Source organism: Vulpes vulpes, chromosome 13 (genome assembly GCF_048418805.1).
Source record: "Vulpes vulpes isolate BD-2025 chromosome 13, VulVul3, whole genome shotgun sequence".
NCBI classification, from domain to species: Eukaryota; Metazoa; Chordata; class Mammalia; order Carnivora; family Canidae; genus Vulpes; species Vulpes vulpes.
The window spans coordinates 20,758,539-20,830,627 of record NC_132792.1 but is presented as its reverse complement, the minus strand read 5'-3'; the positions used below and the strand labels follow the sequence as shown (position 1 = coordinate 20,830,627).

General features: G+C 37.0%; 1 protein-coding gene across 2 annotated transcripts; it reads right to left on the bottom strand.

The window, feature by feature from the left end:
• Positions 1-27,576: 27,576 nt before the first annotated feature.
• Positions 27,577-58,023, bottom strand: RAD21 (RAD21 cohesin complex component). Of its 2 annotated transcripts, none has more exons than XM_072734025.1 (14): positions 57,617-58,023; positions 49,667-49,841; positions 43,075-43,204; positions 40,940-41,039; positions 38,988-39,094; positions 38,125-38,331; positions 37,538-37,663; positions 37,092-37,214; positions 35,837-36,060; positions 34,633-34,792; positions 34,016-34,164; positions 31,380-31,529; positions 29,888-29,971; positions 27,577-29,283 (listed from the first exon to the last, which is right to left on the bottom strand). In XM_072734025.1, the coding sequence occupies exons 2-14, from the start codon at positions 49,808-49,810 to the stop codon at positions 29,092-29,094; spliced, it is 1,896 nt and encodes a 631-aa protein (XP_072590126.1). In that variant the 5' UTR covers positions 49,811-49,841; positions 57,617-58,023; the 3' UTR covers positions 27,577-29,091. The 2 variants fall into 2 exon arrangements, with proteins under 2 accessions (XP_072590126.1, XP_072590127.1); XM_072734026.1 differs by lacking the exon at positions 57,617-58,023 and adding an exon at positions 57,219-57,462.
• Between the last annotated feature and the right edge of the window lie 14,066 nt (positions 58,024-72,089).

Here is a 72,089-nt window from a genome sequence, read left to right as displayed (position 1 = left end):
TCAACAAAGATTCCAGGAAAACTAACTGTTCATGTGGCTGCTCTTCACTCCTAATTGCCAAGGACCTACCCCTTTTGCCAATACTCTTGACCATGAATGCCTCTTCCTGCAACCCAGACTTTTTTCAGAGAAAAGTCTGAAGACATTGGAATTCTCTGGTTCTTTCTTCTAAATGATTTTCCAGAGCCCAGTGTTCTTTCTATACATCCAGGCTCTCAGAGACATTGAAGGCATGATGGGGCAATTCAGTTTCTTGGCAGTAAAGGTCACAAATAAACAGCTATAACCAGAAGTCTTATGAAAGATGGTTCTACTCTATAAGCAAACTTATTGTTGTCTAGAAATGTTTTTCAGCTTTCTACTCTCTGGTTTGTGGAGGTATGAATATGCCACATGACCTGATTAAAAGCTGAAAGCACAAAAGGCTGTTGAGAGGCTGTATTTGTGGGGAACATAGGGAGATAAAGAAGATTATGCTGAAGGAAGGAGAAATTTTTGGTTGCTCTTGGACCCATAAGAATGTCCAGCAACACTGCTTATTAATTTCACAGTTAGTCCTGACCTCTGCCTGCTACCTTGCCTTTGCTGCTTTATGTTCAAGCTTCTAAATCAACCCTGCTAATTTGTGTCTCCTTGCCTTTGCCTGTGCTAGTCTTTCCTTCTGGAACACCCTTTTCTATTCTCTGTAGTTCACCTGTCAAAGAAAAGTCCTACACGTTCTTCAAAGTATAATTCAAATGCCACTCACTGCTTCCTTGAAGAGATCTTTGAGGGGATAATTGCAAGGATTATGTCTCCATATGCTATTAGCATGTAGTATAGACTCTGGTGTTCAGTAAATGTTTTTCAAATTGAAAATACCCCTCGTCCTTGCTTGTGTACATTAGGGTGTGTTTATGGAAACCATTGATGGTGACAAAGTTTCAAAAATATCGTGGAAACTTATTTCTGCTCCAGAGTCTCACCAAGGAAAGCCTTCAGTGCTAAAATTCCCTTAAACTTTTAAGTTCATAAAACTTGTAATAGTTACCCCAGGAAATCAACTTTATCTGGGTGAAATCCTTTTATCTTGTTGAAATTGACTTTCAGATTAAAGGCTAACATTATCTTCATCTAATATGATAGCTCTTCTTCCTGAGGAAACCGTGTTATCGTTTTACATTTGTGAAGCTTTCTAGATTGCAATGTGTGTGCACACACATAACCTTATTTAGTGTTCATCATGATTAGGGGGGCTTGGTGAGGAAGGGGACATTTCATTTGCAGCTTGTATAACAAAGCAAATATGGCATTTTCTGTTATTTCAGAAGAGTCCATCTAAACACATCTGGGATGGCTTGGGAAAGAAATTCAGCTGCTTTTACCTTTCAAACAACATGAAAAAAGTAACACTTATTTCCTGGAAGGCAAAGTTTCACACTAAGAATTATTATGGGGATTTAGGATCTCAAATCGAGTATTCTCCTGTATTTTACCACTCATTTAAACTCTTGGGGGCTCTCTTCCAAATGTGTCAATGTATTACCTGAATCTGGGGCTTTTGGCTATTTGTTCCAATATAACTGTTAGGTGGTCCCCGAACAGTTTTACAAGAACAAACCTTAACAGAGCTTCTAGCCTGATTTCATGGGGCTTCTTTAAAACATGTGAGGCAGGAGAACCTTCCTGTGGTCCCAGAAGGGATGGGTAGTCAGTATTCCATGGAACGAATCTTTGTCAACTGGAAGATGGAGGGTGGCAGATAAGTTATTCTCCCTTCCTTGTTTTTTTTTTTAAAGATTTTAATATATTTTTTAAATTTTTATTTATTTATGATAGTCACAGAGAGAGAGAGAGAGAGGCAGAGACACAGGCAGAGGGAGAAGCAGGCTCCATGCACCAGGAGCCCGACGTGGGATTCGATCCCGGGTCTCCAGGATCGCGCCCTGGGCCAAAGGCAGGCGCTAAACCGCTGCACCACCCAGGGATCCCTTAAAGATTTTATTTATTTATTCATAAGACAGAGAGAGAGAGAGAGAGAGAGAGAGAGAGAGAGAGAGAGAGAGAGGCAGAGACACAAGGCAGAGGGAGAAGCAGGCTCCATGCAGGGAGCCCGACATGGGACACGATCCTGGATCTCCAGAATCACACCCTGGGCTGAAGGTGGCTCTAAACCGCTGAGCCACCGGGGCTGCCCCCCTTCTTCGTTTTTAAGGCAAGATAATGAGGTTTTAAAAACCATAAGAATTCATATTCCACTCTTAAGAGTATCTGCAGACATTGGCACAATGAGTTTTTTTATTTTCATCCTTTACCGTTGGTGAATGTAAATCCAATAAAAATTTAACAAACCCCAACTCTTAGTCACTCACTGGTCTAAAGATTTCTGAAATTACTGACAAGTCCTCTTAAAGTTCATAGTCAAGTAGCAAAAGAATGATAAATAAGCAGATGAGTTACTGTAGATTGTGATAAGTTTCCTAAAAGAGGTATAAATAAAATATTGTGGAAACAGAAGAGGAACAATTCCTTTGGGGAAACCAAAGAAGGGCTGATTTCTTTGGAGAAACCATCCTGATTCCCTTGCACTTACCGGAAAAGTAGCTCTGTGAGAGCGGGAACTGGGTCTATTTTGTTCATGTCCATAAACCTGGCAGCTGGAATCAGACCTTGCTCGGTGTAAAGAACCCAAATATTTCTGGCCTGACTAAAATGTAATAGACATACAGCAGGTACCATGGGCCAGTAACTATGTTAAGTGCTTTGCTTGCTTTATGTTATTTAATCCTCACAGAGGACTTACCAGTTTCCACAGCAGAGAACCAAAAGTTGGAGAAATTAAGACATTCATCATGCTTCCTAGTTAGAAGCAGGGCTGATACTGAACCCACCTTTCCCTTATTCCAATCCCATGCCCTCAACCACTAGGTCAAAACTCACTTTATAAAGATAACCCATTGGTGTTTTAATTATTGCTCTTGATAGGATTATTATCCATCTATTGGTTCTCACTCATTTCCCTAGCAGGGAGGAGACTTTCAGCAGCTGGGATAATTAAAGTGGGACGTGAAAACCCTTTTGGCCAAATGCCCCATGGAAATAACACTGTACAAGTTTGTTCAACTTGGAGAGCTTCATTTCATCCTTGAATTGTATAAGAACTTCCTGCTGAACAGCTGTTGGCCAATTGAGAATTAATTAGTCCTAGAGTATAAATAATAGCTGATCATGGAGGGCTCTTCCACCCACCAGTTGGGGCTCCAGATGTTGGCCAAGTGTTCGAAGTGGCAACTCCAAGGATAAAGCTAAATTGTGCAATCTGAAAATGTCATCTGGGAATTGCTGGCCTCAGAACTACAGGAATGCTTGTTTAAAAGGCAGATTCTTGGGCCATATTTCAAGCCTACAGATTCACAGTCTCCCACATAACTCTTGCATTCATAACATCTGAGAATCACTGTGTTGTTTGGATTTGGGGATTTGAAAGGATGACACTTCTGTCTCTAGATTTAAATTTTTCTAGCCCTGCTTCTAAGAAGAGGTTTCCATTAGGTTATGCACTTACACAATGCTTGCTTATACAACAGCTATCACATTAGGTATTAGCAGGCATTTATTTATTTATTTATTTATTTATTTATTTATTAGTTAGTTAGTTAGTTAGTTATTTTTAGTAGGCACATTCTTAAGCATAAATTCAAGTAAAAATTCTTACGGACCTGGAGAATCATATAAAAGCTTTGGGAAAAATGAAGACCATGCTTTTTAAAGAGGAAGCAGCCGGCCTATGGTCTTTGAAGCAGTGACTGAGAATAGCGCTGAAGGAGACTTGCTTTAGTGGTACAAAATTGCTTCCCTTATATCTTCACACTTGGCTCAACAAAACCCACAAAGTTGAGGCTAATGGGCTACATCTATCAGCAGGTGTGTGACCAGTATGATATTGAAAACAATTTTGAATCATAAATTGCATTTAAAAATCCCAAGTATCCACATAAGAATAGGGATTCCTGACCTTTGTTTGATAAACCCCTGAATGTGCCGTGACAGATTTTTTTCTGAACCAGCAGTTGATGAGATTTTAGCTGACATTATCGTCCCATCTCCCCTCCATTTATCCGGTCCACCACTGTCCCTCCTCACCCTCTATTGCTATGTACCTGGCCGTTTCATTCATTTCCATTACCTGCCTAGCTGGCCTAAACATGTGCACTCATGACAGAAGCACAGCTGGGAGAAAAGCAGGTGGAATGAAGAGCAGGAAACAGATGCTCCTGGGAGCATGTTCTTGAAATACAATCCACCCTGCCCTCCCATCATTTTAAAAGTTCCTATGTTGACATGCTGCTGGTTGACTATAGTGTAAGAATGTTTAGCGGAACAGCATGAAAGTAAGACCATAGGGCCAAAAAAGTAATCAAAAGTGGCTCCTTCTTTTCAAAATGGCCCATTCACACACGACTGTCCTGGGGCCCCAACTCCACTTTGGGATTTTGTACAGGGCTTGCTTCCCATTTTTATGGAATGTGGCTGCTTGTCTATGTTGTCAAAATTTTATGAGAGAAATTTTAAAAAATGTTTTTATATAAGAGACTGACAGAAATTGCTTGTTCTGATAATGTAAAAATAATGAAAAAAGGAGAAATGTGTAGAAGGATATAATTACATGCTCACTGATGCTTTCTAGGTACCAGCTGTTGGCCCGGCTTGATGCCTGTCCCGTTCACAGAGCATTTAATCCTCACAGACTCCTGAGGTGTAGGTATTGCTACCCAGCATTATAGATAAGGAAATTGAGGTTTAGAGAAGGGAAGAGGTTTGTCCAGGGCACACTAGTGACAGAACTGGGTTTTAAACACAGGTGTACCTGATTGTGAACTTAGTGATCTTTATACCAGTGGGTTTCATTTGATATCCTTTCATTTTGTTGCCTGGTTTCATAGACATAATGTTATGATAGGAGATTGTATAATGTTACCTAGTGAATTGTACTAACCAGTAGGATATACCACCTTAGAATTTTAACAGGTGGAGTATTTCTTTTTGTTTTTTTTTTCTTTTTGTTTTTAATTTTTATTTATTTATTCATGAGAGAGAGATTGAGAGAGAGAGAGAGAGAGAGAGACAGGCAGAGGGAGAAGCAGGCTCCATGCAGGGAGCCCGATGTGGGACCCGATCCCAGGTCTCCAGGGTCACACCCTGTGCTGAAGGTGGCGCTAAACCGCTGCGCCACCCAGGCTGCCCCAGGTGGAGTATTTCTATATGGTGCAGGTGTTCACCTGCCTGTGGGTTAGGACTCTCACGGATGACTATTTAGGACCTCTTCTGACTTCTTAGAATGTTGTGATTATTTCCAGTTATCTAGCACTATATAGCTTCATTGTTTCAAAGAAGATCCTTAAAAGATATCTTGAAACTGAGATTCCTAAGATGGTGGAAAAGTGATACAGTTAATTATAATATTTATTGTATTTCCTTTATGCTCCCCCAGCTTTGAGATATAATTGACAATTATATAATGCACAATTAAGTTGTACATATGTTGATTTGATACACTTATGTGTTACAAACTGATTACCACAATAGGATAAGCTAACACTTCCATCTCATCACATAATTACCATTTCTTTTTTTTTTTTTAAAAAGCTAGTACATTTAAGATATAAACTCTTAGCAACTTTCAAGTGTATAATTCGATATTATTAACTACAATATCACACTATACATTGGATCCTCAGAACTTATCCGTCTTATAACTGAAAGTTTATACTCTGACCAACATCTCCTCATTCCCACCATCCTCCAGCCACTAGTAACTACCATTTTGCTCTATATTTCTGAGTTTAGTTTTTTAGATTCGACATATAAGTGTTACCATACAGTATTCATATTTCTCTGTCTGACTTATCTCACTTAGTAGTATTCCTTTTAGGTCCATGCATATTGTCACAAAAGGCAGGATTTCCTTCTTTCTCATGCTGGAATAATACTATTCCACTGTATATATGGGGTGGAGGTGGAGAGGGAGAAGTTTTCATTTCCTTTGGATATAAACCCAGAAGTGGGGTTACTAGATCATATAGTAGTTCTATTTTAATTTCTTGAGGAACCTCCATAGTGATATACTGTTTGCCCTTTATTTTTTGTCATTTTACACTAGGTTTTTACCTCATAGTTACCATGAGCTTATATAAGACATATCTTAAATAGGTAAAACAGCCCATTTTTACCAGAGAGTATTTTAACTTCAATCATCTACAAAATCTTCACTATTTTACTTTTCCCTTTTGAATTTTTGATGTTTTTACTGTTTCTATAGTGTATATTAACTTAAAAAATTATCGTAGCTATAATTATTTTTATATGCCTTCCATTTGACTCTTACTACTATAGTTAAGTTGTTAACACACCATTACAGAATTAGAATTTTTGAAGTTTGACTGTATATTTACTTTCACCAGTGCACTGTATGCTTTCATATGTTTTCATGTTACTGATAAGTCTTTTCAGCTTGAACAACTTATTTCAGCATTTGTTATAAGGCAAGTCTGGTGGTGGTGAACTCCCTCAGTTGTTTTTTTTTTTTTGTTTTTGTTTTTTTTGTCTAGGAAAATCTTTATTTCTTCTTCATATCTGAAAGATAACATTGGTGGATAAAGTATTCTTGGCTGGCAATTTTTATTTTTCAACAGTTTGAAATTGTCATTGTACCCTTTCCTCATCTATAATTTCTGCTGAGAAATCTGCTGATAGCCTAATTGCGGGTTCCTTTGTAGCTTATCTTTTTTCCTTGGCTGCTAATTTTAGGATTCTTTCTTTATTTTTGATTTTTGACAGGTTCATTATACTATATCTTAAATAAGGTCTTTTTTGCATTAAGATAAAAGGGTGCTATTAGTTTTGTGAACTTGGATGTCCAGTTCTCTCTTCACACATAGAAAGTCCCCAGCTCTATTATTATTTTTTTTATTGAGGTACAATTTGTCTCTAACTTTAAATTAGTTTCAGGTATATAACATAATGATTCAACTGCATATATTACAAAATGATCACCACAATAAAGCTAGTTAACATGTTACTATACACAGTTAAAATTTTTTTCTTATGATGAGAACTTTTAAGATCAATCCCTTAGCAACTTTCAAATGTTTAATATAGTATTCTTAACTCTAATCACCATTTTACATTAGTTTCCATGACTTACTTATTTAACTGGAAGCTTGTACATTTTGACCCGCTTCATCCATTTTGCTTCCCCCTCAGCTTCTACCTCTGGCAACTATCAATTCTTTGCATCTATGAGGTTTGTTTAGCTTTATTTTTAAGATTTCACATATAAGTGGAGTCTGACTTTTTCGCTGAACATAATACCTTCAAGGTCCGTCTATGTTGCCACAAATGGGAATATTTAATTTTTTATGGCTGAATAATATTCCATTTTATATAGGTACACTACATTTTATTTATCCATTTATCATCTATAAATGGACACAAGAGCTGTTTGCATATCTCAGCTATTGTAAATAATGGTACAGTGAACATATATATTTTTGAGTTGTTTTTGTTTTTGGATATATACCCAGAAGTGGATTTGATGGATCTCATGGTAGTCCTACTTTTAATTTCTTGAAGAACCTCCCTGCTGATAGTGGCTGCACCAGTTTATATTCTCACCAACAGTGCACAAGTGTTCCCTTTTTCTGTACCTGTTATTCACCAACACTGCTTATTTTTTGTCTTTTGTAATAGCCACCCTAACAGGTATGAGGTAATATTTCATTGTAATTTTGATTTTCACTTCCCTGATTAGAGATGTTGAACACTTTTTCATATACATTTTGGCTATTGGTATGTCATCTTTGTAAAATGTTTATTTAGTTCCTCTATATATTAGAGTTATATGCATTCTTTATATATCTTATATTAATCCCTTTTCATATATGATTTATAAATATTTTCTCCCTTTTGGTCGGTTGCCTTTTCATTTTGTTGATGGTTTCCTTTTCTCTGTAAAAGGTTTTGAGTTTTATATAGTCCCACTTTTTAATTTTGCTTTTGTGGCCTTTGCTTTTGGTGTCAGATCCAAAAGATCACTACTAATACTGATGTCAGGAGTTTATCACCTATGTTTTCCTCTATGAGGTTTATGATTTCATGTCATACATTCATCTTTAATCTACTTTGGGTTAATTTTTGTGTGTAGTATAAAATAGTGGTCTAGTTTCATTCTTCTGTATGTGGCTGTCTGGTTTTCCCAACACCATTTAGTGAAGTGACTGTCTTTCCTACATAATATGTTCTTGGCTCCCTTGTCATAGATTAATTGACCATAAAAATTTGAGTCTATTTCTAGGCTCTCTATTCTGTTCCACTGATCTATATGCCTGCTAATACCAGACTGTTTTGATTACTCCAGCTTTGTAATATAGCTTGAAATCAGGCAGCATGATACCTCCAGTTGTGTTCTTTCTCAAGATTGCTTTGGCTATTTAGGGTCTTTGTAGTTTCATACAAATTTTAGTATTCTATTTTTGTGAAAAATACTATCAGGATTTTTATAGGAATTGCATTGAATGTGTCAATTGCTTTGGGTGGTATGGACATTTTAACAATTTTTATTCTTCTAATTCATGGGTATGGAATATCTTTCCATTTCTTTTTGTCTTCAATTTCTTTAATCATTGTAGTATAGTTTTCAGTGCACAGGTCTTTTACTTCCTTGGCTAAATTTATTCCTAGGTATTCTTTCTGATGTAAGTAGTAAACAAAATTTTTTTCTTAATTTTCCTGGTAACTTATTAGTGTGTAGAAATGTGACTTATTTTGAATATTTTTTTTATCCAACATATTTATTTGTTTATTAGTTCTAATAGTGTTTTGTTTTTGGCAATTTTTAAGGTTTCCTAATTATAATAGCATGTCATCTGCAAACAATGGCAGTCTTATTTTTTCCTTTCCAACTTGGCTGCGTTTTATTTCTTGCCTAGTTGCACTGGATGATACTTCTAATACTATGTTGAACAAAAGTGGCAAGAGTGGTTATTCTTGTCTTGTTCCTGATCTTAGAGGAAAGGCTTCCATTTTCTCACCATTAAGTAGGATGTTAGCTGTGGGCCTGTCATATATGGTCCATATTATGTTGAGGTACATTTGCTCTGTACCTACTTTATTTAGAGTTTTTATCATGAACAGATTTTTAGTTTTTTCAAATACTTTTTCTGACATTTATTTCAATAATCATACATTTTTTATCCTTCATTTTGTTAATATGGTGTATCATGTTAATTGATTGGTGGATATTTAACCATCCTTGCATCCCTGGAATAAATCCCACTTGATTGTGGTGAATTATCCTTTTAATGTATTGTTGAACTTGGTTTGCTAATATTTTGTTGAGCATTTTTGCCTCTCTGTTCAACAGGGATATTAGCCTGTAATTTCTTGTGGCATCCTTATCCGGTTTTGCCGTCAGGGTAATGCTGGCCTGGCAAATGAGTTTACAAGTGTTCCCTACTCTTTTATTTTTTAGAACAGTTTGAGAATAACTGGTATTCTTATGGGAGGCCTGGGTGGCTCAGCAGCTGGGCGTCTACCTTTGGCTCAGGGCGTGATCCCAAGGTCCTGGGATCGAGTCCTACATTGGGCTCCCAGCATGGGGCCTGCTTCACCTTCTGCCTATGTCTCTGCCTCTCTCTCTCTCTCTGTGTCTCTTATGAATAAATAAATAAAATCTTAAAAAAAACAGAATAAGTATTCTTTTTTTTTTAAGATTTAATTTATTTATTTTAAAGAGAGAGAGAGTGAGAGAGTGAGAGAGTGAGAGTGTGGAGAGCTAAAGGAAAAGAGAGAATCTCAAGCAGACTCTGTGCTGAGTATGGAGCCTGATGCAAGGCTCAATTTCACAACCCTGAGATCATAACCTGAGCTGAAATCAAGGGTCAGATGCTTTACTGTGAGCCACACGGTTGCCCCTGGTATTAATAATAAATGTTGGGTAGAATTTATGAGGGAATATATCTGTACTTCTGGTGTTTGAGAGTTTTTTTGATTACTGATTCTACCTCTTTAACAGTAATTGGTCTGTTCAGATTTTCTATTTCTTCATGGTTCAGTTTTGGGAAGTTGTATCTTTCTATGAATTTATCTACTTCTTCCAGGTTGTCAAATTGTCGATGTATAATTGTCCATAGTAGTTTCCTATGATCCTTTGTATACCTGGTATCAGATAACATCTGATGGTAACATCAATGGTAACATCTCCTCTTACATTTCTAATTGTATTTATTTAAACCCTCTTTCTTTTTTTACTTCATGAGTCTAACTAAAGGTCTGTCAATTTATCTGTTTTATCTGTTCAAAGAACCAGTTCTTAAGGTCATCAATCTTTTCTAATCTGTTATTTCCTTCCTTTTAGTAACTTTGAGCTTCATTTTTTTCTTTTTCTGGTTCCTTGAGAATGGTTATTTGTTTGATATTTTTCCTGTTTCTTGATATAGGTATTTATCACTGTGAACTTATCTCTTAGAATAGCTTTTGCTGGGACACCTGGGTGGCTCAGTGGTTGAGCGTCTGCCTTTGGCTCAGGGCATGATCCCGGAGTCCTGGGATCAAGTCCTAGATCGGGCTCCCTGCACAGAGCCTGCTTCTCCTTCTGCCTGTGTCTCTGCCTTTCTCTCTGTGGGCCTCATGAATAAATAAATAAAATCTTAAAAAAAAAAAGAATAGCTTTTGCTGCATCCCATAATATTGGTATGTTGTATTTCAGTGTTCATTTGTTTCAAGATATTTTTTATTTCCCTTTTTATTTCTTCTTTGACTTATTGGTTGTTCAGCAGCATGTTGTTTAATCTCCACTTACCTGTGAATTATAAGTTTTATTCTTATAATTGATTTTAGTTCCATACTATTGTATGCTTGATATAATTTCAATCTTCTTAATAGTATTAGGACTTGTTTTGTGACCAAGCATATGATCAGTCCTGGAGAATGTTCCATGTGCACTTTAGAAGAATGTGTATTGATTGTTCTTTCTCCTGTACATGCCCAATTCCAAGTGGTTTAATGTCTTTTAAAGCAGATTTTTCCTTGTTGATTCTGTCTGAATGATCTATCCATTGATGAAAGTAAGGCATTAAAATTACCTAACTTTACTGTTTTACTATTTATTTCTCCCTTTAGGTCTATTAATATTTGTTTTATATACTTAGTACTCCTGTCTTGGCACATATCTACAAATATTTTATTCACTGTTGGATTGGCCTCTTTATCAGTATTTAATACTTTTCTTTGTTATTGTTATTGTTACTCTTCTTTTTTCTAGTTATAGTGTTTGTTTTGAAGTATTTTATCAGATATAAATACAGTTACCTCAACTTTATTTTAATTTTCATTTACATGGAATAGCTTTTTCCATCCCTTCACTCTTAAGTTGTGTATGTCCTTACATCTGATGTCTCTTGTAGGCAGGTTATAGATGGTTCTTGTTTTTAATCCATTTAGCCACTCTTTTTGTTGGGGAATATAGTCCATTTACATTTAAATAAATTATTGGTGTATATGTACATATGGACATTTTGCTAATTGTTTTCTGGATGTTTGTAGTTCTTCTGTTCCTTCTTTTCTTGCTCTCTTCTTTTGTGGTTTGATGACATCCTTTAGTGGAATGCTTAATTCATTTCTCTTTATTATTTGTGTATCTACTATGGGTTTTTCTTTTGGGTTGGTTTGAAGCTTACATATAACAACTTATGTTTATAACAATCTATTTTTGAGTTGATAACAACTGAAATTTGAGAAAATTCTAAAACTAAATTTTTAGTCTTCCCCTCCCCCCGTGTTTAATTTTTTGATTCCACATTTTATATCTTTTTATTTGTGTATCCCTAAGCTAATTATTGTAGTTATGTTTACTACTTTTGTCTTTTAAGCTTCATTCTAGCTTTATAAATGACTAGCCCACTGCTCTTACTTTTATCTACCTTTACCAGTGAAGTTTAAACTTTCACATGTTTTCTGTTACTAATTAACATTCTTTCTTTCTTTTTGGCTTAAGAAAATCCCATTAACATCTCTTGTAAGGTCAGTTTGGTAGTCGTGAACACATTTAACTTTTGCTTGTCTGGAAAATTCTTTGTTTCCCCTACAATTCTGAATTACAACTTTTCTGAGTAGATACTTCCCTGGGATTTTTTTTCTTTCTTCATTTTTAATATATCATGCCACTCTTTTCTGGCCTGCAAAGTTTCTGCTGAAAAATCTGCTGATACCCTTATGAGTATTCCTTTGTATATGACACGTTGCTTTTCTCTTACTGTTTTTAAGATTCTCTCCTTGTCTTTAGCTTTTGACATTTTATTATTTTTATTTTTAAGTAGACTCCATGCCCAGTGTGGAGCCCAATGTGGGGCTTGAACTCATACCCTGAGATCAAGACTTGAGCTGAGATCAAGGGTCAGATGCTTAACTGACTGAGCCACCCAGGTGCCCCTAACTTTTGACATTTTAATTATGACGTCTCTTGCTGTGGGAATTTTTGAATTCCTCTTATTTGGAACTCTCTGGAATTCCTGGATTTGAATGTCTGTTTTCTTCTCCAAGTTAGGAAAGTTTTCAGTCATTATTTCTTAAAATAAATTTTCTGCACTTTTCTCAGTCTCTTGTCTTCTGGGACCAGTGTAATATGAATATCAGTACCTTGATGTTCTATCAGTTCCTTAAACTGACTTCACTTTTATCATTTTTTTATTCCTTATTGTTGCCCTGAGTGATTGAGTTCCACTGCCTGATCTTTGAGTTCATTGATTCAGTCTTCTGTTTCATCTAGTTTACAACTGAGCATCCCTGGTATATTTTTCAGTTCGGGTCATTATTCTTCATCTCTGTGACTTCTATTTGGAATTCTTTAAAAAATATTGAAGTATAGTTGATATACAGTGTTATATGTTAGTTTCAGATGTATAACATAGCAATTCAACATTTATGTACCTTGCAAAATAGTCACATGCCTAGTTACCATTTGTCACAAATATAAAATCATTACATTATTGACTATATTCTCCATGATATATATTCCCATCCCTGTGGTTTGTTTATAATTAGAAGTTTGTACCTCTTAATCCACTCCACCCATGTTGCTCATCCCCCACTCCCTTCTCTCTGAAAACCACCAGTTTTTTGTACTTATGATTTTGTTGTTGTTGTGTTTTGTTTCCTAGATTTCAGATATAAATGAAATGATATGGTTTTTGTTTTTCTCTGATTTCATTTAACACAAAACTCTCCTTGTCCACTCACATTGACACAAATGGTAAGATTTCATTCAATTTTTTATGGCTGAGTAATATTCCATTAATGGAATTAATATTCCATTAATACTCCATTGTACACAAACACATGCACACATCCCACATTCTTATCCATTTATCTATTAATGACATTTAGATTGTTTCCATGTCTTGGCTATTGTATATAAGGGTACATATATTTCTTTGAATTGGTGTTTTCATTTTGTAGGGATAAATACCCAGAAGTAGAACTGCTAGGACATATGGTAGTCCTATTTATAATTTTGTGAGGAAACTCTACTGTTTTCCATTGTAGCTGCACTGATTTATATTTCTATCAATAGTATGCAAGAGTTCACTTTTATCCACATCCTTGCCAACATTTCTTGTCTTTTTGATAATAGCCATTCTGAGAGATGTGACATGATACATCATTGTAGTTTCGGTTTGCATTTCTTTGATGATTCGGGATCTCCAGTTCCTTTTCATGTGTCTATTGGTTGTCTGTTTATCTTCTTTGGAAAACTGTTTATTCTTTGTCCATTTTTAAACTATTTTTTTTGTTCAATTGTATGAGTTCTTTGTATAATGTGAATATTAACCCTTTACTAAGTATATCATTTGCAAATATCTCTTCCATACAGTAGGATAGCTTTCTGTTTTGTTCATGGTTTCCTTCCTTGTGCAAAACTCCCTTAAAGTCTCACTTGTTTGTTTTATCTCTTTTCATGCTGGTACAGGAGAAAGTTGATCCAAAAATGTTGCTACAACTGATGTCAAAATGTTTATTGCCTATATTTTCATTTTAGGAATTTTATGGTTTCAGGTCTTACATCTAACTCTTTAAACCATTTTGAGGTTTTTAGTTTTTGTATATTGTTGTAAAAAAGTAGTCCAGGCTTAATTTTTTTGCATGTAGCTGTCCAGTTTTCTGAACAGAATTTGTTAAAGTGACTGTCTTTTCTCCATTTTATTTTTTTGTTTACTTTGTCATAGATAAATTCACCATATAATGGTGGGTTTATTTCTGGGCTCTGTATTCTGTTCTATTGACCCATGTATCTATTTTTGTGCCAGTACCATACTGTTTTGATTATTATAGCTTTGTGTGTTTTTTAAAGATTTTTATGTAAATTTCAGTTAGTTAACATACAGTGTGATATTAGTTTCAGGTGTATAATTCAGCGTTTCAACACTTACATAAAACATCCAGTGATCATCATAGGTGCACTCCTTAATCCTCATCACCTACTCAACCCATCTCCCAAACCCCAACTTCCCCATTGGTAATCTTTCCTATAATAGTTAAGAGTCTGATTCTTGGTTTGCCTCTTTGTCTTTGCCCTGTGTTCATTTGTTTTGTTTCTTAAATTCCACGTATGAGTGTGACTTTGTAGTATAGTTTGAAATCAGTTGTTTTTGGTGTCTCCAGCTTTGTTATTTTTCACAGAATTACTTTGAATATTCAGGGTCTTTTGTGATTCCATATTAGTTTGAGGATTATTTGTTCTAGTTCTGTGAAAAATGCCCATTGTTATTTTGATAGGGATTGCATTTAATCTGTTGATGGCTTTGGGTGGTATGGGCATTTTAATATTAATTCTTCCAATGTATGAGCATCATGTATCTTTACATTTGTTGTGTTGTCTTCAATCTTATAGTTTCATCAATATCTTATAGTTTTCAGAGTATATGTCTTTCATCTCTTTTTCTAAATGTATTCCTAGGTGTTTTATTCCTTTTGGTGCAATTGTAAATGGAATTACTTAATTTTTCTTTCTCCTACTTTTTTATTAGTTTATAGAGACACATTTTTTTAAAGATTTCGTTTATTCATGAGAGACACACAGAGAGAGGCAGAGATGCAAGCAGAGGGAGAAGCAGTCTCTCCATGGGGGACTTGATCCCAGGATCCCGGGATCAGGACCTGAGCCAAAGGCAGACATTCAACTACTGTGCCACCCAGGCATCCCATCAACAGTTTTTTTTAATGTTAATTTTGTATCCTACAACTTTCCTGAATTTTTTAAATTAGTTTGTAATGGTTTTTTAGTAGACTATTTGATATTTTCTCTATATAATATCATGTCATCCACAAATAGTGACAGTTTTACTTCTTCCTTACCAATTTGGATACCTTTTACTACATTTTGTTGCCTGACTACTGTGACTAGGACTTCTAGTACTATGTTGAGTAAAAGTAGAGAGAGTGGATATTCTTTTTTTGGGAGTGGATATTCTTATCAAATTTCTAATATTTGAGGAAAAGCTTTAACTCTTTCATCATTGAGTATGATGTTAGCTGAAGGCTTGTTATATAGCTTTTATTATATTTAGGTATGTTCTCCCTAAACCTACTTTGTTGAGAGCTTTTATTGTAAGTAGATGTTGAATTTTGTCAAATGATTTTCTGCATTTATTAAAATGAGTATATGGTTTTGATCCTTCATTTTGTTAATGCAGTGTATCATGTTGATTGATCTGCAGATACTGAGCTATCCTGGCATCTCTGAAACAAATCCAAGTTAGTTGTGCTAAATGATTCCTTTAATGTGTTGTTAAATTTGTTTTGCTTATATTTTGTCGAGGATTTTTGCATCTATGTTTATCAGGGATATTGTCCTGGATTTTCTTTGTCTAGTTTTGGTATCCCAATAACAGTGGCCAGAGTTTGGGATAAAGTGAGTTTGGAAGAATGAGTTTGAGTTTTCTTTCTTCTTCTATTTTTGAAATACCTTGAGAAAAATAGGTATTAACCCTTCTTTAAATGTTTGGTAGAATTCACATGTGAATCCATCCAGTTCTGGACCTTTGTTTGTTGGGAGTTTTTTTGAGTACCAATTCAACTTTGTTAGTAGTAATTGCTCTATTCAGAATTTCTATTTCTTCATGATTCAGTCTTGGAAGATGGTATGTTTCCAGGAATTTATTAATTTATTCTAGTTTGTCCAATTTTGGGGGTATACTTGTTCTAATCATCTCTTAGAATTCTTTGTATTTTGTGTTGTCATTTGTAGTTCATATCTTTTTTTAAAAAATATTTTATTTATTTACGATTTTTTAAAAAAGATTTCATTTATTCATGAGAGACAGAGAGAGAGAGAGAGAGAGAGAGAGAGAGAGAGAAGGTGGAGCAGAGACATAGGCAGAGGGAGAAGCAGGCTTCCTGTGGGGGGTCTGATGTGGGACTTGATCCTGGGACCCTGGGATCACACCCTAAGCCAAAGGCAGATACTCAACCATTGAGTCACCCAGGCATCCCCATATCTTTTATATTAGATTTTATTTGGGGTTCCTCTTTCTATCTTTTTTTCCTTACTTTTTAAATGAGTCTGGCTAGAAGTTGACCAAAGAACTAGACTTAGGTTTCATTGATTTTTTTTTTTTCTGGGTTTTTAAAAATTCTCTATTTCATTTATTTCCATTCTGATCTATATTAGTTCCTTCCATGTACTAATTTTGGGCTTCATTTGTTCTTTTTCCCTTGCTACCTTAGAGGGTAATATTGGATGGTTTATTTGAAATTTTTCCTTGCTTGTGTTTTTGAAGTAGGCCTATGTTGCATAAACTTCCTTCTTAGAAATCCTTTTGCTTATGTCCCATGGATCTTAGAGCATTATTTCCATTTTCATTTGTCTAAAGTATTTTTTGATTTTTCAGTTGACTTGTCATTTAGTAGCATGTTATTCATGCTCCACATTTGTGTTTAAAATTTATTTTTTTGTAATTTATTTCCAATTTCATACCATTATGGTCAGATAAGATACTTGATATAACCTTAATGTTCTTAAATTTATTGAGATTTGTTTTGTGGCCTAACATGTGATCTATCTTAGAGAATGTTCCAGGTGTACTTGAAAAGAATGTGTAGTCTGCTATTTTTGGATGGAATGTTTTCTTTAACTCTCTTAAGTTCATCTGGCCTAATGTGTTGTTCAAGGCCTTTGCTTCCTTATTTTCTGTCTCAATGACCTATCCATTTATGTAGTAAAGTCTTAAAGTACCATTATTGTATAAATATCAATGTTTCCTTTTAGGAATGTTAATATTTACTTTATATATTTGGGTACTCCTATATTTGGTGCATAGATATTTATAATTGTTATATCCTCTTGTTGGGTCGATTCCTTTATCATTAGGTAATGCCGTTGTCTCTTGTTGCAGTCTTTGTGGTGAAATCTATCTTGTCTGGTATAAATATTGCTACCATAGTCTTTTCCCTTCTATTTTGGATGAATTATCTTCTTCCATCCCTTCATTTTCAGTCTGTATGTGTCTTTGGGTCTGAAGTGAGTCCTTTGTTGGTAGCATATAGATGCGTCTTATTTTTTAAAAATCATTCCATCCTTCTATGTTTTTGATGGGAGGATTTGGGGAGGATTTAGACCATTTACATTTAAAGAAATTATTGGTAGGTATGTACTTTTTGTCATTTTGTTAATTGTGTTCTGATTGTTTATGCAATTCTCTGTTCCTTTTCTCTTCCTCTCTCCCTTGTGATTAATGACTCCTTTGATGTTAATCTTAGATTTTCTTCTCTTTATTTTTTGTGTATCTATTATGACTTTGTGGTTTGTGGTTACCATGATGATCATTTGTAGCATCCTAAATATATAGCAGTCTATATAATAAAACACATTTTTAAAAAAGTATATTTTTACTCCTCTTTCCATGTTTTATTATGTATATGATGTCATATTATTACATCTATTTTTGTGAATGCCTTAAGTAATATTTTAGATATAATTGAATTTACTACTTTTGTATTTTGACCCTATACTAGCTTTGTAGGTGATTGATCTTCTACCTTCGTTGTATATTTATTTATTTTTAAAATTTTATTATTTTTATTTTGTAATCTCTACACTCAATGTAGAGCTCAAACTCATGAGCCCAAGATCAAGAGTAATGTGCTTTTCCTTCTGAGCCAACCAGGCATCCCTACTATATGTTTATTTTTACCTGTGAAATTTTTTCCGTTCATAATTTTCTTCTAAGTTTTAGCTTTTTCCTTTCCTCTTAAGAAGGTCATCTCTGGAACTTTTCTTATAAGGGTAATTTAGTGGTAATGAATTTAACTTTTGTTTGCCTGGGAAGCTCTTTATATCTCCTTTAGTTCTGAAAGATAACCTTGCCAGGTAGAATATTCTTGTTTGTAGGGTTGTTTTCCTTTCAGTCTTTGAATATATGGTGCCATTCTCTTTTGGCCTGCAAAGTTTCTGCTGAAAAATCAGCTGATCACCTTATGAAGTTTCCTTCTTTTTTTTTTTTCTTTTTGCTCTTTATCTTGTGTGATTTCCATTACTCTGTCTTCCAGATCAGTGATTCATTCGTCTGTATCATCTAATCAGCTTTTGACACCCTCTCTTAAATTCTTCATTTCAGTGATTATATTCTTCAGCTGTGATTGGTTCTTTATCTCTTTGTTGAAGTTCCCACTGTGTTCATCCATTCTTCTCCCAAGTGTGCTGAGCATCTTTAGGACTATTTTTTGGAACTCTGTCATGTAGATTGCTTATTTCCATTTTATTTTGTTCTTTTTCTGAGGTTTTGTCCTCTTCTTTCATTTTGAACACATTTCTCTGTTTCTTCATTTTGCCTGAATTTCTTTCTTCTTTTTTTTTTTTTTTTTTTTGCTTTCCACTTTGGGGACTTTTGTTTTTTTTATTATTATTTTTAAATAAATCTATTTTTTATTGGTGTTCAATTTACCAACATACAGAATAACACCCAGTGCTCATCCCGTCAAGTGCCCCCCTCAGTGCCCGTCACCCATTCACCCCCACTCCCCGCCCTCCTCCCCTTCCACCACCCCTAGTTCATTTCCCAGAGTTAGGAGTCTTTATGTTCTGTCTCCCTTTCTGATATTTCCCACACATTTCTTCTCCCTTCCTTTATATTCCCTTTCACTATTATTTATATTCCCCAAATGAATGAGAACATATAATGTTTGTCCTTCTCCGATTGACTTACTTCACTCAGCATAATACCCTCCAGTTCCATCCACGTTGAAGCAAATGGTGGGTATTTGTCGTTTCTAATGGCTGAGGAATATTCCATTGTATACATAAACCACATCTTCTTTATCCATTCATCTTTCGATTTGCCTGACTTTCTATCATGATAATATGCTGAAAAGGAGGGAGTGTTCAGTGTTACATTCATTCTGTTAAATTCATATTCTGGAAATTCCCTTTTCTAATATGAATTCCTTGCTTTAAATATTTTTACAGTAACTACTACTTACTAAGTGTTCACTATTTTAGGCACTTTTTTTTTTTTTTTTTTTTTTTAGGCACTTTTTATTTCATGTAATCTTCACAAGACTTTTCAAGTTCTGCACCAATAGTCCAAATTTGTAGTTGAATATAAGTGGAGTCTCATGGCAACCCTGGTCCGTTTAGCTGCAAATACCAGTTTACTTTTCACTTAATCTATCATTCTCAAATTTGGGTATTTGTGGCAAAATGTCATGGGTTACTCTAATCTATGCAAGCATAAGGTATATCTTCCAGGAGCATCAATGTTACTCCAAGATTATGTGTAAGATCCATTACTTGATAAATTCCTTCCATCCATGCATCCATTCAATTATTTTGTGTTCAGGGGGAAATAGAAGTCTGGAGACCCAGACATCAGTATTTTAAAAAATTCTCTGGTTGGTTGCCAAGGGTATCAATATTGAGAACCTCTGATGTACATGTTTTGGCCCTTCTAATGTTTCCCACCTTATTTCCTATTATTTTCCTCCCACTCACTTTGTTCTAGTCAGTGTCTGTTCTCGTTTTGCCTTGAACATCTCAGGCATACTTACACCTCAGAGTCTTTTCTGTGGCTGTTTCACTCTTTCTGAAACATTCTTCCTCTATAAAACCCCTTATCTTTCTTTCTTTTTTTTTTTAAAAGATTTATTTATTTATTTATTTATTTATTTATTTATTTATTTATTCGTGATAGAGAGAGAGAGAGAGAGAGAGGCAGAGACACAGGAGGAGGGAGAAGCAGGCTCCATGCCAGGAGCCCGATGTGGGACTTGATCCTGGGACTCCAGGATCACGCCCTGGGCCAAAGGCAGGTGCTAAACTGCTGAGCCACCCAGGGATCCCCCCCTTATCTTTCTTAGCTCCTTCAAGACTTTGCTCAGAACTTCTTTTCATTGACAACATAAAAAAAATCTCATTTAAAAAATTCTTATTTTAGTTATTAATCTGCTGGTTATCTTACTAATGAGCTAACTAGAGCTTTCACTTGTGCTATTTACGTAAGTATTTTAACATTTTGAGAATTGTTGATAGAATTCATTACATTCCCACTGGCAGTGAAGGAGGGTTCCTTTTTCTGCACATTCTTGCTAACACTTGTTACTTCTTGTCTTGTTGGGTCAAGCCATTCTGACAGGTGTGAGGTGATATTTCATGGTGGTTTTGATTTGCATTTCCCTGATGATTAGTGATGTTGAGCATCTGAGTGATTTATCTGTTGCCCATCTGTATGTCTTCTCTGGAAAATGTATATTCAGGTCCTCTGCCCATTTTAAAATTTGATTATTTGGACTTTTTGGTGTTGTGTAAGTTCTTTATATAGTTTGGATACTAATCCTTTATCAGATATGTCATTTGCAGTTATCTTCTCCCATTCAGCAGGTTCCCTTTTGGTTTTGTTAGTGGTTTCCTTGGCTGTGCAAAATCTTTTTATTTTGATGGAGTCCCAATAGTTTATTTTTTATCTAGAGACATATCTAGAAAAATGTGGCTAAACCTGATGTCAAAGAGATTATCACTTCTGTTTGCTTCCAGTTTTATAGTTTCAGGTTTCACATTGAGGTCTTTGTCCACTTTGAATTTATTTTTGTGGTGTAGGTGTAGGAAGGTGGTCCAGGTCCAGTTTCATTTTTTGCATATGCTGTCCAGTTTTCCCAGCATCATTTATTAAAGAGGCTGTATTTTTCCCATTGTATATTCTTGCCTGTTTTGCCACAGATTAATTGACCATATAATGGTGGGGTTATTTCTGGACTTGCTATTCTGTTCTGTTGATCTATGTGTCTATTTTTGTGCTAGTACCATACTATTTTGATTACTATTGCTTTGTTGTATATCTTAAAATTTGGAACCATCTTTAGTTTTGCTCTTCTTTCTCAAGATTGTTTTGGCTATTCAGTATCTTATACAGTTCCATACAAATTTGAGGGTTTCGTTCTGTGAAAAAATGCTGTTGGTATTTTGATAGGGATTGCACTGAATCTGTAATTGCCTGGGTAGTATAGACATTGTAATGATATTCTTCTAATCCATTGTAATAATATTCTTCTAGTCCATTAGAACAGATTACCTTTTCATTTGTGTCATTATCAATTTCTCTCATTAACGTTCTACAGGTTTTCAGAGTACAAGTCTTTCTCCTCCTTGGTTGAATTTATTCCTGGGTGTTTTCTTATTTTTTGTCCAATTCTTAATTTCTCTTTCTGTTACATCATTATTAGTATATAGAAATGGAATAGAATTCTCTATATTAATTTTGTTTCCTGCAGCTTTCCTGAAAGTCGTTTGTCCACCCTAATTATTTCTCGTGGACACTGTAGGATTTTCTATATATAGTATCATGTCATTAGCAAATAGTGCAAGTTTTACTTCCTTACCAATTTGGATGCCTTTTATTTCTTTTTCTTCCCTGATTACTGCAGCTAGGACTTCCAGTACGATGTTGAATAAAAGTGAGAATGGACATCTTTATCTTATTCCTGATCTTAGAGGGAAAGTTATGTTTTTTACCATTGAGTATGATGAGAGCTGTACGTTCTTCATATATCACCTTTATTACACTGAGGTATGCTCGCTCCAAACCTACTTTGTTGAGAATTTTTATTATGAACAGATTTTTAATTTTGTCAAATGCTTTTTCTGCATCTACTGAGATGATCATGTTTTCTATCCTTCATTTTGTTAATGTGGTACGTTAGGTTGATTGATTCTTGAATATCGAACCATCCTTGCATCCTTGGAAAAATATCACTTGATTGTGGTGAATGATCCTCTCAATGTATTGCTGAATTTTTGTTTGCTAATATTTTGTTGAGGATTTTTGCATCTCTGTTCATCAGGGATATTGTAGTTTTCTCTTTATCTACTGTCTTTGGTTTTGGTATCAGGGTAGTGCTGGCCTCATAGAATGTATTTGGAAGCTTTCCTCCTTCTTCTATTTTCTGGAATAGTTTGAGGAATATAGATATGAACTCTTCTTTAAATGTTTGGTAGGATTCACCTGTGAATCCATCTGGTCCTGGACTTCTCTGTTTGTTGGTAGTTTTTTGATTAATGATTCAATTTGTTACTAGGAATCATTCTGTTCAGATTTTCTATGTCTTCCTCATTCAGTTGGAAGAGTGTATGTCTCTAGGAATTTATCCATTTCTTCTTGGTTGTCCAGTTTGTTTGCATACATTTTTTCATAAAATTTTTTATAATTCTTTGTATTTCTGTGGCGTTGTTACTTTTCTTTCAATTCTGATTTTAGTTATTTGTTTTTTTTTCTTGATTGTACATACCTGTTTTTTTAAATTTTTTCAAATTAGCTCTTGGTTTCACTCATCTTTTCTGATGTTTGTTTAGTCTCTCATTCATTTATGTTCTGATCTATATCATTTCCTTTCTTGTACTCACTTTGGACTTTGTTTTCCTTTTTTAGTTTCTTTAGGTATAAGGTTAAATTACTTTGAAATTTTTCTTGTTTTTTTCAGTTAGACCTGTATTATATAAATTTCCATCTTAGAACTGTTTTTGTTGCATCCTCAAACTTTTGGACTTGTATTTTCATTTGTCTCCATGCATTTTTTGGTTTCTCCTTTGATTTCTTGGTTGACAAATTTATTGTTTAGTAGCAACCTTGTTTAGATGGCATGTGTTTGTGTTTTTTCCCCCTTATAATTGATTTCTAGTTTCATATTGCCATCAGAAAAGATGAATGATAGGATTCCTGTCGTCTTAAATTGTTCCATGAAAGGGAGGTATATACAAAATGACCTCCAAAGGCAAAAAATGAAGACTGGTAGATATTGAAGAAGTCTAACAAATCCAGGTTGATGAGAAATATTTTATTATGGGGACTTTTGGACAGAAGAATGTCTTTGATGGCTGCAAGACAAGTAGATCTCTCTAACACCGCCCTTAAGACCTGCTTTTATAGCCCTGGAGTCTGGGAGTACATGCTGGAGAATGTGTATCATAGTCATATCTGCAGAGTAGATCAAGGACATTATGCCCTGAGAGTTTCCTTAAGGGTGTGGTGAAACAAACAAAAAATCAGGGTACAGGAGCTGTACTTAAGATTTCTAGTCACAGAAATGTCCCCATGGTAGATTTGTCCAAGGTGACATTAGTGTGGTTCACATATAAATTTATTGAGACTTATTTTGTGTCCTAACATGTATCCAGGAGAATGTTCCATGTGCACTTGAAAAGAAGGTATATTGTGTTGTTTTTGGATGGAAATGTTCTATGTATATTACGTTCATGTGGTCTAATGTGTCACTTAATGACAATTTCCTTATTGATTTTCTGTCCGGAAAATGTCTGTTATGTGGAGTGTTAAAGTCATGTACTATTACTGTATTACTGTCAATTTCTCCCTTTATGTTTGTTAACATTTGCCTTATGTATTTAGGTGCTCTCGTGTTGGGTGGACAGATATTTTTTATGTCTTTTTATTGGATTGGTTCCTTTATCATTATGTAATGCCTTTTGTCTCATTACAGCCTTTGGTTTTTTGTTTTTCTCTTTTTAAAAAAATTTATTTGCCAGAAGCAGAGAGTATGCATACACAAGCAGAGAAGTGGCAGAGGGAGAGGGAGAAGCAGGCTTTCTGCTGAGCAGGGAGCCCAATGCAGGGCTTGATCCCAGGACCTTGGGATCATGACCCAAGCCAAAGTCAGATGCTCAATAAGCTGAGCCACCCAGATGCCCCAACAGCCTTTGTTTTAAAGTGTATTTTGTTTGAAAGTAGTATTGCTACACTGGCCTTTTTTTTTTCTTTCACCTGTATCAAGTATCTTTTTTCATCCCTTCACTTTTAGTCTGTACATGTCATTAGGTCTAAAGCGGATCTTTTGTAGGTAGCATATAGATGAGTCCTGTTTTTTTTTTTTTTTTGAGTCCTGCTTTTTAAAATTCATTTCTACTCTTTATTGAGTGGAACATTTAGACCATTTACATTTTATGTAATTATAAGTGATGACTTTCTGCAGTGTTAGGCCTGGATTTAAAAAAAAAAATTTTTTTTAATCTATTTTTGGTTTTGGGTTTGTGGTTACCATGAGTTTCATATATAACATTTTAAGTACATAGCAATCTCTATTAAGTTAATAGTCATTTAAGTTCAAACATATTCTAAAATAATTTTTTATTCACATCTCTACATTTTGTGTATGCTGTCATATTTTGTATCTTTTTACTAATATTTTTATTATGTCTAAGTATGGACGTTTTCACTTAAGTCCCTTTGACATTTCTTATAAGGCCAATTTAGAGGTGATGAATTCTTTTAACTTTTGTTTGCCTGAGAAACTGTCTTACAATTCTGAATCTTGCCAGGTCAAATATTCTTGTTTGAAGGTTTCTTCCTCCCAGCACTGTGAATACATCATTCTACTCCCTTTTGGCCTGAAAAGTTTCTGCTAAAAAACGGAGTTTTTGTTTTGCATGTTATGGAGTTTCTGTTGCATGTAACTTTGCTTCTGTTTTAAAATTTCTCTTTCTCTTTATTCTTTGACACTGTTTATGTGTTGTGGTGTAGATCTCCTTGGGTTAATCTTGTTTGGAACTCTCTGCTTCCTGAACCAGATGTGTTTCGTTACCTTAGGTTAGTGAAGTTTTCAGCTATAGTTTAAGTTAGTTTTCTTTTTCTCTCTTCTTCTGGGATCTCTGTCACGTGAATGTTTGTTGTCTTGATGTTGTCCAAGAAACATTTAACTTATCCCTATTTTTAAAAATTCTTTTCCTTTTTGCTGTTCAGATTGGGTGCTATCACCTTATTTTCTAGATTGCTAATTTGTTCTTCTGCATCTGCTAATCTGTTGACTTCTTCCAGTGTACTTTTCATTGTTACTGTATTCTTCAGGTTTTTTTTTTTTTTTTTTTTAGGTCTTCTCTTTCTTGAAGCTCTGAGTTCTTCCACTCTTTTCTCCAGTCCAGCAAGCATCTTTATGATCATTGAACTCTTTATCAGCTGCATTGCTTATCTGTTTCATTTAGCTCTTTTTGGGAGGTTTTGTTTGGAGCACATTTCTGTCTCTCGTTTCGCTTGACTTTGTGTTTGTTTCTATGAATTACACAGAACACTTAGTCTCCTAAACTTGAAAGAATGGTCTTATGTATGGCCATCCTCTATGTAGAGTGTGTGCCTGATGCCTTTCACTGGCTGGCTAGAGCTATGGGTGTGGGCTGAGTCTTGGGGCATTCTGTGCTGGGGCTGCCTGGGGGGGATGGTTGGAACTGAAATAGGCACGGACTGGTCCTGATGCTCTCTGTTTAGTATATGTTCTGCAGGACAGCTGAAGCCTAAATGTGTTCAAGCTAAGGAGTTTCTTCCAGGGCTCTCTGCATAGAACATCCCCTGGCAGGACAGATAAAGCTGCAGTGGGTACTAGCTGGGGGGCCCAAGGCTCTAAAGTGCAGAGGGCACACTGGCAGGCTAGCTGGAGCCAAAGTGAGTGTAAGCGAGTTTTCTGGGGTTCTGTGTGCAGAGGTACCTTTGCAGCATGGCTGGAGTTGAGGTGAGGCATGGGCCAAGGGGCTTATGGGTCCTCTGTATAGGGGCACCTTGGCATGATGTAGCTCAAGTGGGCATGAGCCAGGGTGATCTGTGCAGAGGATGTCCTGGAAAGAAAGCTGAAGCTGACATGGGTGCAAGCTGGCATAACTTGGGATCCTCAGTGCAGGGAGTGCCATGGTGGGGCAACTGAAACTGAGGTTGGTATGGGCCAAGGTTTCCCGGGGTGTTGTGCACAGGGGGCACCCTGGCAGGGTGGCTGGAATCAAGGTGGGCATAGGCTGGGGTTTCCTGGGGTGCTCTGCACAGGGGGCAACGTGATGAGGCAGCTGGATGAACTGGGAGGTCCCAGAGTGCTCTGTGCTAGGGGTTCCCCAGCAAGTTTTATGAAGCCGAAGTAATGACCAGGAGTGTCCTGGTGTGGCCACCCTTGGGCTGTGTTGTTGGGACTGGTGGGGGTGTGTGGGCTAGGAGATAGGGGCTCATTGAGGTGATAAGCGGGCTAGGGCACCCAGGCCCTACCTCCTGACCACCCTACCAAGGTTTTGTAAAGGAGAATCTAAACCATGGTGCTTGCCAATCTCCCTGATCCCAGAGTTCCTGCAGCTCCCCTTCTGTTCAGTGGTGTTCTAGGGCTGTAGCTTTTATTCTCTAGCTTCTCTTTTAAACTATAGCTCCTTTTTCTGCACCCCAGGACATCCATGAGTGGTGCGGGCTAGGTTTCCAGGGCTTGCGTTAACTGGCTGGCTATGGCACAGGGAATGTGCTCCTGTCTGTCAAGGTGGAGGGGGAAGGTAAATCCCAAGGACTTAAGTTCCAGCAGCTCTGCCATCATTTGGCAAGGTTCTAGGGCTGCATCTTTTACATAGTGTTGCTATTTATTTATTAAATTTTTATTTATTCATGAGAGACAGAGAGGGGTGCAGAGACATAGGGAGAAGGAAGAGCAGGCTCTCTCTGGGGAGCCTGATGTGGAACTCGATTCCAAGACCCGGGGATCATGACTTGAGCCAAAGTGAATACTGGTTTTCCTATTATAAACAGCATTAACTATTTACGGTTAAGCCTTGCTATATGTTAAGCATAAAACCTTAGTGTCTTGAAGCTCACAGATGGGAGCAGGATAAGGTTTGAATGCACAGGAACATACATTCCAAGTTACTGAATGCGCCCCGGCTTTTAGCAGGATTCTCAGATGGACCCAGGAAATCTCCAGCACATGGTCATCAGCTAAGTTTGTTCAGGGCTGCCAGGGCATACACTGACAGGCACGTCATAGCTTGTAGGTACTTAGCAGTTGCAGGGCTATCTGTATCTGTGCCCCAAAGATTCCTCGGCACCAGCGCTTTGTTACTTCAATTTTATCTTAGATCACATGGCTCTTCTGTTAAAGACACACTAGGTCTTTCCTTTTTTTTTAACCCAAGACTTCTTGAAAAATTCACTTAACTATTTGTATGGACAATTATTCTAGATAAGGCAAACAAAACATGAGGCATAATTAACATTTTGCTGGGGAACACCTTCAACCAGATAATTAATACTCCAAAAATTACAGCTTATAACACAACTTTTATTAGAAAAGTTATACATAACATAGCATCAACTATTTTCAAGAACAATATTAAACCCGATAAGCAACAAAACCAGACTAACAAAATGTGTTAACAAGAAACTAATGACCTTTCTATAATCAAACATTCAATTATCTACAAATGACTTTTTACAAAGGGAGAAAAATCCATGGTTTACAGGCACATATTGAAAATAAAGCTGCAATAGCAATTTTATACACTTACCATTCTCAAGAAACTGAATCATCAAAACAGTAATTACGAGTTCACTAATTTAAAACATTTCACATAATTTAAAATTACTGGGTATACACTGAAGTCTGAGATCCAAAAGTGATTTTTTTTCCACAAAAGTGCCAACACTTAAGCTAGAACTTTCAGTGTGAGTAATTTTGCCCTAAAAAGTTAAGACATGTTCTGATAATCATAATAGTCACATAATTTCTGGTGCTATCTGGTCTGTTAATAGTAAAGCCTTTATTTGGATGCTTTTCTTAAATTATAGGAAACCGGATACAGGATTTCTGTTGCAAAGCCATTAAAATAAGGTTCCAAACACAGGAGTGTGCAGCATTGGGAAAAGATCAGTACTAAAACTTATAATAAATATCAGAGAAGCCATTAGTTATTAACAGCATTGTCTGCTTAAGGGTTAAGTCAACCAGGTGTCTCATTTCCCGCCAGTCTGTCCTTTTAGTTGTTGGCAGAGCAATTTCTATTTTCATGATCTGAGTACTCAAATATATCCAAACATCTTTTTAAAACTTTGATTTAGAGTTTCCGGAAAGTCATAAATGTTTTTATATTTATTCTACTCTAAAAAGTCTACTTCTGCTCATTTCAGAGCCTCACTAAAACAACAGATTTTAGAATAGTCAGGTTCATTAAAAAGTTTCAAATGGAATGACTTAAAAAATAGAACATTTTAAACCAAGTCCTATAATTTTGTAACTGAAGGGGTTCAGTTACAGCACAGTTTCACAGACCCTCTTGGTCATTATGGAATTACACTTTATCTCAAGAGGACAATCTGTTTTGGGCACCATCCCTAAACACAGCTGTTAACAAGACTGCCAGTGTTACTAGTAGGAAAAGACGAGTTCTTCCTGTCAAAGACTCACACCATCATTCTCAATTGTCAGGAATTTTTTTTCCTGACATGTTTTCCTTTCCAATGCAGTGATGGAGAACTAAGATAAAAATCCTGACTATTACATGCGCCAATATTGCACACATCTGTTCTGAACTGTTAAAATGATCTTCTGGGTCCTTGGGTGTGCTTGTTTTCTCCACATCAGAACACAAACACAACCATATAAGCAGTTTCCCTTAAAGATGAAATTGATAAAATACTGGAAAAAAAACAAAGAAAAAGGCAGAGATTTTGTACAGACACAAATCTAAATTTTCTCAAAGGGTTTTGTGTGCCCTACACACGGGGGCAATTTGTATACACTAGTGAAATGAACACTAGCTATAACGCTTCTAGCTGCTCAAATAATGTGGAACCTTGGTCCAGGTGTTGCAATGATGTCGCTGTATGGTTCTTCCTGCGTCAGCTCAATAGCTTGTTGCTTTTTAAGAACCAAGAAGCTGTAGAACTTTGCTGCAGCTTGCTTTCTGTTTGTGTTTCGACATAACTCAAGCAAACTGATGGATTCAGCCCCAGTTTTAGCAAGAGCTCGCTGAAATAAAACCAAAGAAAGAAGTAAATCAACGTAATCTCACAGTAAGGTGGTAGTTTTAAAAAGGTGCAATTTTGGATCCTCGAGAAAGTATACTGTATATTCTGCTAAGAGTGGACTTCTTTGAATAGTCTGAGTGATGGTAAAGGGGCAAAGTATATTATGGCACCTTTAAAATCAAATGTCCATGGAACATTCCAACAAATGTGATACAACAGTAAAACTGAACACATACACAGTTCCTAAAATTTCAACTTATTTTTAAAATCCAACTATCCTTTGCTCCTATTTTGGGAAACTCTGAATAACCTGCTTGGTATTTCACAGACACTCAAAATATCTCATTTATATCTGGCTCAACGAAACCCTAGGAGATGCAGGTACACAAAGGCATTCTATAAACCACCATAGCTTTCCTTTGCAGCATAACCACAGGAAAAGTGTTCACCTGGAGGCTCTCCAGGCTCACTCTGAGCCCAACACTTTATATATTAAAATACACAGTGCTAGAAACGTGGGCTTTCTGGTCCTAGCGTATTGCTATTTTTTTGAGGGAGCAATGCCAAGTCTTTGCGCAAGTCTAAGTCTGGACTCATGTACCTACCTGAAGCCCATGAAGCATCTGCTGAGTCCTTTTGTTCCATCTTCTTTCTTCTTGATCCTGATCACCTCCGGAAGCATCTTCATCCTGAATGAAAAGGATCCCAACAGACAAAAAAGCTGACAAAAGTGGTCTACTGCAAAATGGACTATTTCTTTATGTCCTGAAAAATCTCTTACTTGGAAGCTTATCTTTCTTAAATTGCAGAAGAAAGTCTTCTGTAACTACAAGTAAGCATTTGGCTGAATATATGATTCTATACTGGTCTATAAGGATGTGCCTACAGAGAGAGCATGGTGCCTGGACAGCTACTGCTGGTTGGTGAGCTACTGGGTATTGATTGGCCCCCTATTAAGATAATTAACTTATGTTGGCTATAAATCAACTATGCCACTAAGCACACTGCTTATTTCAATAGAATATATTTGTGTGTTTTGGCAGCATGATTATCTAGCTGATTTATATTCTGGTGGACCCCAATCTCATTGTGGACCAGTACCAAAGAGCACACAGATTAGCAGGTAAGCAGTACTTGTCTACACAATGTTTTAAAAGAAATGGGCTATAATCCATAATACTTGATTTTCCTTGTGCTGCCCAGCTCCCCATCACCTACAGACCTGCCTTCTAAATGACTTTCTAAACTCTGAAGTTCACATGGGGCTATAGCTGAGATGCTTCCATGCTATGCTGAACTACATACCATACTTCAAAGAGCCAAGAGTTTATGGTTTCATACTGAGATTCAACACTAAGTCTGAGGTAATGGCCTACCTTAGTACACAGACTTAGAGTAGCTCTGGGGCTGAATTTTGACTTTAGTGCTTGAGTACTATAGTTTTTTTAAAAATGGTTATAAGATCTATGGCTGACATAATAATATATTATAAATACAGATACTAATGAAAGTATGTACCCAGTCCATAAGCTTCAGTCTTAGAAGAATTTTAAAAAGTTTTGAGGCTTCCTAGAAGTTATTTTAAGGTTTTTAAAGTGCCTCTACTTTTTCAAAAAATAAAAGCTATTCAAACCTTTACTCAATCTGTTTTACAAAGTCATGTCTTATCCTAGTCTAATGAAAACAAAACTCCTACAAATGGAAGATGTTTGGCTATGAGATTTCCAGGCCATAGACACAATGAAAAGTCATACCAGAGGTAGATGCTAATTGCAATAAAAATTGGCCACAAGATAATAAAACCAACTACAAACGATCTAGAATTCAACCAAGAGATCAGTGAAAGGGCAGTCAGTCCTTCCAAAGCCCACAAAGGAGCCAATGACATAGCATGACATAAAATTTGATGTTATTAATGATAATCTAGATCATTAAGAATTCAGTTCAATTGTTCATGTCTGGACATTTTCCTTCGCTGTGATGCTCAACATCAAGTACCTTAGCTTCACTATGAATGTAAAAGAGAGCTAAATGACAATCTGTGCTAAATCTAGGATAGGATTTATTCATCAGGTCTCTTTGCAAGTGTTTCCTTACCTCCTCCTCTTCATCATCTTCTTTCTCCTTTTCTTTCTCCTTCTCTTTCTCTGGTAGAAGTTCTAACTCTGGAATTAACTGACAGATATTTGGAGGCTCCTCAGGGGGCAGCTCTACAGGGGGTATTTCCACCTGCTCTACCTGCTGGGGCTTAAAGCAAGGGGAAGAAATACTGAGTTCATACTGCCAAACTCCCTCACCATCAAAAATTCTAAGAACAAGATACAATCAATTGCTTTAACAAAAGTGTTGTTTTTCTACTTTTTGAGGAACCAAATACTTATATATAAAGTCTATGTGAGAAATTTGTAAATTACAAGAAAAACTGTAACAGAAAAAAATCCCAAAAACTTTCTGTAGTATTATTTTAGGAAAACCCACACAAAACCGAATTACCCATTAACGCAATACAAACAGACTTTAATATTACTGTCAACCATTTCTGCATGAAATGGTCCTAAGGCTATTATAACTAAGCTTGGGCTCTAAAGAAGAGTCTTGGAGCTCTTATGACAGCATGTTTTCTGAGTCCATCTCCTGAATTTCTTCCAGGCTTAATATAGACTGCGGAGAATGTTAACAAACAAGTTCTTCCAGGACAGTAGTACTAGAGTAACCCACTCATTATCTGTCCCCACTCCCATTTCTGAGCTCATACCGAAAGATGCTCTTTTGGACAACTCTACCGCCAGAGGGTATAGAAAACTAGTTCTTAGTCTTCTGCAATACCTCTTAACAACCAAGGTTACCAAAAAGCCTCCGTTTGCCCACCAGATTAATTTATTCTATAAATTTAAGTTTGGGAAGTCTTACATTAGACCTTACTTCCTTTATATTTAATGGTAGTCAGTCTGCATAAAATAGGCAGATGTTACTTTTTTTTTTTTTAAAGGAATTTAACAAGTATATTCTGATTCTTTAATAAGATAGCTCTCTTTCTTTTGCAGGTTACTGTAATATGAAACAGTTTTAGGTTGAAGAGTCAATCCATGCATATAGAGTCTACAATGGAGAAATCTTATTTCAATAATGGTTCTGGGAAAATTGGACGATTATCTTATACCATACACAAACATCAACCCCAAATGGGTTAAAGTTTTGACTGTAGGACCATAAAACTACTAGGAGAAAACATAAGATGGATAAGCTCCTTAAAATAGGTCTGGGAAATGATTTTCTGATTTGATAGCAAAGGCAATAAAAGCAAAAAATAAGCAAGGGGGACTAGATGGAACTAAAAAGCTTCTGGAAAGGATATGAGCAATAAAATGAAAAGGCCATCTACAGAATGGAGAAAATACTTGAAAATTATTTATCTGATAAGGGGTTAACATTACAAATAAAGAACTCACACAGTTCAAGAGCAAAAATAAAACCAATTTGATTCAAAAATAGTCAAAGGAGCTGAATAAACATTTTCCAGAGAAGACCCTACAGATGGTCAACAGGTCCGTGAAAAGGTGCTTAACTTCTCTTATGCAAGGAAATGCAAATCAAGAGAGAAACCCCTGTGCACTGTTGGTGCAGCCACTATGGATCACTCTAGGATCCCTTCTCAAGAAGTTAAAAATAGAACCATATATATGATTCAGCAATTTCACTTCTGCGTCTTTATCCAACAGAAATGAAATCATTCCTGTGAAAAGTTACCTGTTTCCTCATGGTTACTGCAGCATTACTTTTAAGAGCCAAGATATGAAAACAGCCTATCCATTAAAAAGATGTGATATATACATGCAATGGAATATTCACTAGGAGAAAGAAAATCCTGCCTTTTGTGATAACATGGATAGAGTTGGAAGGCATTATACTACATGAGATAAGTCAGAGAAAGACAAATACTATATGATGTCACTTATATGTAGAACCTAAAAAAAGTGGAACTCATAAAAGCAGAGTACAATGATAGTTAACTAAAGGCTGGAAAGATACTTTCAGTCGTTAAGTTCTGGGGATCTAATACAGAGTATGGTGACTATAGTTAACATATATGAGAGCTGCTAAAAGTTCTCAAAAGAAGAAAAAATATGTTATTATGTAAGGTGATGTTATATGTATACACACACATATGTTGTGAAAGGATTTCACAAAATCAAAGTACTGTTTTACACTGTAAACTAGTATAATGCTGTATGTCAATTATATCTCAAAAAACTGGAGAAAAAATGTTCAACTTTACTGGCAAAAACCAAAACTAATCAGACATTCGGAACTAGATGTTAATTAAAAAGTGATATTTTAAAAAAAAGTGACATTTACTCATTATATACTTGAAAAAGTTAATAGGTTCCATATGCTTTCACCTTTAATCTAGAATTGTCAGATTCACCCTGGACTAATCCTTGAGAAAGAAAAATGACTGGAATCAAGTTTAGTCAAGGATTCCACACTGGCCAAGGATGGGGTCACATTAGGCTCTGAAACAAGACTATTTAAGAAGAGTCAAAAGGCTCAAATTTCTGTGTAACTTCTCCCATGTAGGGCATACTGTGTTCACATCCTTGACTGCCATTCTTTCTCTCCAGACCTATCCCTTATTTTTTTTCCTCTAAACCGCTATATTTCAAAACAGCTCCTTAGATACTAACACTATTATGAGGGATCTAAAATTCTTGATGACTGATGTGCTTACTTACAGGGATCACAGGCTCTGGGTCAATCTGTCCTGCTTTTCGCTTGACTCCTTGAGGAGGTGGTGGAGGCATGGCTGATTCATCCAAGTTTGTTCTGCTGGTCTCCATCACTGATTCCTGGAGGCGGCTTGGCTCTTCCAAAATGGGCTCATCTGCAATTGGTCATATGAAAAAGAGACATAAATTGTACAAGTCTAACAATATTTTAGAATTTCCTTGAATACTAATGCATTAAGACAAAGGTACTTTATCTAATGAAAAAAGCCAAATAAAAATTTTAGCTCTGCGAAGATTACTCAATTTGTAACAATACACGTAAAGGGGAAAAAGGGTAAAATCCCCCCACCTACAATCCAATGCAGGATAATCCTCTTATTAGAAGATTACTCAGCTAGTCTAAAACTTTAAACCTTTCCAAAAACAGAAAGCTTTCTCTTTAACAAAGCAACCAAATGTAGTTCCCTGTACAGATATTTGAGTATGTGCCTTTGTTCCAGATTTCTGTTACTCTTGGCAATATATAGGTATATCTTTTTTTTTTTTTTTTTTTTTAAACACAGGTATATCTTAAGCCAAATGCTCATTTAGACTTCATCAAGGAACTATTCAAACGAACAGACCGATAACATCACGCTGCTGGTGTTGCTGCTGCTGATCCTCTCTGGGAACCTCTGGATTTTCAAATTCTTTGAGGAATTCATCCAAATTATCAGCTTCTCCTCCTTTCCGCCTTTTTCTAAGATCTTCTGGTACTAGTGGTGTAAGACAGCGTGTAAAGAGCTATAAAAGAATTAAAAATCTCAACTATAAATCACATTAAAAAAATCCATCACTGACATTTCTATTTTCCATTAAGCATGGTTTAATAGAATTATAATCAGTGTGTACACAATTTAGCATGATTTCTACTTAATGTTATATACACTACATTATATCCTGATTTTTAAATATAGGACATCCGGTTTTAAGTGAAGTAATTTTAGAAAAATTAAACACATTTTAAATTTGCCTGCAATTTATTTTCATATTCATACACTTAAAACTCCATCTAACTGGAATCCTGCCAAGTAGTTTTATGTTTTTTGACAGTTGATGACTGCATAATATTCCACTGAGTGGAGATACGTGTGTGTATGTATCACATTTGAATGGTTTTTAATATTAAGACTTTTTAGATTAATTGCAAACAATATAATGATCTTCACAGAAATAAATTTTTCCATATTTTGAATTATTTCCTTAGGAAAATTTCTAATAATGAGGCCAATGAGTCAAAGAATATAAATATTTTAAGGACTTTCTTCCAAATGATTATATGACTATGCTTCCAATAAATAGTAAAATCACTTGGTTCAATGCATATTTTAACCTCAGAATAACAGTCTAATAGCACTGCCTCACTCTGAGTTCTTCACTTCAGAACCTTGTTCTGGAATAGTCTGGAACTTAAAGTGAGCTGAAAAGGGCTTATCAGTGCAAATAATTTTCATAAAGCCAGAGAATTATTTACTGTGGGAAAAGGAGAACCATTCCATGGTTTAGAATGAAAGCAAAATGTAGACTGCGACTTGAAGCACAGTGTACACTAAGGCAATAGAACAATAATTATAAGGAGATTGAGGAGGGAGAACTATTACTAAAAACCTGTGGCTTTTAAGTATAGAAAAAATTCCTCCTACATCTTTTAGAAATACAGGTATGAGCAGGATCTTTTCAGATCAGGCTGTGTTTGTATGTTGTGATTTAAGTTAAAAAAAAAAAAAAAAGTCAATGGTTTTGAAAGTTATTTTTTAAAAATGGCCAAAAAAATGCCAACTATATTACCTTCAGTAGTCTGTTATTCCATAAAGGCTGAGCAGGTAAGGAGAAGAGTTTTTCCACTCCCCCTGTCTCTTTCCACATCATCAATTTCTTGGTGGGTGGTGCCAAATCCAAAGTTGTAACAATATCAGAATAATCACTAAGTTGGGCTCTAATTGTCTTACTATCCAACTCTTTGACACTGTCAACAATCAGCTTCCTCTTCCTCTTGGCTTTGGTTTCTTTGACTGGAATGACAGGAGAAAATAACATCACTTTCCTGTGAGGCCATCATGAAAAACAGAGCTTTTAGACTTGGTCTCATTGTATCCCTGCTTTTCTAGATACCTGTTAGAAGAGCCTCAAGAGGGCAGACTCTATTTTAACTTATGTCTAAAGAGGCTGGCATACTATAGGTGCTCAATAAAAATCTGCTGAATTAATGACTATGTATAGACTTTGGCACAACAGGAGTACAATAATGCAAAAACCAATACATTTTGCCCATGTAAACTTGTATTGTAAATACGGAACATCTCACACTTGATTCAGATTTGGGTTGAAGTCCGAGATTGTATGGCTTACTATTACATCTGAGCGGCCATTAAGAAAAGTTACCTTTATCTTAAATCCTCCATAAATGGTCACAGTTACTATGATTTTTAGTGGAAAAGTTACAGTTCATATATGGCAGTTGTACAAGCAGAGTGATTAAGTGTGTGTGTGTGGGGGGGGGGGGGGGGGAGTCCACACCCAGATGGATCTGGAATTCCATCCTAGATTCTTACTGTATATTCATTTCTAATCCTTACTAAAACTCTGCAAAGTAGGTAACACCAGATCAATTTCTCAAGATACAAATTAATTCAAGATTTCATTATACGTCTTAAGAAGCACTGAAAGAAACACAACACTGATTTTAGAATCTATCACATTTCCAGACTGTAGCCCAACTATTCAATAAAGACACAGTCAATCCTGTACTTCACTGTAAAATTCTTTGCAATGTTTTCTAATTGTTACACATGTGTTGATCTGTTAGCATAAGACTAAGCTACATATTAGCAAAAAACGTGGTTCTATACTTGTATTTCAAAGCAACTTTTACAGGTATTCTCTAAGATACTTAGATTATAATAGAAGATTCTATGAGAGATGACTGACAAAGAAGAAAGAAGCTTCGCCATCTATCTAAACAAGAGTAGCAAATAGAGAAGAAAAGCCAGAACTAGGACCTTATGTTCTGAATTTTGTAAGACAAAAAGTTTTGTTTGCTCACCAGTGATATCAATAGGTTCCAATGCAAAGGCTTCTTCCTCATTTGGAACAAGTGTTGTCTGATCAGTCATAGTTGGCATTGGTTCAACAGGATCCACTGAATCAGGACTATCAGGCCCACCCACTATAAAAACAGAAATTTGGTCACAAAAGGCATGCGTATTTAATACATCTCCTACAAATGGGGAAAAATCCCTTTGAGAAACTAAAAGAAACCCACTGGTACCAATAACAAATTGTTTTCTAGTTACAAAGGAGGCTACATTAGCTAAAAGGGGGGGAGGGGTACAGGGTTAACATGTAAGAGAATCAGAATAATCATAAGCACTGTTCTTAAAGAGACTTATAATTCATTATAAGCTGGAACTTTTAGTTTGTGGTCTTCTATTAGATACCTTTTTCACTGCCATACAATCACGTTCAGGTCACTAAACAGGAAATGCTTACTTGAAACATTATCATCCTCATCCATATCATCATGTGCAGGCTGTTCTGGCAACATCACACCTGCCTCAGACAGGGCAGGGGGATCATCAAAGATACCACCATCATTGTTACTTATAAGTTTGTCATCTGAAATACAAAATATATAACTTGAGAAAAAAGTGCTAAAAGAATAGCCTATCACTGGGAAAATAAAATTACGTTAAAATTAACCAAATCAAAAAAATAAATTGTATTCAACTTGCATCTCTCTTCAAGATAGTATACAAAAGTGTAACAGTATAAAAAATTCTCTTTTCTAGTTCATATTTCTACTTAAAACATTTATTTAATATAGGTATCAAACACAAAAGAGAGCAGTTTAAGAGCTAGTAACACTTAAAACTCTGAGATAAGCATCTTTAACAAAATTAGGTATTATTATAACCTTTTTAGGCTACAGTTCCACAGAGAACTTGAATGAAATCGATTAATCACAATCCACACATGTATACCTAAAGAGCTGCTTACATGACCTAGAATTAGCGACTGCTCTAAAACACCATAAATGAACAAATAAATGCTAGAATAACCACCGTGTTGCAACCTACCTAATATACCGCCATCATTTCCTTCTCCGAAGTTGTCATCCTTATATTGGTCTTCATATTCTAAATGGTTAATTTTCTCATTCAGATTGCTGGTGCTCTGTTCAGGCTCTAACAGTAGGTTAGAAGCACTTGTGCTCACTAACATGTCATCATCCTCAAAAGCACTTCCTTCTCTCATTATCTCACGATCATCCATTCCAAAGTCACCTAAACAAATGTTATTAGTTGAAAAGCGTTAAAAACATCACTGTTATAAAAAAACTAAGGATTTATTATAATTGGAATGTCACATTTGCTAACTGAGGCCTTATTTATCTTTGAGTATTAAACACCCAGTTTAAACTTTAAACCTTTAGCCTCTATATTTCATGAACGGATCTGGGGCATGACTAGCACATTCAAACGTAGGATCCAAATTTAGGTTATCTTAAATATGTGAAGTAAATTTAAATACGTGTATAGGTTAGGTTGCATAAACACTTAAAACATTCGTTATAGTGTGTTGTCATCAAGAAAAAAATTTGCCTGTTTTAAACACTATTCAAGAAGAATAGTAGGTACATAATGAAACTGTTCTCAACTGAGCATTATGTCAGTGTTGGGACTTTCTACAGATTCAAATATAGGTTCTATCACTGTGTATGGGAAACAGGAATAGGCAAGGACTGAACTCAAGTTTGGTGCATAAATGGAAATGCTTAACATACTGGTAAGAAGGTAAATTCTTTTCTTTATGAGAAAGCATGAGATGAAATTTATCCTTTTATCATCATGAACATATGTCTGGGTTTTCCTTTTCAAACTGCTAGCAGTGTCACAACATACTTCTAACATTATTAGCTAGTAATTTGTTTCTCCATTACCAAAATCATTTTCTTGTAGAATACTGATGTTTCCAACTTCTTCTCTCATGGTTATTTCTTCCACTCTACTCTGGTTCAGGCTGAACTGCTGGGCCACATCAATGTCACTTTAAAAGAATTTCAAATACATTTTAGTCTTAAGTCTCACTGCAATGTATAGGAGAAAAAAATATCCTAATTCTCTCTATAAGGAAAAAACATACATATAAAGTTACCATGGTTTAGAAATCTTAGTATTTGACACTATATACAATCTAAGAATCTGAACAATGATTTAGAATTTGTATTTAGATTTAAAAACCATCAATGACCAGAAAGCAAAACATAGAAAAAACTTAGAAATGCATGGTCTAGACAGGTAGGGGTTTTCATCAGGGTCGTGGTATGAACTCTGAAGTTACCCCACTTTTCTGAGACTGTGTCTTCCTCTAACAGATTAATATCTCGTATTGTTTAAAAAATACTCAATAAGACCTGTAATATTAAACAACGTGGAATATCATCGGCCAAATTCAGAATATAAATACTTCAAAACAAATGACCAGGTTTATTTAGGAAACAAGTGGCAAGTAAAAGCATGGAAGACTTCTGAGGCCTATCAATCAAATGTAGTTTGCTGAATTTGTAGAGACCTTAAACAAACTGAGGATTTTAAAAAAGGCCTATGTGTAAACTGGGAACATCTGAATGCTGATTGGATATTACATTAAGGAATTACTGTAATTTATATTTTAAAGGTGGGATGTTGTTATGGATGGATTTAGAAAATTCCCTACCTCAAAAGAGATAGTGAGTTATTTATAGAGGAAGAGATCTACTCTTTAAGATAACCCAGTGGGGTGTTGGAAGGTTGAGTCAGGGAAATATTAATGAAATAAAACTGGCAACATATCCATAATTAAAGAAGCTGATTGGTCAATACATGGGGTTCACATTACTAATCTTTCTACTTTTTAGCTGCTGAATTTCCAATGAAAAAATTTTAAAAACAAAGTGGGGAGTAAGGAAAGCAGCTATATAGCACCTACCATTAACACACACACTCCAAAATAAATCATAATTAGGAGTGATGGATCTTTTTTTTTTTTTCATGGATCATTTTCAAAAGCAGACAAATATGTCAAAAAAAGATGGGGCTTGGTCTAAAGGGTTCATCAATTGTGCTACTAAATTACACGTGAAGTTATAGGCACATTCCCTGTCATGGTAAAGACAGATTTTGAGGACTTGAGAAAAGGGAAACGCTATAGTATTCTGCTGTAATGGCCATCTCTGTACAACTTTCCCCTTAAATGTATGTTGTTTGACAATGACCCTTTCTTGCTCTTCATGAAGAGTTATCTCATACGTTCATTAAAAAACAAACAAAAGAACCAGAAATTGTAGCTGAGTACAGCACGGCAAAGAAGATAACCAGTAAATTTTAATATACACCCCCAAAGAAAAAAATCATGAAGCAATAGTTCATATTCACTGATACTATGAAAGCACACATCTGAAAACTGTTTAGTTTACACAAGCTTTGGCCAAATAAGCACATCAGAATTCTACAACCTTAGATTTGTTAAAGTTGACATCTATATAACTTTCTTACAGAAGAAACGATTCTAAGGTTGTGTGTTTCATATTTATACACTATCCTAATTGAAAGTATATATATATATATTTTAGCCTCATGTTAACTTGATGTCAAAATAGTTCAAGGAAACTTTCTGTTTGGAAGCAAGTCATGTTAACTGTAGACCAAGTCAACAACTAAACAAGGGAGGAGGAAGGGGCACCTGGGTGACTCAGTGGTTGAGTGTCTGCCTTTGGCTCAGGGCGATCCCAGGGTCCTGGGATGAGTCCCAGCATCAGGCTCTCTGCAGGGAGCCTGCTTCTCCTTCTGCCTCTCATGAATAAATAAATAAAACCTTTAAAAAAAAGGGGGGGGGGGGGGAGGAGGGACATACTCTAAGTCAGGAAGTGGCTGATCAAAGTCATGAAATTCTTCAGGTAAGGTGATAGCATTGTAAGCAGCTTCTCGATTTTCCTCAGGTAGGTCAACAACACCTGGAAAAGAAATGGTAAGCTTCAAGGCCTGGTTATACCACAAATTATCTAGAGATCAAAGGAAGATAAAGTCAGTATAATTTCCTAAGGTTATAGTCTAGAAAGATCTTAGCGTGTGCAAAGTACCACCAAGGCACCATACTTTTATTTTTCTATAATAAGCCAAACTACTTGCCTTCCAAAAGCAAAGTCAAGGCACTACCTATGCATTAAGGTGATATCCTTAAAAGGACATAAGTGTTAATAACAGTTTTCTCAACAAGAAATTTGTGAGGAATAACTGCAAAGGAGCACCTTAACTGTTGAGGAATTGACTATTTTAGGCTAAGTGTGATTATAGTGTTTTAATTTTTTTCTATATTCTTCAAGTGGTCTAAACTAAAAATGCATGCATTGCTTTAAAAGACAAAATTAAACAAAAAGCATGATTATTTAAGCAAAATACAATTAGTATCCACCATGTTAGAAATCATTCAAGTATCATAGTCTCTGCTTAAACATCTTTGGTTTTTAGATTTTTATATAAATTCCAGTTAGTGAACACATAGTGTAATATTAGTTTCAGGAGAATTTAGTGATTCATCACCTATATATAACACTTATATCTAACCAGTGTCCTCCGTAATACCCACCTCCCATTTAACCACCCCCCTCAAACCCACCTCCCATCCAGGAAGCCTGTTTTCTATAGCTGAGTTTCTTATGGTTTGCATTCTCCTTTTTTTTTTTTTTACCTTTCCCATTTCTTCACCTGTTTTGTCTTTTGAATTCCACATTAAGTGGAATCATGGTATTTGCCTTTTCCTGACTTATTTCGCTTAGCATAAGCTAGCTAACACTCTAGCTCCATCCAGATCATTGCAAATGGCAAGATTTCATTCTTTCTGATGGCTGAAGAGTATTTCGTTGTGCACGTATACACACACACACACACCCACTTCTTTATCCATTCATCAGTCAACGAACATCTGGGCTCTCTTTCCATGTTTGGCTATTGTAGATAATGCTGCTAAAACACCGGGGTGCATCGAGCCCTTTAAATTAGTATTCTTGTATTCTTTAGGTAAATAGCAAGTCCTACAATTGCTGGATCATAAGATAGTTCTATTTTTAACCTTTTGAGGAACCTCCATATTGTTTTTCAGAATGGCCACACCAGTTTGCATTCCCACCAACAGTGCAAGAGGGTTCCCCTTTCTCTGCATCCTTGTCAGTATCTGTTGTTTCCCATGTTGTTGATTTTAGCCATTCCGACAGATGTGATATCTCATTGTAGTTTTGATCTGTATTTCCCTGATGAGTGATATTAAGCTTCTTTTCATGTGTCTCCTTAGCCATCTGTATGAATACCTTACTTTTAAACAAAATCTTAGATCTAAAAAACTTCACTATTCATATATTAAAATAAAGTACTAACATATAACCTCAGCAGAAACTACTGTATAAGGCCATCTCTCTTATGCTTTGATTATTTTAATTACATTAAAATGTCATCAGTGCTTTAAAAAATTGTAAGACAATACATGAATTCAGATAAATGCCCTAGTTATCATCTATGGAGATGGAAATTTGGTTGTTAAAGTCCAGTTTTAGAACCAATCATTAGATAAAACATAAAAAAAACTACAGAGAACATTTAATAAAAGCCTCAAGTTAAAAGTGAATTTTAAGAATATGCTAAAATTATTCAAGAAAAACACTTTTAAATCCTAAGATTTTCTTTTCTGAGCTATATTTTTTTTAAAAAATCATGTAACAATTAGCTTTCAACATTTTTCCTGTCTATTTATTTATTATTATTTATAAGCTTTCAACTCTTAGTTCTACAAAAGCTGATGAAAAAAGGTTAAAAAAAAGAGTGATTCTTATAATTCCAAATGCATGAGACATGGATTTCTTCCCTTGAACTGCTGCTTCTCCAAGTGTTGCCCTATTTTTGAAGGGTTCTTTGTACTACAATTAAAACAAGTGTATGTTTTGCAGTTTTTCACACTACAGAACTTCCAAGGTTTTAAAAAAAAAAAGTCAACAATACCTGGCCGAAAAGCCATCTTTATCTTAATGAATGCTTCATTACAGTCTGCAAGGAGGTATTTGGCTTTTCTGTGATAGATTCGAACTACTCCCAGTAAGAGATGTCCTGATGTTCGTAGTGCCATCTTCACCTATGAATAAAACATGAATATTAATCTAATTTATAAAGGTAATATTTTGGTTTTAGAGGTAATCATACTGCAAAGCTTGTATTTTGTGCAATTTATAGGCGGCTTTTACTTTATCTCTTTATACTTTTGATCATTTATTTGAAGTTACCTTATAGGATGGAATACTTCTAAACTCGTTTTATGAGACCAGCATCACCTTAATTCCAAAACCAGACAAAGACCCCACCAAAAAGGAGAATTATAGATCAATATCCCTGATGAACACGGATGCAAAAATTCTCAACAAGATACTAGCCAACAGGATCCAACAGTACATTACGAAGATTATTCACCATGACCAAGTGGGATTTATCTCTGGGATGCATGGGGGGTTCAACATTCGTAAAACAATCAACGTGATAGATCATATCAACAAGAGAAAAAACAAGAACCATGTGATCCTCTCAGTAGATGCAGAGAAAGCATTTGACAAAATACAGCATTCATTCCTGATCAAAACTCTTCAGAGTATAGGGATAGAGAGAACATTCCTCAGCATCTTAAAAGCCACCTATGTAAAGCTCAAAGCAAGTATCATTATCAATGGGGAAACACTGGGAGCCTTTCCCATAAGATCAGGAACACGACACGAACGTCCACTCTTACCAATGCTATTCAACATAGTACTAGAAGTCCTAGCCTCAGCAATCAGGCAACAAAAAGAAATAAAAGGCATTCAAATTGGCAAAAAAGTCAAACTCTCCTTCTTTGCAGATGACATGATACTGTACATAGAAAACCTCAAGATTGCTAGAACTCATACAGCAATTCGGCAGAGTGGCAGGACACAAAATCAATGCCCAGAAATCAGTGGCATTTCTATACAGTAACAATGAGACTGAAGAAAGAGAAATTAAGGAATCAATCCCATTTACAATTGCACCCAAAAGCATAAGATACCTAGGAATAAACCTAACCAAAGAAGTAAAGGATCTATACCCTAAAAACTACAGAACACTTCTGAAAGAAATTGAGGAAGACACAGATGGAAAAATATTCCATGCTCATGGATTGGAAGAGTTAATATTGTGAAAATGTCAATGCTACCCAGGGCAATTGACACATTCAATGCAATCCCTTATCAAAATACCATGGACTTTCTTCACAGAGTTGGAACAAATCATCTTAAGATTTGTGTGGAATCAGAAAAGACCCCAAATAGCCAGGGGAATATTGAAAAAGAAAACCAGAGCCGGGGGCATCACAATGCCAGATTTCAGGTGGTACTACAAAGCTGTGGTCATCAAGACAGTGTGCTACTGGCACAAAAACAGGCACATAGATCAATGGAACAGAATAGAGAACCCAGAAATGGGCCTTCAACTCTATGGTCAACTAATATTTGACAAAGCAGGAAAGAATATCCACTGCAAAAAGTACAGTCTCTTCAATAAATGGTGCTGGGAACGTTGGACAGCCACGTGCAGAAGAATGAAACATGGCCATTCTCTTACACCATACACAGCGATAAACTTAAAATGGATGAAAGATCTAAATGTGAGACAAGAATCCATCAAAATCCTAGAGAACACAGGATACACCCTTTTTGAACTTGGCCACAGCAACTTCTTGCAAGATACATCTTTGAAGGCAAGGGAAACAAAAGCAAAAATGAACTATTGGGACTTCATCAAGATAAGAAACTTTTGCACAGCAAAGGATACAGTCAACTAAAAGACAACCTACAGAATGGGAGATGTTTGCAAATGACCTATCAGATAAAGGGCTAGTATCCAAGATCTATAAAGAACTTATGAAACTCAACAGCAAAGAAACAAACAATCCAATCATGAAATGGGCAAAAGACATGAACAGAAATTTCACCAAGGAAGACACAGACATGGCCAACAAGCACATGAGAAAATGCTCCGCATCACAGGCCATCAGCGAAATACAAATCAAAACCACAATGAGATACCACCTCACACCAGCGAGAATGGGGAAAATTAAGAAGACAGGAAACAACAAATGTTGGAGAGGATGTGGAGAAAGGGGAACCCTCTTGCCTGTTGGTGGGAATGTGAACTGGTACAGCCACTCTGGAAAACTGTGTGGAGGTTCCTCAAAGAGTTAAAAATAGAACTGCCCTATGACCTAGCAATTGCACTGCTGGGGATTTACCCCAAAGATACAGATGCAGTGAAACGCCAGGACACCTGCACCCCGATGTTTATAGCAGCAATGTCCACAAGAGCCAAACTGTGGAAGGAGCCTCGGTATCCATCAAAAGATGAATGGATAAAGAAGCTTGGTCTATGTATACAATGGAATATTCCTCAGCCATTAGAAACGACAAATACCCACCATTTGCTTCACCATTGATAGAACTGGAGGGTATCATGCTGAGTGAGGTAAGTCAACCAGAGAAGAACAAACATTATACGGTTTTATTCATTCAGGGAATATAAAAAATAGTCAAAGGGTTTAAAGGGAAAAGGAGAGAGAGTAAATGAGTGGGAAATATCAGAGAGGGAGACAGAACATGACAGACTCCTAACTCTGGGAAACCAACAAGGGGTAGTAGAAGGGGCGGCTGGCATTGGGATGGGGTGACTGGGTGATGGGCACTGGGGGGGGGCACTTGACGGGATGAGCAATGGGTGTTATACTCTATATTGGCAAATCAAACTCCAATAAAAAAAAATACAAAAAAAATGAAGTTACCTTATAATCACTTCTATTTTACTTTATTTATGCCTTTACCTGTAGTAAAAGCTGAGTAGTCACAAAGAACAGATTGTCAGTAATTCACCAGTTAACACAGATAAGAAGGCAGCTATGAAGCAGGTACTAAGGCATTCCAGAAATTGTTGTCATAAGTACTTTAAGGAATATGGAGCATTTGTGGTTGCCAAATCCAGAGCCATTGCTCTTTGCTGGCTAAGGAACTCTGATTTTTGTTTGGGAAGTGAATGTCCCCAGCCTTGAAGAACTGTCTCATTCTTCCTTACTAATGCTTCTCGAATGGGCACATAACCCAGCTCAACCAACAAAAAAGAAGCATGAAGTAGGTCAGTTCTGAGAAAGATTTTCCCAGTACAAGGAGAATGTCTGCCTCTTTCTTCTCCCTTCTTGTGTGCAGGCTGGGGTTTGGAGCTGCTCGTAGTCACAGGCCGTGAGTGTAAGGACAAGAAGCCAACATAAGATTGAGGAGTCCTGGGGTGCCTAGGTGGGTCAGCTGGTTGAGCATTCCAATTCTTGGTTTCAGCTCAGATCATGATCCCAGGGCTGTGCTGTGAGATCAAGCCCTGTGGTAAGGCTCCATGCTCAGTGCAAAGCTGGCTTAGGACTCTCTTTCCCTCTTCCTCTACCCCCACCCTCTCTCTAAAAATAATTAAATCTTAAAAAAAAAAAAAAAAATCAGTGAGTCCTTAGATGAATGACACCATCGAACTGCTCAACTAATCCTAAATCTTCCTTTTTCTAAACTTCTGGTTAAGTAAGACTGTTAACTTTCCATTAAGCCATTTTTCACTTAGTTTTATCAGCTGACTGGAAGGCAAACTAACTGATCAAGGATAATCATCTTTCTTCACAACAAAATATACTCCCTCATCCTGTTTTTTTTTTTTTTTCAAGGTAGATCTCAATCAACGCTTATATGGGATCTAGTGTGTTATGAGTGTCGGTGTTGTAAGGAACACAGGTTATAATATATCCAGAGAAAACTCTACAGAGGTTACCTATGGCTGTTCCAACAGAGGGTTGGGGTTAGGAGGGGCAGAAGGCACACAGTTACAACTGAGCTATATATGTCTGACACTTGTTCTAAACAACTAACCCAACATTCATCCCTAATGAGAACCACACAGCAAGAGCAAACATTAGAAATATTCAGGTCAGTTCACTCTGTGGAAATATCTTTACAGTCTATCAAAATAAAACAGGATCAATCAAATAACCTACATAGAAATGGTTAAGTTATTCTCTCTCTCACACATACGTCACAGTTTTTGATATTATTCCTGAACCATATGCCTTGCTTTGTGGCTACTGGCAGACACCTTCATATATAAGATTGTCTTGTACTCTTTTGTAGCACCCCTAACAGAGTACAAAGTACTCTGCACATACTATTAAAAAATTTGTCATCCTTTTAAGCCAAATCACCCTCAATATCAATGGGTGTTAAAGATTAGTCACACATACTAATTTCAAAAAAAGAGCTCGACTTCTTTTCATTCACTTAACTCAGTAAGCCTATCTATAAAAAGTAGAAAATATCATATTCTCATACAATTCAACCAGCAGAGCAAACTGGCACTATCTCCCCACAGAGCCAAACTATAATGCATATCAGAAATCTCTATTATCACACCTGGCCCATCAATTATATTCCTAAGCATTAACATTAAGGAAAAACTTACAGATGGGAACAAAACACCACTGAAAACGAAGCTTCTCTATGTAATACTGGTTTTGACATATTCTAACATCACATAAAAATTAACCTGGGAGTCAAAAAACAAAAAGACACAGATGTGAACAAAAGATTTTGCAAGCAGTGTTTATTTATTCAATAGTTTAAAAAAATAATAAAAGAGGAAAATAAACCTGTAGTCCTACTACCTAGAGAAAACTTTGGATAATTTAATGGTTGCACTGTACAAGACCAGAGGAATTAAAATTCAAGAAATTAGGAAAAAATATAGACTACCCAAAAAAGAGACTGGTAAAATAAATCATGTACAATCACAACAATGAATTAGAGGTCCATAATCCTTTAACTTTAAATCCTAGGGGCCAAATATGTTTTGGAATTCAGAGGCTTTTTTGATCATAAAGATAATGCAGAGCATGAGATACATATTAAGACATTCCCAGCAACATCTATTTAGAGCACTTTCCAATAATCCTACATGTTAGTGATTCTACACTGAATATATGAATACACAAGTGACTTCACTTCAATTTCTGTCAAGTCTGTTCCCATTTTTTTGTATTTAAATTCTGTGGATAAGCGACTGTAACAGTGTATAATGCAACATTAAAAATGATAAAGCTATGAACAGAGCTTTTTGTGAATGCAGCCTATGTTACAAAACATATAATAAAGCTGTGTATACATACAGTAAGGTGAAAAACTGTGTAAAGAACATGCGCACATTTTAGAAGGCATACCAAAACACTAAAAGGTTTCTCTACGTGGTAAGACTAAAGATCACCTATTTTTCTGCTTGTAAAGTTTTCATTTTAATATTGTCTGAGATATAACATGACAGAAATGTCCTTTATAGCAATAAACTCCACCTACTATAGTTCTAAAACCAGCCTAAATTCCATAGACAGATGGAAGCTTTATAATTAGCTAATAACAAATACAAATTTTCACTTTTTCACCTGTAACATCTTTTCCCACACTATTTTTCTAAATAAGTCTTTTCTATATCCCAGCTTTATTCCTTTGAGATCCTCCTGCTCTTTCAGCAATAAAGAACTACTCTTATTTAACATGTTATGGCAGCCAGCACCATCCAAACTGCCAGTTCTAAGAGTAGCTCCCAACGCTGGTCCAGACAGCTGTGATCTGGAATGTTTTCTCAATAGGACAATGGACGCATGTATACGTTAATACAAGGTCCAGGAAAAGACCTTTAAAATAGGCACGATATGCATGGATACATAAAAACCGTATTTAAGGACTTTTCCTCTGAGATCAGTCTGTATACATTTTTTGAAGTCAATATATCTGTTTTTCAATGAAGTGCTAATGATGTCAATAGATTTAATTGTGTCTGCATGTTCTAAAAGTTCTTTCTTGGCAACAAAAAAAACACTGGATTATTTCCAGTTACACTATTTGTGAAATTCAAGGGTGAAAACCACTGCTTCACAGAACAGTTTTGGAGGATGTCAATAAAAGATCCTCTCAGCACAGATCAGTCAACAAAGTAGGTAAGGTAAGGATATTCATGAGGCTTCCATTCTAGTGGAAAACAGAGTAATTAACTATTTAGGAAAGAGCACAGCAAGTATAAGTTTTGAGACAGGAAGAAGCTGGATATCAAGAGACAGCAAGTAGGCCCGTAGAGCTGAGGAGGAACAAGTGTTATGGACACTATTTATTAAGTGGGTAAGATAATTAGATCTGATCTCTGTAACATTTCCTAATTAACGCATCGTCTTTTTGATTATTTTGTAAATTCTCAAATTAGTAACATCTATATACGTATTTAAGTACAAAAACATCTAGAAAGAAAAATATAAAATATCTGGGTACTGCCTGACGTCATATTTATCTACCATGGAAATAGGCAAAGAAAATATCTGTGCACTCGGAGAACTTTTTAAAGGGAATACTATAAACTTTTCTTTGCCTCCAATATACAGAGATGCCAACCTAAAAAGGTGTTTCACAGAATTCTATCTTACATATCAATAAACAATTGACAAGGTGAATAAAAATATCAACATCAATCATACCTTTGGTGAGATGATACTCTCCACACTGCTCTCTAAATTACACTCAAACACATGGGCTTTGGTTAGCTTCTTATCCCAGTGGGCCGCTAGCCAAATTTTGGCCAGAGGCCCTCTCTTACTGAGGACAAAATGTGCGTAGAACATTGTTCCGGCTGGTTATGAAACAGGAGGAAAACTGAAAAGGAAAAAAAGTTAATATAAACACCATATGAAAACAAAGACTTATCAATATATATAAGAAATCTGAAAATAAAATAGTTTCCAATTCTTTTTAATATGAGAACTATGAAAGGTTTGAGTTAGGTACAATACTCATTTAAAAAAACCACCTATTGGGGATCCCTGGGTGGCTCAGCAGTTCAGCACCTGCCTTTGGCCCAGGGTGTGATCCTGGGGTCCGGGGATCGAGTCCTGCATCAGGCTCCCGGCATGGAGCCTGCTTCTCCTTCCGCCTGTGTCTCTGCCTCTCTCTCTCTCGAACTAATAAATACAATCTTAAAAAAAAAAAAAAAAAAAAACACCTATTGCTTAGCTTTGAGAGGGCAAGAACCCCAAAAAATTAAGAGCTGAAGGGGGAAAGGAACAAGAGTCAAATCACTTTCATACTCCAAACAGAAGTACCAGTTTTTTTTTTAAAGTTGTCACCAAAGAAACTCTTGTTCATTTTGAAGTTCCATCAAATGTGCATATTTCATCCTGTCCTGATTACTGACTGTGGAGTCTGCCTCTGTCCAAAAGCTACATAAATATATTCTTTATGGCAAGAAAAGTATGTCCAAGAAGAAAAAACACTCAGGCACAGATATTAATCAATACCCAAATTTCTATTTTTAGAACCCCATTAATAATTGATACTCCACTAGACTGATATAATAACTGCTACCTCATGACAAGCACTGTGATATAATAAACATTTCATGCTGTAGGTACCAAATAAAGATAAGCAGGTGGGTTGGTCCCATTTTACAGGTGAGTAGTTTAGAAAAACTGAGGCTTAAAAACTATTATGTATACGGTTTTACCAACTCAGGAAGTTAAAAGCACATGTCCAGTTATAACTAAAACACTAAATTCAGAAAAATGATAGTGTAACACTTATCTTATGAATGAATTAGTCTTAGTAGAAAAGCAGGGGTTATTCATATTTTTCTTTCAGCAAGCTATGTATTAATACATATAATAATAATAATATGAAAAAGAATAAAAGGCAGCCTAAAAACTCCAGCTTGGAGAGTATACTAACTGTGCATGTTTCCTAGATTTCTTGTGTTGATAGTTCCCTTACCCTCCCTCTTTCACAGAAGACTTAAAAAGTCTATTTTGCCAGATAAATTTCTTTCTAAGATGCCCCATCACTGGAATAAGATGTAACATTTTTACAGAAATAAACTAAGGAACACCCGTAGTAAATGAAAAGTACTCAAACATTTTTAAAACATCTTTGATCTGGAAATAATTACAGATTCACAGGAGTCCCAGAAATAGTACAGAGAGGTCCCATTTACTCTTTAACCAGTTTGCCCCATGATGACATTTTACATATAGTGCCAAACCAGGGCAGTGACAATGGTGCAATGTGTATGTATAATTCTGTCATTTTATCACATGTGCAGACTTCTGTAACCTCCACTGTGTGAGAATAAAATGCAAAATTAGTTCATTAACACAAAACTCTCCCTTTCCTATCCTTTTTTGTCACACCCATTCCTTCCTCTCTACCATTCTTAAGCCCCAACCACCACTCTGTTCTTCATATAATTTTGTCACTTTGAGAACATTATATAAATGGAATCACACAGCATATGACCTTTTGGATTCTGCTGACACTCTTTGAGATCCACCCAAGTCGTTGCATTTATTAACAGTATATATGTTCCTTTTTATCACTGAGTAGCACTGCATGAAATGGATATCCCACTTCTTTGCTTTGTCTATCACCTACTGAAGGATATTTGGTTGTTTCCAGTTGGAGGTTATCTAAAATAAAGCTGCTATAAATATCTATGTATGTAGACTTTGGTGAAGTTTTCATTTCTCTGGGACAAATGTCCTGACGTATGACTGCTAGGTAGCACATTAAGTGTATGTTTAGTTTTAAAAGAAACCTTAACATTACATCTATCAAAATCCTAGTGAGTTTTCTTTATAGCCACTGACAATTTCATAAAATTTATATGGAAAGACAAAGGAATGAGAATAGCTAAAACTATTTCTTTTTAAAAAATCACAGAGGGATGAACTTGTCTAACTAATTTCAAGATTTACATAGTTACAAAAGTCAACATTGTTTGGCAGAGTGAAAAACACACAGATCAATAAAATAGGACAGAGAACCCAGAAATCTACATAAATAAGTCCAACTGATTTTTCACAAAGATGAAGCAGCTTGACAAAGAGGAAAAGATAGTCTTTTAAACAAATGGTGCTTGGATGGGGCACCTGGGTGGCTCAGTGGTTGAGCATCTGCCTGCCTTTGGCTCAGGTGGTAATCCCATGATCCTGGGATCGAGTCTCTCACATCAGGCTCCCTATAGCAAGCCTGCCTCTCCCTCTGCCTATGTTTCTGCCTCTGTCTCTGTTTATGAATTTAAAAAAAAAAAATGGTGCTTGGGTGAGTGGATAACATCCATGGTGGTGGTGGGGGGGGGGGGGGACGGGGACCTTGATTCAAACCTCACACATTATATAAAAGTAGTTCAAAATAAACCCCAAACTTTCTTTTTTAAATTACAGACTTAAATGTAAAAGTATAAAAGTTTTAGAAAAAAAACAGACAAAAAACCCTTTGGTACCTAAAGCTTAGTAAGAGTTTTTAGACAGAACACTCAAAACCTGTCCCATAAAGCGGAAAAAAAAAAAAAAAACAATAAATTGGCCTTTATCAAATTAAGAAATTTTGTTCTATTAAAGAGCTCAGTGAAAATGTAAAAATACATCACAAAATAGGAAAAAAAAATTGAAAATGAAATATCTGACCTGGGTCCAGAATAAAAAACTCTAAAAACTCAAGAAAAAAAAATCTAATTAGAAAATGGGCAAAATAAATGCAGAGAAATTTCAAAGGACATACCAAAGGCAAATAAGAATGAGAAGATGCTCACCATCACCAGTCATTAAGAGCAAATTTAGACCCATGAGAGATCACTGCACATCTATTGCAGGACCTAAAATAAAAAATAATGGCAACACCGAAGTCCAGGAGGATATACAGAAGCTTTCTCTCTTACAAACTGCTAGTGGGAATATAAAATTTCTTTTTGAACTAGCTTAAAAAAAAAAAACACCCCAAAGTTAACTCTAATTTTCATGTTTGTAAATTAAAAAGAGACTGTAAATTTTAAAATGAGAATTTTGCTTACTGTACTTTGAAATAAAAACTGTGCCCATTCTTTCCGGTGATGTACAGAATATATTAAACATATTACAGACAAGAGATTTCATGCCTGTCAAAAGTGTTTGAAAGGGTACAGGGGGGTGGTGCAAAATTCAGTCAGGTTTGTCTCCTCTCCATTTTCCATCACTTAATGGCAAAAGGTCCTGAAATTCTCATTTGCTGAACCAGACATTCCAGGAGGATCATTAATATACACTAGGAAAATTGTCTCAAAAAAAAAAAAAAAAGGCCTCATCAAATGCACAATGCTGTGAATTTTCTCTCAAATGTAAAGTGAATAAAAGAACTTAGGAATATGAAACTAGAGGAATTTAGGTCAAACACTCTAAAGTATAAGAATTAAATAATAACACTTCCAGCGTATCTTATAACCTGCTCAGCAGTATTTTATAGTTCAAAATATGCTTCCCATATTCCAAGAGTCTATGTTGCAAAGCAGTACTTTTACTTTAAGCTTAAGTGTTAGTGTGAAAATTAAAACACATCTACAGCACTATAAAGTCTACAGGATTTTGTAGAAATCCAATACGGCAGTGTGTGGTTAGAAATGCAGTCACTGTCATACACAAGAAGTCCCAAGTTTCACGGCAGAAGACAGTTGTGTTCCAAATAAAAATCTCCTTAATATTTAGCTTAGAATACTGCCTATCCCTTGACATCTACTAAATAGGTGCTTAATGAATAAAGAAATGTGCTTCTTAAATAAAAGAAATGAGCCACTTAGGTGGCTCAGTCGGTTAAGTGCCGGCAGCGCCAGATCATAACCCCAGGGTCTTGGGATGGAGCCCCTCATTGAGACCCACATCACCTTGGGCACCTTGCTAAGTGGGGAGCCCATTTCTCCCTCCCTCTGCTCCCTCAGTTTGTGCTCTCTGTCAAATAAAGAAAGAAAATCCTTAAAAAAAAAAAAAAGAGAGAGATACACAAAGTGATCTCATAATTGGCACATGTAAAATATTCTGGAGATTTTAGAAATTAAAACTCCTGGTGCTTTTCAACAGGTGTCAGTAGCTCATGGCCTGGACTTAAGCTCCTAGTCAGAGTACCATGCCTAAAATATCCCAGCTATGCGGAGGCAGAGATTCCTAAATAGATGCTTTCTTGGCATGGGATGGGGTAACTAAAGCAGAGTGGTGCTAAAATTATTCTGGGAAACAATTAGCAAGAGGAAATCACCCTAATAACTAAAGGAAGCCTGAAGCACAGTGGTGGATCAACTACTGGCTTATATCTAAATAAGGAGAAAGTATAATCATTGCTTTTAGACATTTTTTTTTCTTAGTATTACTATACTTTAGCCAATCTTAAAAAAAAAAAGGCTGATTAATCTCTGTAGATTTGGAAGATTCTAAAGCTGCTAATTCTTTGCAAAACATCTTAGCATAAAGCCAGCATTTGGTCCCAGAGCATAGTTTAGCAATTTCATGATTTCTCATTTTTTTTCTAAAGCAGCAAACTTTTTCCAACATATCCTAAAAAGTAATTTTAGTCTAAAGTGAAATGGCAGAAAGATCAGTATTTTAGAACATATTTAGGAATGCAAAAAACAGCAATTTCTTTATGATCTTTCAACAAAAGCCAAAGGTAAATGTTTTTACAACATTAGTTATTACATTTCACTCATCTGTTAGAAAGCTGGGCAGGACAATGGTTGTATGTAAATTGGTACGACCTCTTTGAAGGGCCATCTGCCAACACCTTATGAAAATCTCAAACAATCATACTTTTAAACCAGAAACTGCACTTCCAATAATAATGCCATATATACTTGGAGATGTGTAATATTAATATAAACAAAAAATCTTAAAAACCTCACTAAGCTCTAAGAATGTTGTGTCCATCCTCTTCAGGACAGTTGTCTGAAAAGTGCTGGCCCATTTTACAGATGGGAAAACAGAGAAAAGGAGAGGACAATGTGCTAAAGGTCACTAGCATTTAATCCAAGTGGGAACCTGAATTTCAGAGCCCACACCTCTAACTGCAACACCGTGTTGCCCTGTCAGCATAATTCTAATGACAAAATATTAGAAACAACCCTACCTGGTTGCTAATTGGTGACTTTTAACAAAATACGTATCAAAGAATCCCATGCGGCCTTAAACAATGACATATATATGTACTAAAAAAAAAAAAAAAAAAAAAAGAGGGCTCTTTCTATACTATATACTCAGTGCATTTGCATAAAATATCTCTGGTGTACAAATGAAAATGAGACACTGACCTTTGGAAGTGGGTCTGCTGGGAAAGTGAGATCTACCTTTTTGTACTGTTTGACTTTAACTTGGAACACACACATATATCACCTATTCAAAGTAAATACTATTATATTGGAAGTCAAGACACAATCCTGCTTTGCTATTAACTAGCAACTTGAGCGCTTACTCTGTGTGGTTCATTCTCACAAACTATAAGCACCTAAAAGGTTGAAATTCAGCGATTTACTGACCTTGGAAAATATACCTAACTCAGGTAAGAAAGTAACTATCTCTGGGGGCTTGGGGGAGTGTCGCAGGAACAGAAGTTATTTCCAACCCTGCACACTAGAGTTCCCCACCCTTTTGGTACTAACATTCTTTGAACAAGAGTTTTAGGGTCAGGGGCCCTAGATTCAAATTCAGCTCCTTCCTTAGCTGCTCTGTAATGGCTACAAGTTACTCATTATTTGAGTCTTGGGTTTCACATCTGTAAAATGAGGATATTTACCAAACAGGATTACCAGAACGAAGAACAGCAAACTGACACAATCCCATTGTAGTTATAAGTAAACAGCAACTTTGAAATAAATCTCACAGTAGAGCATACACACACGACAGTTACGATTATGCTCTAATCACCTGACATCACGTTTAAACAAACAGAACCTTTATTTCTCAAATATTAGAAATCTCCCTTCTGCGCAGAACTGTAAAAGATACAAGTTCTCAGAATATGTGTCTCAATAAATGGAAATTCATCAGAAAAGAAACCATCAACGTTAAGAATACTTTAAACATATACCACACTTGAAGTGGTAAACCATTCTAGAGCGGGTGTTGCCTTTATAAACAGCAAATACGGTAAATTAGGATCCGCTCTACCAGGGGAATCCTCCTAACTGTACGAAAAGCATTCGGTCCATCAGTTCTGCACCGCTATCACCTCAGCCGTTTACGAACTGCTACATAACGTCATCACTGGATACGGTGTATGTCCTCATCAGTGTCTTTTTAAAAACCATGAGTCCTCTCCAACGTTAAAAAAAAAAAAAAAAAAAAATCAACGACTCTACAACTTAGCAAAGCCTCTCCAACCCATCTGCAAGATTCTGCAGACTCCCATAGCTCCCTGGCATTTACATTCATTTTATGAAAATAACCATCTTTTCTCCCCTCCCTGGAATTCAGTGATGATTCTAAACAGCATTGTGAGGGCGAATATTATAACTTTCGATTGCACAAGGGAGCCGATAAACACGGGCCTTTACCAAAAAACCCTCAGAAACACGGGGCGCGTTTTGCTGGACGCTGAAGACAGCCTGACAAATCGGGGCGGGCGGGGGGGGGGGGCAGGCGAACCCTCCAGCGCCGCCTCCTTTCAAAGCCGAAGGAGGCCGCTAGGTCCGGCAGCACCGCCGACGGCGCCCGGTGGGGCGACGCTCGGCCGCAGCGGACCGTTCGCAAAGCTCCCCCCTCCCCGAGAAGAAGACGTCAAGCGTTTGTCAGCAACACACGCCGCCCGAAAGCGTCTCTGTACCAGCATCCAAACACCCAAGGTCCCTGATCATTAGAAAAGCCGGGAGAAGGAGGGGGGGCGGGACGGGAGGACCAGTTATGCTAATTCCCTTAGAATCAGAAGCAACTTCCCTTGGTCGGTTTCCTAGCGGTCTGTCCAATATGCAATATTCCCAACGTAAAATTTTTCCTTTAAAAAAAAAGGGGGGGCGTGGGGGTGGGGGAGGAGAGGCAGCAGCGGCGCCCCCGAGAGGGGAGAGGGGAGAGGGGCCTGCCGCCCGCCGCGGCCCGAGCGCCCGCCAGCAGCGAGGCCCGCACGCCTCGGGCCCCCGCACCCGCGCGGGCGGACGCCGGCGGCCCCCCCGAGCTGCCCCGAGCCGCCCGCGCCCGCCGCCGCCGCCGCCGCCGCCGCCTCCCGCCCCGCGGCTCCCCAGACAGCCATTTTTACCCGAGTAGGCGGCCCAGTCCCAGAGCGGGCTCGTTCAAACCTCCGCCTCTCCCTCCGCCGCCCAGTTTCCCGAGACGCGGCTCCCGAGGGGCTGGCGGAGTCACGGCTCTGCCGCCCCGCGAACCGACCGGGGCCATCTGCCGCCGACCCAGCGATGCTGCGGGCCCGGGCTGCGCGGGTCCCGGCCGAGGGCGGGCCCGGGGCAAGCGGGGCCTGGGCGGGCGGCGCCGCCGCTCCGGGGCCCGCAGGGTGGCAGCGCGGCCACCGTCCCGGGGCGCGGCCGGGGCTCTCTCCGTCGCCCGCCCCCCGCCCGCGGGTCCCGCTCCCAGGCGGCCGGACGGCAGGGAAGGGGTAGGGGAGGGAGCCGGAGGGTAAGAGGGGCCGGCCGAGCAGCTTACCTTGCTCTCCGCCGGGCGCTGGGCGGGCTGGGCGGCCTGGGGAGGGGAAAAGGGTCGGGGGAGGGGGCGGGGAAAGGGGGGGAGCCCCTGTGAGGTGTAGCTCCGGAGCAGCTCCCGCCGCCGCCGCCGCAGCCACCGCCTCCTTTCCGATTCACTCAAACAAACAAGATGGCTGCCGTTACGCCGCGGCTCTTCCTGCCGCCCAAATCCTCGGTTCAAATCGGCAGGATGTTTACGGTCAAAATGGGACCTATGCGCCTGCGCAGCCAGCCCAAGCCCTAGCAGGAGCGGCGCAGGCGCAGTGACCATTTCCTTTCCTGTAGGCCCCGCCCCCTGGCTGTGCAGCCCCGGAATGAGCAAGCGCAAAGGTGAGCCTCTGGCCGGAGGGTCCCGGAGCCTTGCGGACCTGGCAGACGGCGCATGCGCAGTCTTTATCCTTGCGCTGGTTGCAGGGGGAGCTGCTGCTGTTGTGCAGTCTTGTTTGCCATGCCACGGAAATTCGTTTTAATGGTTCCGTAGCGACGAAGGTCACACAAAAGCCTTAAACAAGCTCCGTAAAATCTAGGGGTTCGTTGAGTCAACGTATATTTATAGATGGTCTTCCCCGAACCACATATTGGGATAGCCAGGGTCTGGGGCGTGATGATGAATGTGAAGGGCATAGCACCTGCCTCCGTGAAGCCTTCAGTGTAGCTAGGGTGGTGGAATTTTTAGAAATACTTGTGCCGCAAATAAAGCCAAATGTCGGAGGAGACCCAAAAGTGGGGAGGTTGGGAGTGTGGAGCTGGGGTATAGAGGTGGAGGCCCAAGAAGACAGAACAGCCTGTGCAAAAGTCCCATGGCAGCAGAGGTCAAGATAGGGATAGAGGAGGAAAGAGAAAGTCATGTGTCTGGACACTAACGGAGACTCCTGCATTTTAGAAAGACCATCCGGGCAAATTGGAGAGGACTAGAGTAAATGTCCAGATGTAATTTGTGCTCATTTGTGGTTTTTTGTTTTTTGTTTAAAGGAAATAAAGCCAATGGAGACTCCTTATGAGGTTGTGGTAGAGGGAGTTGCAAAGATGATTCCTCTGGTTTGGGACTTCCTTGCAAGGATTAGATAGACTGGATTGGGGAGCCATACACTGAGGCCGACTAGATGGAGGAAGGTTATATGAAGGTTAGTTTTGTTGTGTTTGTTTGCTGTCTATCCCACCATCAAGTCTGTATTCCCAGTGGCCGCCTTAACTGGTCTCTCTACTTTTCACTCTTGACTTCCTTCAGTTCATCAATTCCCTGCAATGCAGCCTAAAGAACCTTTGCAAAAGACATGTCTGATCACTCCCTTCGTCTTCTAAAAACTCCTCCATAGCTTTTAGGCTATTACCCAGAATACCTGATGTAGCCTCTGCCTCCTGTTCCAGCTGCTTCTGCTGCCTGCTCCCCCTCTTTCTCACCTTGCTCCAGTCACTCCACTTTTTAAATCATCAAATGCACTATGAGCACTCTTGCCTCAAGATTTTGGTACTGGATGTTCCCTGTGCTTAGAACAGTCTTGCATTTCCATTGCCTCCCTTGGTCTAATTCTTAATCTTCCACATCTTAGTTCCACAGTCATTTCCTCAAGTGAGTCTTCCCTGATCCTCGGTATTATTTAGGGTAATGCTATTATTGTAAAATAGATCCCCTCCTCACCCAAAATTTACAAAATGGGCTGCCAGTTACTGCCTGTATGGGGATAGTAATTTTCATGATTTTTGAAAGTAAATGAGATCATATATACAAAATACTCAGCCTAATGCTTGGAACTATAATTACTCAGTAAATTGTGGCTACTATTCTTGCTCCTTCTACTTTCTGAGAAATGAAATAGCCAGCAAAGTATGGCAAATATTTATCAGATATTCAACTTTTAAGAACGTTGAAAATACCTGGATACTCTAAATGTCCCACTTAACTATACTTGTTCTATGCCCATTTTGTAATCCTTATTTGAAAATGTCTCTCTGTCTCCCCTTTTGTTCTGTCTCCTTCCCCTACCTCTCTCCCTCTAGTACTGAATTTCCAAGGTACTATCATTTCTTTTCTCTTGAACTATTTTTATTCTTATCCATTAGATCTCCACCCAAGCCCACCTTCCCTTTTGTGGATTTTTATATAGTTTCCTCATATACAGCCGTAGTCTCCTAAATCTGCTGGATTTGATTCTTCTAAACAAGGTATATGTTCTGTTCTGGCTCAAAGTCTAATCCTATCAACATATTCATTCATCTCCTTGTACTAAAATGTCAAGGTAGCTTTTCTTGTCACAGAAGTTAGCTGCAGTCAACATCTCCTTTGCCTGGAAATACTTATTTGATGAATCTGCATATGTTAATTTTAATAATAGTGAATTTTTTTTTACTGAAACCACGGCAGGACTGACTTATTTATTTATTTTTAAAGATTTTATTTATTCATGAGAGACAGAGAGAGAGAGAGAGAGAGAGAGAGACAGGCAGAGGAAGAAGCAGGCTCCATGCAGGGCGCCCGATGTGGGACTTGATCCCGGGACTCCAGGATCACATCTTGAGCCAAAGGCAGACGCTAAACCACTGAGCCACCCAGGGATCCCCAGAACTGATTTAGATTACAGCTTTAATCTTCCTTTAGTTGAAAATGGTTGGCTTTTCTTCTCTGATTACTTAGTTGATAATGTGTGTGATGTGGGACAATCACTGAAGAACTGGATGCTGCCACCATCCTGAGTATATTTATGAAAGCAGGTGTGCTCTTTCTTAGTTCACAAAGGCATATATACACAACTGAGGCTTAAGGTGAAATAAAAACTGTTACAGAGAAAAATGACCAACTGATAGTAGAGAGCTATTTAAGATTTACATACAATTTTGTAGACCTGTTCCTCTGAATTGCCAAATTTTAAAAGCAGAATTAATTATATATTATTTGTGTGTGTGTGTATATATATATAAAGTAGGAGGCATTACATTAGGAGAGAAATAAGGCAAATGGATAAGATTTTCAAGAGTATCTCAATGTTAGTAATGGGTGAATATTGAACATTTTGCACCAAAATTTTGTTTTTTTATTTTTTTGCACCAAAATTTTAAAAAATTTTATTTAAATAAAGAAAAATAAAAGTATAAAATATTTGTTGCGTAAGAATTCTAAACCTCATTACAGAAAATCCAGAAAGAGTGAATAATCTCTTTAAGATTTGGAGTTAGGCAGAGAAATGGACAGAAAGTAACCGAAAAAACAATTGTAGATTCTGGCTTTTCTTGCCAACAATATCCTTTTTATCTCTAAAAGAGACTAATATTTTGATCAGAAAGGAAATTCACTTTAAGGACAACAATCCTAGTCAAAAATGTTATAATCAGACAAAAAAGTTATGTAAGAAATAGATTAAGGACAAAACATTGAAGTATCAATTTTCAATATGCTTACATATTAAGTAAATGACTGGTAATGGAGTGTGAGAAAGGGTTTTATAAGCCATTGAAATGGTAGATCCTGGGGATCCCTGGGTGGCTCAGCAGTTTAGCGCTGCCTTTGGCCCAGGGCGTGATCCTGGGATCGAGTCCCCTGTCGGGCTCCCTGCATGGAGCCTGCTTCTCCCTCTGCCTGTGTCTCTGCCTCTTTCTGTCTGTCTGTCTGTCTCTCTTTCTCTCTGTGTGTGTGTGTCTCTCTCTCATGAATAAATAAAATCTTTAAAAAAGAAATGGTAGATCCCATTCAGAGTCACATGCTCAGCTCTGGGCATGTGGGCTTGAGTCAGTGCTCTGGAGAGGAGCTGTAAATATCTCTCCAGGTGGACTAAAGGTCTGCTTAGGCAGAGAGGTGTCAGCAAAGAGGAATCACGATGGCCCAGTGCAGGCCCAGGGATGCTACAGGTATGTGGGCCAGGTGGGACTGTCAGTTTGTCAAGGACTGAGGTTGAGACCAGGAAATGCTGCTGAAGCAGAAGCTGGGTCAGGGTCACTATGCTAATTACTTAGACTTCTCTCAGAAAATGTCATCATGCTAACTGCATCTCAATGCTGAGAGCAGTTTAAACTCTTTAACTGGGAGGTTTTGTGACTATTTTGATGCATTTCTTCTGTTTTCAAGCCCATCATCTCTTCTTCTGTGCATTCTACTGCACCTTTGGGAATAGTGGGTGTTTATCCCAAAGCAGATGGATAGTGTTTCCTCTGAACCCCTCTCGTCATTGCAGAATGCAGGCATTTTTGTTGTTGTAACACGATATATTTTGTTCCTTTCATTCTACAAAATGGCTTACTAAAAAGAGGAGGGCAATTTGGAAGAAAGTGAGGTTGGGTAGATCTCTTAAATCCTATACAACAAATATGGTAACACCTTGATGAAAAATCCTTGCAAACTTAAAACAGACATGTTAAATTACCATTAATTAGGAAGTCATACAGTAAATATCGTACTTTTCCTAAAAAGAAAGGGAGGGTGACTTGTTGGATGAGGTGTGAGGAAAGGTAGAAGCTGCTGTGTTATGAGACAGGGGCACAGAGATAAAGGAAACTCTAACAGTATGTGCTTCAGAGACACAGCTGTTGGCTAAGCTGAGCCAAGGGCTGACTCCAAGTGAATGGGCGGGCATCATGTACAGTTCCATGACCTCTGTGGGCTCAGCTCTGTTAATGTGCTTTGCTTTAACTTGTTGGATGCAAAAAGTTAATATGTCAGGGGAAAAGAATCAGACCTGAAGTAATGCAGTGTCCATGTGTTTCGGAAATTATTTCCCTATCCGCTAATCTTATGTGGGAATTAATATTATTATATAAACTCACATTGAAAAATAACAGACTGAAATTCTTTCCCTAAGACTAAAGGCAAACTTTTTTTTTTTTTAAGATTTTATTTATTTATTCATGAGAGACAGAGAGAGAGAGAGACAGAGACATAGGCAAAGGCAGAAGCAGGCTCCCTGTGTTGGAGCCGGATGTGGGACCCAAAACCAGGACCCTGGGATCACCACCTGAGCCAAAGCAGACACTCCACCACTGAGCCATGCAGGAGCCCCAAAGGCAATTTATTATTTATTTATTTATAATGTATTTATTTATTTATAATTTATTATCAGTAAGGTCAGATATATTCAATGAAGAATGGCAGAAAGTGATGCTTGTCCAACTAATAGGCTTGTCACTTGGGAACTTGTGAAATTGCTGATTTGCATTTGACAGTTTGGGGTGGGGTCCAAAACTCTACTTTTGTTTGCATGCTTTTTTGGGGGGAAGGTTCCAGGTAATTCTGAGGCTGCTGGTATGTGGACCACATCAAGGAGCAAGGATTTTTCACAGAACAGGCTTTGGAACCAGGTAGACCTGGGTTGATATCATGGCTCTTCCATTTAGTAGCTGTGTGACTTTCAACAAGTTGCTCAACTTCTCTGAGACTCAGTTTTCTCATCTGTAATGAGCCTGCTTCTCCCCCTGTCTGTGTCTCTGCCTCTCTCTCTCTGTGTCTCATGAATAAATAAATAAAATCTTAGAAAGAAAGAAAGAAAGAAAGAAAGAAAGAAAGAAAGAAAAGAAAATCTTTTAAAAAGGATGATAGTAAAGAATTATTTTAGGTGTGAAATGGTATCGTGGTTATATTTTAATTTTTTATTTTATTATTTTTAATGTTCTGATACTTTGTCTTTAATGATTTTTTTCCCCTCATCTAGTTGTTCTATCAATTTCTAAGAAAGACATGTTAAAATCTAAAAGTATAGGAGTGCCTGGTTGGCTCAATCAGGTAAGCCTCTGCCTTGGCTCAGGTCATGATCCTAGAGTCCCAGGATCCAGGATCCATGGGAGTCCATTGAGCTCCCTGCTCAGCAGGGAACATGCTCCTCCCTTTGCCTCTCACCCTGCCCATGGTCTCTCTCTCTCAAATAAATAATTTTAAAAAATCTCAAACTATCATTATGGAATTGACTATCTCTCCCTTTATTTCTATCAATTTTTAATAAATATATTTTAAAACTCTGTTAATAGGCTTATACATATTTATAACTGTTACCACTTCCTAATAAACAGATTCCTTTAGCATTATAAAATATCTTTATTACTGATAATTATCTTTGTCTTGAATTCTGTTTTATCTGCTATTAATTCCCCTGTGCTCTTCTTATGGCTATTATTTGCATGGTATATATTTTTCTGTCCATTTACTTTTTAAAAAACTAAAAAAAAATTTAAAGTTTTTCATTTTAATTCCAGTATAATTAACATACAGTGTTTTTTAGCTTCAGGTATATAATTTAGTGATTCAACAGCTCTCTACATCATTACTCAAGGCTCATCATGAGGAGTATACTCTTAATCCCCTTCACCTATTTCATCCATCCCCTGCCCACCTTCCCTCTGATATGACTAACCTCAGTTAAGGTTGCTTTTTTTCAACAAGAACATTTTTTACTTGAAGTATACTTCAGAATACATGGTTCTAAAAGATATATATAAAACATTCTATCCAAGAAAAATAGAATGCACATTTTCTTCAAGTACACACAGAAGAATCCACTGCTTAAATCACATAAAAAGAGATATAACAAATATTATGAATTAAAGAAAACTGGAATCATACCATAGGTACATTTTCCAACCACAGTGGTGCAAAACTATGATCAACAATAAAATCTGGACAATCTGTAATGTAAACATTAAATATGTAATTTGTAAATATTAAACAACACACTACTGTACAAGCAATGGGGCCAAATCAGAAGTCAAATGGCAAATCAAAATATGTCTCAAAACAAAAGAAAAAGAAAACACAATATTCCAAAACCTATGGGATCTGCAAAAGCAGATGTTACAGTAACATTTATGCTATAAATTCTTATATTAAGAAAAAAATGCAAATAAACAATATTACGAGGAACTAGAAAATGAAGGAACTTAGCTGAAATTTAGTAGAGGAAGGAAACAACAAAGAAAAATCAGAAATAAATAAAATAGAGACCAGAATAAACAATAACATTGAAAGTAATGACAAATTTTTCCAAAAATTAAAACAAAATTGGCAATGCTTTAACTACATTAAGAGAAAAAAGAGAAGACTCAAAAACCGAAATGAGAAATGAAAGAGAAAATAATACAACAGGTAACCACACAAATACATAGTATGATAGATTAAACAACTATATGCTAACAAATCAGATAGAGAAAAAAACCCAGATAATTCCTAAAAATGCACAAGTTACCAAGATTGAATCATGAATCTTGAATCTAAGAAGTAGGAAATTTTCTTAGACCAATAATAAGAATGAAAGTTGAATTAAGAATCAAAAATTTCCCCGCACAGAGAAGCCCAAGACCACATGGTTTAAGTAGTGAATTCTACCAAACATTTTAAAAAGTAATGATAATCTTTATCAAAATCTTAAAAATAATGGCATAGATGTAACACATTTAAAATCATCCCATGAGGCTGGTATCACACTGATACCAAAGTAGGATAAAAACAACACAAGAACAAAAAAATCTAGTTTGTCCAATATAAGTATCGCTACGCAGACTTTCTTCTGACATCCATTGGTGTGCTAAATGTTTTTCCACCTCCTCACTTTCAATCTGCAGGCATCTTTAAGTCTAAAACAAGTCTGCTGTAGGCAGCATCAGCATATAGATTGGCCTTGTTTTTATTTTATTTTTATTTTTATTTTTTTTATTTTTATTTTTTTATTTTTTATTTTTTTGGCCTTGTTTTTAAAATCCATTTTGACACCCTATGTCCTTTGATGGGAGCATTTAATCACTTTCCATTCAAAGTAATTATTGATAGATATGTATTTATTGCCATTTTATTACTTGTTTTGTTGTTTCTGGAGATTTTCCCCGATCCTTTCTTGTCTTTGTCACTTTTGGTCTCTCCTTTGCAGTTAAAGAGTCCCCTTTAATATTTCTTGCAGGGCTGATTTAGTGGCCACAAACTCCTTTCGTTTTTGTTTGCCTGGGAAACTCTTTTAACTTTTCTATTCTGAATGACAGCCTTACCGGATAGAGTGGCTGCAGATTTTTACCATTCACCACTCTGAATATATTATGCCACTCCCTTCTGGCTTGCCAAGTATCTGTTGAGAACAGATAACTTCATGAGTTTTCCTTTGTAAGTGAAGGATTTCTTTTGTCTTGCAGCTTTTAAGATTTTTTATCACTATATTTTGCAAATTTAATTACAACATGTCTTGGTGTTGGCCTGCTTTTGTTGATTTTGATATGAGTTCTTTGTGCCTCCTGGATCTGGATATCTGTGCCCTTCCCCGGATTAAGGAAATTTTCGGTTAATATTTCTTGAACTAGATTTTCTTTCCCCTTTCTCTCTCTCTTCTTCTGTGATTCCAATAATATGAATATTATTACATTCGATGGAGTCACTGAGTTTCCTATATTTATTCTCATGTTGCATAATTCTTTCTCTATTTTGTTCAGCTTCATTATTTTCCATTATTTTATTTTCCACATCACTAATTCATTCCTCTGCTTTTTCCAGCCCGCTATTCATTGCATCAAGCCTTTTTCCAATCTAATTTATTGCATTCTTCATCTCTGATTGATTCTTCTTTAACTCCTCTATCTCTTGTAATGGTCTTACTGATATCTTCTATTCTTTTCTCAAGCCTGGTGAGTTGCCTTTTGATTATTGGTTTAGATTCTCCATCAGTCATGTTACTTTTATCTGTTTGGCTTAGTTCTCTGGCTGTGGCCCTTATGTTGTTCCTTCATTTGGAATAAATTCCTCTATCTTGGAATTTTGTCTAAGTCTCTGCCTTCTTCTCTGTGTTAGAAAAGCTAGTTATGTCTCCTGCATCTGAAAGTAATGGCCATATGAAGACAAGGTCATGTAGTGCCCAGAGTCTGGCACTTCAGAGAGTCTCCAGTGTGCTGCATGTGCTCTACTACTGTGTTTTGGCTGCTTTATCCTTTTGGACAGTCATCTGCAGAGGCTCTCCTTGCCTGCTGTGGGCAGTGTTTGGTCTTTGGCCTGAATGTGGAGAATTTTAACTAGGTGTGCTCTAGTCTGCTTGTGAAATAATACCTGAGACACCAACTCTGTCAGAGTCTAGGCCCCCTAGAATTCTCTGGTCAGGAGACACAAGTGTGGGTAGGTGTTGGTACTAGTCTTCTAGGGGAGGGAACTGGGACGCTGGGACTGAGGCAAGTTTGACTAACAAGGGCAGCCCTCCAGAGTATAGAGGGGTGGGGCTTGGTGTAAGCAAGTTAGACAGCCAGTGTCAGGGGGTTCCTATAGGGGTTCTGTGTTTATGCTGATAGGGGGAGGAGGGAAATGCACCAGACAGGTCCTCTTTTCCAGAAAGCCTCTCCGTGAAGATGCCTATCAGGGAGGGGCTTCTAGGCTATTGTGTGCCCCAGGCATTCTTTAGATCATGGTTTCCACTGTCTGCCCCAGGATTGTTTGCCTGCCTTCTCTCTAGAGCAAGACAGTGCCTTCGTGGCTCTAACCAGCCAAGCTCAATAACCTTTAAAACTCTCAGCTTTAAGTCCACTGGTTTTAAGAGCTCATGAAATTCAGTTCTTTTTTTTTTTTAAGATTTTATTATTTATTCATGAGACACACACACACACACACAGAGAGAGAGAGAGAGAGAGAGAGAAAGAGAGAGAGAGAGAGAGAGGCAGAGACACGGGCAGAGGGAGAAGCAGGCTCCACGCAGGGAGCCTGATGTGGGACTCGATCCTGGGACGGCGGGGATCACACCCTGGGCTGAAGGCAGGCACTAAACCTCTGAGCCACCCAGGGATTTTCCTGAAATTCAGTTCTTCTTAATGTCCATGCTGATGGCTTTGGAAACCGTCTTCCTTGTGCATTTTCTTGTGTGTTCTCTCTTGCCCGCAGCCATGGCTCTCTTTCCTCCACAGCCCCTGTGGTCTATTTCTCCCATAAACAGTACTTCAGTACTCCTTACTTCTTTGATGTGGCCTCTTCTTTCCCTTTATTTGTGGAGTTTGTTTTGTCAGTCTTAGGCCAATTTCTGGGGGTATTTAGGATGATTTGATAGTTATTTAGCTGTGTTCATGGGACAAGACGAGTCTAGGGTCCTCCTCTCAGCAATGTATCAGAGTTCCAATTTCTCTGCCATCTTATTATTCCACATGTGCCTATATTTTTAAAGAGCATCATTATCCTTTAGAGATCCATACTAAAATATTTACATGTTAAATGATATGAAGTTTGGCAGGTATTAAAAAATAATTCCCAAAAAGTAGGAGGGCAGCCTGGGTGGCTCAGCGGTTTACTGCTGCTTTCAGCCCAGGGCGTGATCCTGGGGACCCGGGATTGAGTCCCAGGTCAGGCTCCCTGCATGGAGCCTGCTTCTCCCTCTGCCTGTGTCTCTGCCTCTCTCTCTCTCTCTCTCTCTCTCGAATAAATAGATAAAATCTTAAAAAAAAAAGAAGTATGAAGAGGAGTGGGTAGGATTATAAATAAAATAGGATTAGCTATGAGTTCATAGTTGTTGAATTTGGGTGAAGTATATATAAAGGATCATTTTAATTCTCTTTTTACCTTTGCATATGTTTAAAATACTGAAAATTAAAAAAAAAATGACATTGAGACATGAATGATTTTAACCTTAAATAAGCAAATTTCCAAAGATCCAGAGAATGTTTTCACCGTCATTTACTATTGACCATTTGGAATTTATCAAAGTACATTTATAAATAAATAAATAAATAAATCCATCCAATTTGACAAGTTGTTCATCTTTTTAATTCACAGTCAATTGGAAATAGGATTTCTCATTCACATACCTTGCTGTTAGCATAGACACTTTATCCACTGTCTCACTATGGGAAGGAGAAATCTACTTGATATTTTAAGCAATGCATTAGTTAGTCTATATGGCTTTCTATGCCTTATATTGCTTCCCTACTGCCATCATTCATTTCTTTAGCACAGTGAGTGAGGCCATGAATATCAGAGGCAAAGGTGGGTCATGATTTCATCTGTCAAGGATGTAGCAGGTCAATGGCAATCTCCATGTTTTCATCCCAAGGTGAGCTCTACCACCCTCTATGTCTGTCTGGTAACCAAATATCTAATCATCCATTCAACAAGCATCTATTTGATAATTGTTATATGATAGCAAGATTTCCAATATTTTAAAACATACTCTTTCCTTCACATCCCCTTCCAGCTACTGTACCATTTCTCAGTTTCCCTTTAGAACAAAACTCCTTGAAAGAATTGTTCATGTTTTCCACCTCCAATTTCTCCCCTTCCATAATATATCCTTATATTGTGGTAAAATACATATAAAATTCACTACTTTAACCATTTTGTAGTGTACAATTCTGTGGAATCTGCAATATTGTACAACCATCACTACTATCTAGAGTATTCTCATCACCCCAAAAGAGAACCTCATACCGATTCAGCAGTCACTTCCTATATTCTCTTCCCTCCAGCCCTGGAAACCGCTAAGCGGTGGATTTTCCTAGTCTGGATATTTCATATAAAAGAAATTATACAACATGTGACATTTTTTTGCCTTATTCTCTAACTTAGCATAATGTTTTCTAGATTCACCCATGTTGTTGTGTGTACCTCACTCCTTTCTATGTTCGAGATATACCAGATTTTGTTTATACATTCATAAGTTGACAAACATTTGGATTGATGCCACCTTTTGTCTATTGTGAATAATGTTGCTATGAACATTTGTGCACAAACATTTGTTTGAACACTTGTTTTCAGTTCTTTAGGGTATATGCCCAGGAGTGGAATTGCTAAGTCACATGGTAATTATTGAGGAACAGCAAAACTCTTTGCCAGTGTCTGCACTATTTTAGATTCCAGCAATATATCAGAGTTCCAATTTCTGTATACTCTAACCACTACTAGTTATTTTATGTTACATTTTAAAAAATTTATCTGAGGGCATATGAAGTGGTATTTCATTATGATTTTAATTTATATTTTTCTAATGACATAGAGCATTTTTTCATGTGCTTGTTGACCATTTGTATATCTTCTTTGAAGGATGTTTATTCCAATACTTTGTCCATTTTAATTGGGTTGTCTTTTTTGTTGAGTTGTATGAATTCTTAACATACGATGGATAATAGATCCTTATCAGATACATGATTTGCAAATATTTTCCCTATGATTGGTCATTCTTTACAAAAGATAGTGCAGATCCTAAGGATCTCAAATGTTCTGATATTTAATAGTGTGTGTTGAAAGTATAGATTAAAAATATGTAGTTTTCCTATAGGCTTATTATTAGCAGAAATATAATTATATCAAATTCTTGAGTTGTAGTCAATAGTAGAATCCATTTCTAATACCAAAACATTTCCCCAAATATTGAAGTATTTAGATGTGCAATTCAATTCTCAGACTGACATTTGAAATATTGTCTTGGGCCACAGTTAAAATGAATGTTAATGGGGATCCCTGGGTGGCGCAGCGGTTTAGCGCCTGCCTTTGCCCCAGGGCGCGATCCTGGAGACCCGGGATCGAATCCCACATTGGGCTCCTGGTGCATGGAGCCTGCTTCTCTCTCTGCCTATGTCTCTGCCTCTCTCTCTCTCTCTCTGTGTGACTATCATAAATAAATAAAAATTAAAAAAAAAATGAATGTTAATGGGTTTAAGGAAGACCACCACAACTGAAATTGTCTTTGAGTCTTTCCTATTGCCAAGCCTCTGCAAAATAATATATATAGATTAAATATAATGTACTGGATTACCAGCCTTGGAAATTTGGTCTGAAATTACAACTGCTATTTGGAAGTCCATAGACTCTTGACATTTGTGTAAAATAAAGATGCCCCATGCAGAATTCCTAGGAATGATCTAGAGATGTGTCAGGAAGGGTGTAACCAGGAAATAGAAATCACTCAGTAATTTGAGTGGAACATTTTAATATAAAGAATTACTACTTAGTAATGAACTAATACCAAATTTATAGCATGGAATTAACTACTAAGGAATTAAATGGTTAATAGTTAACTAATAACAGGATTAAGGACTAAGCAATAAAGAGAACTCAGAATACAAGAATAGCTGATATAGGGAGTAGCTTCTACCTCTACAGTTGAGGATAAGTTCCTATGGAATGTAAAGAAAGGAGGACAACACTGACACCCAGACCCTGTTGGAGAGGGTGTGGCTGTGGCCTACTTAATGGCAGAGAAATCTGCTGCAGTGTCTCCAGTCATCGCTGACTGGAAACCACCCTTTGAGGTCCCAATGAAATCAGCTGGTAATCAGCATTCTGGGATGTTAGGGAAACTCAATGGGAAGCTACCCTCTGAGGTACTAGTGAAACTTTGCAATGGTGCTGGCAAAGCTCCCTGGAGCATGAATACTTCTAGGGGTCCCATTGGTTGCTTGCTTTTAAGAGTTGTGGGAGCAAAAACCCATACAAGAACAGGGAAGAGCAACCCCTTCCTCCACCAATGTCCCTTCTATGCCCCCTGCTGACAAAGCCTAACATTGCACCAGCTGCCAAAGGGAAGATGTTCACATAGTCCAGCTCCTGTATCGCAAAGCAAGACAAAGAAAGGTGGATTTGGAGCTGACTGACAATATAATTGATATCTGGCACAAATGGAGTTTTGTGACTGTTTGAGAGAAGAATCCAGGAAAAAATATGGTTGACAAGGGAGAAATTCAGAGGTGGTTATTTGTGCAATGCATGGTAGCAGTGTGATTAATTTGAATACAAAAGTTTAGCAATAGCTGAACCAGGAAACCTGTACTAGTTAAAAAATAGATATGTTGAGTATTATCTGAATTTGTGAGCCAAAAGTTCCCAAAACAGGAAATTCTCTTTTGGAGCAGACCCAAAGGCAATGCCAAAAGCAGGTGCTATACAATTAAGTATGAGTCAGTATCACATGTTTGAGATAAAGTGTTCTATTAATTGAAGAATTGCAGCTATCATCACACAAATGATTGTTTTGTTTTGTCTGAGAGTGTTGTGGCAAAGAAGACTTGAAACCACAGCAGGCCTATTTTTGAGGATAAAAGATAAATTTTTCCTTTTGGGTACTCATCAATTAAGAATGCATTTTTTTTTCCTTAAGGCATATTCTTGCCATTTTTTTTCTGTGAGTAATAAATAACAGTGGTTTCAAGAATAAAGAATAAGACATTTAATTATTTCACATAACTAAACATCTGGAGGAGGAAGCTCCTTGATAGCCTTAAACACCATATCTTTTACAGCTTTCTGCTCTTTCATCCTTAAAATATTGGCTTGTGGCTTCATGGTTGGAACATGGTATCTATTGCTCTAGGTATCACTTCATCATTTAAGATAAGATTATTCTTCTTAGAATAATAATCTTACAGTTGCCATGTGCATCTGTACTCAACAGACCTCACTGGTATCAAACTGTTTGACAAATATTTTGTTGAACCATTATGTATATGGCAATGTGTCAGGCTGTGGAATTTAATGATTTAAAAAAAATGTACATAGAGGACCCTTTCTACAGATCCAACTATGA

Coding starts and splice junctions, on each gene's coding strand:
- RAD21 (XM_072734025.1), bottom strand. CDS start 49,810: ATGTTCTACGCACATTTTGTCCTCAGTAAGAGAGGGCCTCTGGCCAAA. Junction 34,165..34,632: donor CCAGCAGCGTGATGTTATCG/GTCTGTTCGTTT, acceptor GACCAATTGCAG/ATGAGCCCATTTTGGAAGAG. Junction 31,530..34,015: donor ACCCAGAGCCTGTGATCCCT/GTAAGTAAGCAC, acceptor CCTTGCTTTAAG/CCCCAGCAGGTAGAGCAGGT.